This window comes from Lissotriton helveticus, chromosome 4_2, assembly GCF_964261635.1.
Source record: "Lissotriton helveticus chromosome 4_2, aLisHel1.1, whole genome shotgun sequence".
NCBI lineage: Eukaryota > Metazoa > Chordata > Amphibia > Caudata > Salamandridae > Lissotriton > Lissotriton helveticus.
This window is the reverse complement of record NC_136064.1, coordinates 35,746,301-35,818,389: the sequence shown is the minus strand read 5'-3', so window position 1 is coordinate 35,818,389 and position 72,089 is coordinate 35,746,301.

The window sequence follows — 72,089 nt, the reverse complement described above, 5'->3', positions numbered from 1 at the left end:
ATGCCACCTTAAAAAATGCCAAAATATGCATTTTTTGAAGAATTCGCAAGTTACCATCAACTAGAAGTTGGTGGTAATGTGCGAATTCTTAACCATATTTCGCTAGCCAAAAATGCTACATACATAGCATTTAAGGAATCGCAAAATTACGATTCCCTAAATGCTATGGCAAAATAAGGAATCGCACTACTTTGCAATTCCTTATTTTGGGAATATTTCATACATCCCAAAACATGCAAAACGGCCGTTTGCGAGTCACAAAGGCCGAAATTCTGCGAAACATATGTTCAAAGTTTCAGATACAGAATTGAACTGGAAATGAACAGGAAGATCACAAACTTAAATAATGTCATTAAGTGCTGTCCAAAATAATGCTGTAGCGCCTTTACAATGCTATAGCACTTTACTAAAAATCCAACTGGTTCTTAACTGAACATAGCAATGCCTTGTACGATTCAGTACATGAATGTAGTCTGTTGCTACAATTAAATTGTCAATAGAGTTTTGTCTTGAGGAGTTATTTAAAGCATTGCCATGACTGTCATTGTAAATAAAAGGATTCTTTTTACCTTGATTCTCTTTTCAGCTTTTTTCTCTTCCTAGGAGTCAACAGGAGAGCAGATTTTCGCTGTGATGACATGCCTCTTACAAGACCTAGGTTGGTGTCAGCTGGAGTCTTTTCTGGGTGCAGATGACTGGAATTGGGTGTCTCACAAAGAACACGTTGGGGAACACGGAGACTTCAAGTAAGTGCTATTGCATCGCATAGACAAGGCTAATCAAATGTCTGACACACGTTTGTGCTTTAAATAAGCCAAAGACACTTGTTAGAAAGGTCGTGCTGTACACAGGGAGGGAGGCATGTTCATCCATTGACTACTAATGCAGGAATGGAGGCATGTGTCAAAGGTCGGCTGTAAACGAGGGAGATGGTTCCTTATTTGAATACACATAAAGGGGCAGATTTATGAAGGCCTTGCGCCGCCGGTGTGTCACTTTTAACATGGGAAAAAGTGACGCACCGGCGGCGCAAGGCCTCCATAAATCTGCCCCAAAGAGCTTTATACGTGTTAATGATTTGTTTACTTTCTTTTTTTTACATGTGCACAGATATGAAAGGTGCACAGAAATGAAATGTATAGGGTTTGAAAAGGCGCACAAACAAGATTTACCAATACCAGTTTTACCAATATAATATCGATTTACAGACATATATGGAGTGAAATATTTATATACATCTAATAACTTCTTGAACTTATGCAGATACCCTTGCATAACAGCACAATAAAAAGCATGTGAGGTAACACTCATGACATGTGGTGTGTTACTCATGACACCAGATCGGCTGACTTTGCTCTGTTGGGTGCCCTTGGGTTGCGATGCCACAATGCCTGACAAGGCTGGTAGGGTGGGCAAAAGGAAGGTAAGTGATCCGTAGGTGGCCCAGCTGTTAAAGGTGGTCGTATCTAGGTTGAGTGAGGGAGGGGACTCAGGCTACTCAGCATCTGAGCCGGAACCTGAGCATGACCCAGAGGAAGAGGTGGATGAGCGCGAGAGGTGCCCCAATGTCACTCCTTGGGCTGCCTTCCCTCTAGTGAAGAGGAGGGCCAAGAAGCAGTCAGCTCAACCAAAGTATACAGTGTGTTCCATTGGTTCTGGTCCTGGGGGGTCATGAGCAACTCTGCAAATGAGAGCACAAGTCAGTACACAACTCCCCTACCCTTGCCACCTATTTCCTCCTCCACACCCGCTGATCCAAAGCAGGCTCTGCAAGGTCCAGATGTGGTCCGCTCTCTACTAGCTGACATTAGATAGTCATTGAAGCTGATGTCAGAGCCGAGAGCCGGCGCATCTTCAGGACCACTTGGAGTAGTGCTTTGCTCACAGTCCCTGGGTCAATACTAAGCCAGGGGGGAGTTCAATGAGTTCTGCTATGTGGAACTCCGTGAAGTGGCTAAAAAACTACACTGCACAGAGTTCCGTGTATGGGCAGAGTTTTCTGGGAGCATGTTTGCATTGCCATGTGCAACACTGAGTGCGTCCTCCCATTGCAAATCGCTTGTGAACGTCACTACGTGGTTCTCATGTGCACCCTTGTGTTGGAAATCACACACGAATGGCAGCACGCGGTTTGCATGGGAGTGGTCATCTTGGTTTTCTACTCTCTGTCATGGTGCTAGGCCTAATTTTCAATCCCTCTGTAATCACTTTAATACACCCTCAGCCAAACATATCTAAGCCCCATTTTTATTTAATATATTAGTGTGTCTTTGTGGATTTGACATTTTTGAAAATGAGACAGAGCCGTCATCTGAAACAGAGTCCAGAGACATGACTAGCACAGTACACACACTTGCACAAGACAACATCGCCTGTCCGCCCATGCACACTGTTGTACCTTGGCTCATCTCCTTGTTAGCTGCTCAGCCAATATGAATGTGATGTCTGTGTGGAATGTTGAATGCTGGATGACAGAGTAAGTAGAATGTTAGTGTGCCTGGTGTGTGTGGGGAATGACAGTTGAAGAGAGTGGGCTGAGCAGTAACCATCCTGTTCCTGGTGGGGTTTTCTCCAGTTTATCTTGTTACCATTTTACGTGAATAAAGGAGCTTCAAGAAACTACATGACTACCCATCATTCATTCAAAACATTTTGGCGACGATTGAAGAACTTAAAGCGTGCAAGAAACTACCAACAAGTAAACTAAGGTACTTACAAGGAGTAAGTATTCTCAACAAGCAACTTACAATGAAGAAAGAAAATTTAAGGAAAAAGAATTGATTTAAGGTAAAAGACTTTTAAATTATAAACTTTTCTTAAAGCTACCTGGCACTACGAAACCCCGCCAGTGACCCCGAAATCGGTCGCCCTAAACTCTAAATAAGTGCCAGATCAAGCTCAAGGTCACAAACCCACTTTATAATTACTGCCGTTGTAAGCTGAGAGATGTTTGACCTTTAAATTAACTGCAGCTACGAGTTTTGTCTTATTGAAAGAAGTACTGTTAAAAGAAGTGTCCTTGAAAACAATCTATGAGCTGTTACACGGAAGCTTCCTGCTTATAAGCATAAGAGAAGATGGTCTGTGTTTTGCTTGGATACAGTGAAAGATGACTAACACCAGAGCCCCTTAGTGTCCCCCTGTATTGTCACATTGACATTAACCAAACATTGAAGCTTCCTGCTCTTTCAATTAAGCATAAGAGAAGATGGTCTCTGTACTTTCAGTCAATTACAGTCTCCATTCGAGTTAACATTTATGTGACTGCCTTTTCATTAAATACAGTAAAGTTGACTTCACCCTATTTGGCTGTTTTTGGATGAAATTAGGAACATATTGAGCATACCTGAGGCGGATGATTTAACCTTTTTTCTTACACCGTCGAGAATAATTCAGACAGCTATTTGTAAAAATTCAAGTTAAACAGCCGAGCATCTAACGGCTTTAAGCAACTCGAGCAGCCAAGCGTGAAAGAAATGAGCTGTCAAGTAAAAGTGATTTACTGTGCACCGGCAACTCTTGTGTAACTATTTATTTTGATGTGTTAAAATTGAACACTGCCCGTGTTGCCTCTTGTGTGTGCAGAGATATTTGGAGACATTCTGGGGCAGATTTATGAGGCCCTTGCGCCTCTTTGTGCCGCAATTGCGTCACTTAATTTGACGCAACGGCGGCGCAAACAATGCGCCCTATTTACAACGTGACGCATCTGGGAGATGCATCACGTTGGAAAGCCTTGCGCCATAAGGAGGCGTTCCTGCGCAGGGGGGGCGTTCCTGCGCAGGAACGCCTCCTAAAAGTGGCTGAGTGAAATCTATGAGATTTCACTCAGTCACTTTCTACATCAATTCCTTACGCCTGCTTGAAGCAGGCGTAAGGTTGACGCACCATGCATTGTAGGGGTGGCCCCTGTGCATTGCAGGAGTCATGTCGCACTTGCGACATGACTCCAGCAATGCGCCGCCCGTACGCCGAAAGATGCGTCACGCATCTTCCCTGCCTTGCACCATGGTGCGCCGCATTGTAAATGCGGCGCACCATGGGTGGCGGAGCTGTGGCGCACTGTGGCGCACATTAACGGTAACATAAATCTGCCCCTCCGTGTTTTTGACAAGTAATGACTTTACTTTATGATCACATTTTTCTTCGTGTTGCCCCTAAGGTAATCTAACGGCAGCGTTTCATTCAAATTACAAATACAAGCACGCGCTCCTCACCTGCTTTGTTATCTCGTGCAAGCACAGTGTATTACGTACTTCTCCCTTCATGACGCTGATTAATCTTCAGCTGCCTGCATACCTATGCGCGCCAGGAGCCACACGGTACATTGACGCAAGAAACGTGCCTCCATTTTGCGCTGACCAACGAGGTTTTGAAAGTTCTTTTTGTCAACTTACATGGAGCACTGAGTTTTCGAAGGTACATTCATCTTCTTTCAATACAGTTCATTTTCCTTGGATTTGTGAAAACTTCGTGGGACTTCTTCTTTTGCCACATGTTCCTGATACTTCTTATATCAAAATGTACTTAATAAGTTTATTTCGACCTATTTGACCAAGCTGGTGAATAAAAGTGAAGTATTGTGTTCTATGGCTCCGATGGGAAACGAATGTTCTTCGTGTTATTTGAATAGTTTTGGGATGCTCTAGATAAGGTCATACTGCCATCTACTGGATTAAGTAGTTACTCAACTTGTGATTGTTCCTTGAATGTCCACTTCTAATGTTTCATAGAGCTCCTACTTATAGCTACTTATTTATATCAGGCTGTACTCCTTGTGTTAATTTATAAAGCGTTTTGGTAAAGTGGTTATATTTATATTGATGTAAGCAACACTTAGTGATAATTCTTGCTATAATTGAATTGAGATTCCACTGTTTGCGATAAGTTATACAGCAATTTTAAGTAAGATTGATATATTTATACATTTATAGTATCTCTTTCAGCATTTTTAGTAAGTCTGCTATATGTGTATTATAGCAATTTAAATGGTATTCTACTATTTGGGTTAAGCTATGCAGCGTGTTAAGTAAGACTGATTTATTTTTATGTTATTAGCAGCAATTTTAGTAAGACTGTTATGTTAGTGATGATTTACAGCTATTTTTAGTAAGACTGTTACACTATATTTATATTAATGTTTACAGCAGTTTAAGTAAGACTGTAATGCTTTTAAGGATTTCTACAGCAATGTAAGTAAGACTGTAATGCTTTTAATAATTTATACAGCTATGTAAGTAAGACTGTAATCTTTAAATGATGTATACAGCAATTTTATATAAGTCTGTTATACGTAAAGTGATTCATGCAGCAATCTAGTAAGACTGCTATACTGATTCATACAGCAATTTATGTATTCTCCTGATTGGTTGCATCTTATAATTGCAATACTTTAAGTTTAAACTTTAATTTTCTTCTGTAGGGTAGTTGTGTATAAGAGCTGGCCTTCATACACTCGGTCTAGTCTTCAGTGTGGGATGTGCGCACACCCTTCTCACTGTTTTCACCCTACGTAATCTTTATGCTTAGCATCAGCTTTACCTTTTTACCTATCTGTACCCACTTTTATTGTGCTATGCCTACTCTGCACTTGATTATTATATACACATTTTGATATTATTGCATTTTACCATCTCTGTATTTCCCAAGGGAAAGGAATGTGTCTTGCTATATTTTCTCATTGTCTCGTTTGCACTTGCACTCTTTCCTTGCTGTTTATCTTTTACTCAATCTTCCTGTCTCTTATCTTTGGTATTCTAGTCTTATTTTCAAAATATATTACAAGTTTTGTCTTTTGCTATTTTTAAATTGCTATGTAGTATATTATTGTGTTTTATTGCTATTGAAGGAAAAGGGATATGTTGTACCTTGGCTCATCTCCTTGTTAGCTGCTCAGCCAATATGAATGTGATGTCTGTGTGGAATGTTGAATGCTGGATGACAGAGTGAGTAGAATGTTAGTGTGCCTGGTGTGTGTGGGGAATGACAGTTGAGGAGAGTGGGCTGAGCAGTAACCATCCTGTTCCTGGTGGGGTTTTCTACAGTTTATCTTGTTACCATCTTACTTGAATAAATTAGCTTCAAGAAACTACATGACTACCCATCATTCATTCATAACATTTACCAAGGCAGAGGCATCCCAGCCCCTCCCACCGTGGAGCATGCCCGCCCATTCACACCCAGGCCTCACAGCACTCATCTTCCGACACCGGCTTGTAGACTACAGGTCCCACCACATGCCGCTGCAAGCCACAAGCCCGGGACCTGCAGACATGGCATTCTCCACACCATGCATCCTTGCTGCGCTGGCCATCAGGTAACACGTCTGGTGCTAGGACTATATTACACCATGGCATGGTATGAACAAGGGCACCCATCAACATCGCAGCCTGCACAGCCGCTCAGCCCAATGGGTGCCACTAACTGTGTGACCCCGGAAGCGGGCCCACGTGACAGTAGTCCTGCATAGTATGTGAGAAACAAGGACCCCCTGGTAAGGATAAATTTCCTGGGTCAGGGCAAATAATTTGTGAAAAATAAAGCACCCAGGCAACACAAACACACTGGCGGAAGTTCAGGTGACAAATTAATTATACGTAATAAATAATACGGCACTGGATTAGCACAGAAATTTCAATTTAATAGATTGTATAAAAGTGTCATGAAAAAATTCATTGACATACTGATTAAAAAACAATAAAAATTATTTTTCAGTGTGAATATGATAGATACATATTATTCATTTATACAATTGAATGATACAATAGAGAGATGGTTTCCATCTACGCGTTTTGACACATTGAAAAGTGTCTTCCTCAGGACACTACCATCTTGTTACAGGTATTATATCTTCGGATAAAGGGCAGAAGATTAATCAGAGTTTATCCGGTTGAGGGCTAAATACACAATATGTATCTATCATATTCACACTGAAAAATAATTTTTATTGTTTTTTAATCAGTATTTCAATGAATTTTTTCGTGACACTTTTATACAATCTATTACATTGAAATTTCTGTGCTAATCCAGTGGCGTATTATTTATTATGTATATTAAATTTGTCACCTGAACTTCCGCCAGTGTTTTTGTGTTGCCTGGGTGCTTTATTTTTCACAAAGTAGTCCTGCACAGGACACTTGCGCGTCCTACAATGCAGTCCAGCAAGGCACACAAATCCTGAGCAGTCCGGACCACCAGGACGGGCCATCATCGCAGGCTGCACTCCCGCTCAGCAGCTCAAGGTGCCAATGACTCAGTGCACCCTAAGTCACCGTCCCTTGGCGGGGTGTCTGTGCCGGCCGCAATGCAGTGTCTGCCACAAACCCTGTCCAACCCCAGTCACTGTCCTGTGGCGGGGTGCCTGTGCAGGCCAGAGCACAGTGACTGCCACAAACGCTGTCCAACCCCTGTTTGTGCCATGTGGTGGTAAGCCAGGCAGGCCGCAATGCAGTGTCTGCCACAAACCCTGTTCAAACCCAGTCAGCGCCACGTGGTGGTAGGCCTGAGGCCTAAAGGTCTCGGGTCTGTCATCCAGTCACCACCGGCTGAGGGGTATGAGATGTCATCAGCCCCTTATATTTGTGGGGTCACATGGCCTGTGACGCCTGTGCTGGGTGGGTGTGGTGTGCATGCAAACCTGACATGCTGACAACTAGACTAGAGACCTGCACACCACCAGCGAATACGCCTGCGATTGGTAGCAATGAGGCCCCCCCTGGGAGCGTGATCAGATACAGGGCAGGGCTTGCAAAATATGACTCGTGGGTACTGGGCGTGGTTCAGTCCATGTCCGGACAAGAAAGTGGCTGTTGCGTGTGTCCCTGTTGTAGTGTACACGGGACCTGTGATAGAAATTGCTAAGTTGCACCCTATGACTGCCATGTCACGGAGTGTACATCATTGATGCTAGGGAAGTAACTGTCCCTACATTCATCCACACACACACATACATGAATGAGGAAAGACATGACACAGCAGTGTGTCACTGGATGTTTATTGCACATCCAGTGCTTTTCCGCAGCTGGAGCGGTACACGGCACTGCCGAATACACCACACTGTATGGGTCCATGGAGGGCCAGCCGGTGTCCATCTGTGGAAGGCAAGTACTGTGGAAGAGGAGGGGTGCAGTCCACAGTCTTGTCGCCATGTCATTAGTCATCAAACAGGATGTGGTGCTCCATGTTGCTGTCCATGTGCATCTGAGTGATTGGGGGGTCAGTGAAAGGTAATGAGGCAATGTGAGGGACCAACCAGGAAGAGGCCAGGTGGCGGAAATGAATGCTACAGAGCCCTTCTGATCACAGGCTCATCCACGTCCTCGTCCCCAGATATGTGCCCTTCCCCACCTGGGGGTGTTGCTGTACCGGCTGCGGCACTGTGTGGCATTGACACCTCAGGTGCCGGAGGTGGTCTGTCTGCCGCACAGGGAGGCACTGACACCTCAGGTGCCAGAGTGGTTAGGCCTGCCGCATAGGGAGGCATGGCCACACCAGGGGGCGTGGATGTGGATGGTGTGGGGGCAGAAGCATTCATCATCACCACACCTTGTGGCAGCAATGTCATGATGAGTATCTGCAGGGCATGGTAGATCCCAGCTGCATTCCGCTGATTTTCAGCGGTGCCTGCCATCCTTTCCGCCTCCATCCGCACCATGTCCTCCATGAGCCTCCGCATCTGTTGCAGCTCACGGCTGATATCGCTAGAGCCACTCTGAGTGCACAGGTGTTCTTCTCTTCACGTCTTGACTCCAGCAATATCAGTCAGGGCTCGTTGGAGACCATGTAGCTAGGCTACACACCCAAGGATGGCGTCAAGTTTGGTTGCCATGTTGCCGAAGCCCAACCACACCTGCTCTGCGGTCTCCCTATGGCACTGAAGCACACGGAGTTGGAAGGCCATGTGTTGTTCTTGGGGGTCTTGGGGGGTGCCGGGGCTGTGGGTGCCTCCTGATGGGTGCTTTGGGTAGTGGGTGGGGTCTCCTTGATGTAGCTTGCCGGCCCTGATCCTGGAGATGAGTTGCGGATAGGTCCATGATGTCTTGGATGGCTTGGGTGCCGATGCTGGTGTTGTCCTCCTTGTCGTCAGTGAAGAGTGGCTGGGACTGCTCTGCAGGAGGTGTTGACGGTGCCCCTGGGAGGTGAAGGGGAGATGGTGTATTACGATGTATCCACATGTATGTAGCCGCATGGTACATGTTGACATTCAGACAGCATGGCATTGTGCATTGTGACAGTCTGTAGATCTGGGTGAGGACCCAGAGTCATTGTGGGTGTGCACTGTGCTCTGCTTGATTGTGCATGTGTGCCATTGTGCCCATCTCCACCTGTTCCCCCAGTACTTGGTGGTCACTCACCCTGTTGTCGTTGTGTTGTGTCCTGTCGAGCAGTGTCCGATCCCCCGACTCCGGCCAAAGTCTCCACACTGATGACTGTCGACACCAGCTCCTCCATGTCTTCCAGATCGAGCTGTGGTGCTGGGCCCACCTCCAATCTGCGTTGCTGCCTTCCGGTTGACGGTGAGTTTCTCCGACAGCATTCACCTTGTCCTCGATGTTCCGCCATATTCAGTTTTTGGTGCCCAATGACATGTTGGAGGTGATGAACAGTTGTTGATGGTGTTCCATCACCTCCGTGACTATGATCCTGATTGCCTGCAGACTGAACTTTGCCTTCGTCTTCTTCCTGTACTTGCCCTTCCCTGTCCCCGAGGTCCCGGGCTGGTCATACGAGGTGCTTGTGGGGTTGCGCTCGTCCGCTGCGCCTGCTCCGGCTGCCTCCATGGTGCTTGGGTGTTGGTCAGTTTGTGTTTGGGTGTTTTTTCTACTTTTAAGGTGATGTTTCCTGCCTGCCAGGTGTGTGTTGCAGGCCTGGCACTACTTATCAGTGGTTTCCTCATTGCGCTTCGGCCCATCGCATGTTTTTTGGTGTTGTGGTTTTTGTTTTGTCTCCATTGAGGTGGTTGTATCGCGGACATTGTCTGCGGTTTCGGCACACTATCGCATGCTACTGCAGTGTTGTGAATTCCATGTTGACGCACGGCTATTTTCCTGTGATGGGCTGCGATGTTGAAAGTTGCATTACGCTACACTAGCGGTAGTTATCACACGTTCCTGTGAATATACCCCTAAGTCTTTCATGAACTTTTCTTTTTCCTTAGCTCAACTGTTGTCTCCTGGACTCTGCTGGGGTCCACTCCATGTCCCTATCACGGTCATCAGAAGTGGTGCTTGAAAAAGATGATGGATAATACCCTTCCTTTTCCTTGCGAGAGATCTGGAAGCCACTGATTCTAAAAGAGGAGGTTCTTGCTTGCAAGGAAGCTCATCCTCCTGTCCCGCTCCAGCATCTGGAAGAAGTACTATTGCTGGCAGCGGCTGCTGTGCACTTTTCTCTGTTTCCTGAAACGATTGGGTACTACTATGCGAAAGGGACACATCAAATTCAGTGTCACTGCTCATCGGTGTCAACAATGATTGCAGTGACAGCCTCCTTCACAGACATGTCCTTCTTGGGCTTAGGTTGGGGTGCTTTTGTTGATGCGGGAGTGCTGCTCTCCGCTTGCTCCCTGGAAGGTAGTGCAGCAGGCACAAGACATGGCGGTCCAAAAAAGGTTTAGTGTGACATGCCACTGGTAGGAAGCTGCTTCTTCTCAATGACCATTTTCTTGGAAGCATCTTTCATTGGGGCCATCCTAAAGATCTCAGTTGGCAGTTGTGCCAAGCAGCACAAGCGAAAGCAAATGGATGACTGACATTTGACTGCACAGGCCTTCTGTTTGGCAGTACAGCGGGTGATGGCTCTACTCCTATGCACCTAAAAAAGCAAACAAGCAAGAAAAAAACATTTTGTGTGAAATGTGGCAATGTTTGCAGTTTTAATTAGTACAGACAAAGGCAATATTAGTGTGGTTGTTTTGTTAACTAAGTAACCACTTTAAAGTCAAACCACATCACAATACCATAAAACACAATATAGAGAATGATAGAGCTCTTTCCTTTACGTCCAAAAATGGAGGCTAACGTGTGCATATGGCAGGCAATATGGTCAAGGGGAAAATGGAATAATCATCATCATCACACAAATGAATGATGCTAATATGTCTATTCTAAAGTGCACTCCAGCCAGGGTGTCCAGAAGGAAATGGAATTATATACCTAAAATACTGAATGTTGTTGCGCAGCTGTGGGCCTATGGTGGATAGGTGGATGGATGGATGGATAGATGATGGATCGACCAAGGCTAAATGGAGAAAAAAAATTGAAAATTTAAAAAAATTGACATTTTTTTAAAAAGTTTTAAAAAAAGAACATTTTAAATAATTTAACATTTTTTACATCAATAACATTTTTCAAAATTACATAAATTAAAATTAAATATTTAAAATCCATTTTGTTTTCAAATAAGTGCAATTATCTTAAAGCATATTATTAAACTAATATCTCATCCATCCATGCAAAGGCAGACTGACTGGACGCACAAAATAGCTGCCAGCTAGCGCCACGTAGTCACCAAAAACACCAAGCAAGAAGGCATGGGGAACAACGAATACATGCAGGCCTATGGCAAAAGCACACTGGCAGGCTACACAAAATGGCAACCAGATACATGTTCACAAGAAGAAGAAGAAGACATGGCCATAACACAGAAGGAATGTAGACCTATGGCAAAAGCACATTTGCTGCCTATACAAATTGGCCACCAGCCACATGGTCACAACAACAATCAATAGGCATGGCCACAACAAGAAGACATTCAGGCCTAAGGCAAAAGCACACTGGCTGCCTACACAATATGGCTTCCGGCCGCATGGTCAAAATAACACGGTGAAGGCATGGGTTGCAAACAAAGAACACATGCAGCAATATGGAAAAAGAACACTGGCTGGGTACACAAAATTGCCACCAGCCACATCGTCACTGTAATAACAACAACCACCAAGGAGGCATAGTAACAACAAAGAACACATGCAGGCTTATGGCAAAAGCACACTGGCTGCCCACACAAAGTGGCCACCAGCCACATGGTCAAAACAGCAAGCGGGACTCATGGGGAACAAACAAAGTGCAAATGCAGACTGTTAGATTTGGGGGTCTCTAGTTGGCACAGGTAGGTACCTTTGACCAAATAGTGACCCTTGCGTCTAGTCAAGATAAAGGGCTTTTCTCCTAAAATAACCCCTGCTCACCCCAGTGGTGGCTTGGCATGAGCAGGGAGGCTTATCTTAGAGGCAATGTGTGAAGCAATGGTGAACACATACAGTAATACAGTGACAACCCTACAGAGGGACACCACACAGGTTGGAATATAAAAATAAGTATTTTTTATATAGATAGACTTATCATTTGACCAAATGGCAAAAATCCACAATACTGTACTGAAAAATTGACTTTAAAATGGTAGGAAATAGCTCAGTTCTCTTAAGATTGTCAATGCCACACTTTACTCTCAATGTACCTTGGATGTGTAACGCAGAACAAACAAAAGGGTCGCAGGGAAGGTGATACGTCGGTTCCTTACATTCAGGGGAGTGGATGTGTCGGTTCCTTTCTGCTGCACAGGGGAGTTGATGCTCGCTTCCTTAATGTGTGGGGAGGTGATGCATTGGTTTCTTACTGCTCTCCGGTATGATGCGAAAGGATGGCCCCTCAATGCGATACTCTTCTCTGGTGCAATGCGAAGAAATTGTGTCTTGGTTACGATGCAACAACGTTGACTTGATGATTTGAGCCGCGACAAGCCCTGCGACACGCTTCTCCAGGTATGCGACCGTGAACTCTGCGGTGGCGGAATGCTTCTCTGGTGATGCGACGTGCTTCTCTGAAGTGATGGCGACTGCGGCAGCGGCGGCTCACTTCCTTGGCGATGTCGACGGCAACTGCTGCGGTGGCAACACGCTTCTCGTCGATGAGTTGCGCTTCCAGCTCCCAGTGATACACAGTCTGTCAGAAGGCCCAGCACAAAAGCAGCAAGGGAATTTAGGGGACAGCTGGCTGGTGAGGTCTTTTATCCCTGAGACTTCAGGCAGGAGGCAAGCTCAAGTTCAAGCCCTTGTAGACACCAAAATCGTCTCGGAAGGCAGAGTGTCTGTGCCTAGTCCACACCAGTTCTGTGCAGTCCTGGAACACTTTATTTACAGGACTCCTTCTTTCCTTTGACAATGTGGGCCAGGGTCATCAGACACCACAGGTTCAGAGCCTGCATTGTGCAAGGTAGGCAGAGCCCTATTCAGGACCAGGTGTAACTCCTCCCACCACTCTACATGCAGATATGTCTATTCAGCCCTGTGCTGACTCACCCTTCTCCAGACAAGGAATACACAACCTAGCATAGGCAGGCTTAGATAGTTAGGCAAGAAAATACCTACTTTCTAAAAGTGGTATTTTCAAACTCAGAATGTTAAAACCAACTAAAAAATATGTATTTCATCATTCTGAGTTCAGGCATACTAAATGTGTTTTTCTATCATGTTACCTGGGTCAGTTAGGATTATAAATTGTTATAATCAAACGGCCCATTCAGGCATATGGGAGCAGGTAGACTTGCAATTGTGAAACATGAAAATGGCTGTAATTCACTATCAAACATGCCACACACATCAGGGCATGTCCTACCTTTTACCTACAATGCTCCCTGCCCTTTGGCCTACCTTAGGGGTGTCTGATATGTAGAAAAGTGAAGATTTGGGGACTGGTAAGTGGGTGCACTTGCCAAGTCAGCATGGCAGTACCAGGCTGCACACAGGCTCTGCAATGGCAGGCCTGAGACACACTTTACAAGCTGCACTGTACTAGGGTCTTACAAGTAAACCAAACAAGCAAGTCATGTAGGGGCCGATTCACATAACTAACTTAAGACAAAATCCTAAACTTACTACTTTTGGTATTCACAGAAGTTAGGATTTTGTCTTAAGACAAACTTAAGACAGACTTAATACAGAATCCTAACTTAAGTCTGTCTTAAGTTTGTCTTAAGACAAACTTAAGACAAAATCCTAACTTCTGTGAATACCAAAAGTAGTAAGTTTAGGATTTTGTCTTAAGTTAGTTCTGTGAATCGGGCCCGGAGTCACTAATCCATAAATCAATTTAGCATAGGGAGCACTTGCACTGTGGCACTGAATAGCAGTGGCACAGTGCCCAAAGCATCTAAAACCAGCAAAAACATAAGAGGTAACAGAAAAAAAATGGAATGGAGACCCACACCAATAGTGCCAGGTCTAACACAGACATATGGCAAAAAACACTGGCTGGCTACACAAAATGGCCACCGGCCACATGGCAACAACAACAATGACAACCAGCAAGGAGACATAGCCACAACAAAGAACAGATGCAGGCCTATGGCAAAAGCAAACTGGCTGCCAGGGCCGGACTGGCCGAAGTGGGCACCAGGTGTTTCCCAGGTGGGCCGCGAGGGTGGGGGCCAGTTTCGGCCCCTGCAGGGCCATTTTTGTTACTAGGGGCCTGCAATATCGCCCCCCTGTAACAAAATCGGCCAAAACCGGCCTTAGTAAACATTTCAGACACAGCCCCTGGGGGTCGGCCGAGTAGTTTGCCAGGGCCAGTTACTTTTCCCAGTCCGGCCCTGCTGGCTGCCCACACAAAATGACCACCAGCCACATGGTCAAATCAGCAAGCAGAAGGCACCGGGAACATACAAAGAACACATGCAGGCCTATGGCAAAAGAACACTGGCTGGCTACACAAAATAGCCACAAGCCACTTGGTCACAACAACAAACAACAATGAGGCATGGCCACACCTAAGAACACATGTAAGCCTATGACAAAAGCACACAAGCTACCTACATAAAATTGCCACCAGAAACATGTTCAAACCACAACAAGCAGGAGTCACGGAAAACAAAGAACACATATAGGCCTATGGACTCTTACTATACAAAAAATGGCCCTGGCTACATGGCATGGGGAACAAAGACAAATGGTGGTCCATGGCAAACACACTCACACATTGGCCATACAAAGAAGGCATTGTGGTAGCAAAGAGAAAACAGTACAAAGTCAGCAATGCCAAAAACACATATTAACTGGGCTAAAACATTTAACAACATACATCCCCCAAAATCATCAATTAGAATTCTCCCACCTATAAACTGTTAGCAGAAAAAAAATGTAAAAAACTCTCAAAAACACATCTTGTAATTTGATCCAATGTCATCCTTGGCCTAAATGATGTTTCAATTCAATAAACATCAGTTAGACAGATGTATTACTGGCCTGCTAGCAGGAAGGCCCATTGGCAGACTAGGCCACATAGTCAATTAAATTAATATTGCAAATTTATTAAAAATAATGGAGAAGGGGGGCGTGGCTAGCAGCCGAAGATGGCGGCAGCGTAAAGGAAAGGCTCCGAGGTTGAGGCGGCCTCTCCCAAGATCCGACATACCATCCGCTACATTTTTTTATCCCCGAAGGAGGGAACCTGAGCCCAGGACCGTGCAGCGCCGGAGGGTGTAAGCGGCGTGAATATCCGACACCTGAGAGCCGTCTTCTGACGGAGCTGCGGAACGGCCTCCACAGCGCGCACACACCAGGGACTGCCCTAGTAACCCGGCCCGACAGGAAGTGTAGCGGCCCCGGGAGTCCCACACCGGAAGTTCCCGCAGACTACCCGTACAGCTGGAGAGCGCCGAAACTCGGCTCACGAACGGGAGCGCGGAGGTGGAGCGTGGCCAACGCTTCCTCGCTCCTCAGCGACCAGATGATGCACGGCAGACCGCTGATGAGAAGGGTGATACTGCGGTGAGCCGCCATTTTGTGGGGAGCGAAGGTTAATACCACCGGGGCCCGGCCTGCTTACAGACCTCGCACACCGCGTCCAGATTCAACAGTGACGGATACTGAAAGCACTGACTTACTGGCGGTGTGTAGACAGGGCGTAAGAAGAACACACCTACCCTACTTGCCTGGAGATGGATTCGGCAGACTGAGACCACCGCCCGCACTACGTTGTGGCCCCCCCCGGCGGCACTGAAATCACGGGGCACGTAGTACTAGGGGCAACAGGGAGCTCTCTCATGGAAGGACTGGGGGTGATTCAATTCCGCGAAGCAGCGGGCGGCAGCCCATAAAGCTACTAGGGACGCAGAGAAGAGGGGCCTCACACAGTAGGGCTGCGTCCAGCAGGTGGGCCCATTCGATCATATCCGGGACACTCTCTGATCGATGCAAACGGAGGGGGACGCCTAGCACCCATACCCTGAGCTAGGTCACGGACACCCTGCCCCTGGATTGGAACTGACTGGTGGTAGCTCTCATAGGCATAAGGAACGGGACACATCCAACATTCCTCCTTCCGCAGTCCCTGTGAGGCATAACGGGGCAACTACTCAGTCCTCTCATCGTAGGCGCTCCAGGACAGGTGCAACGCCTCCTGCCCGGCCACTGACGCAGGCTGCAACGTCGACAAACAAAATCAACCGCAGAAAGGGTAGACGCGGTTCTCCGTCAGGCGTGCCCGGAGACCGCGGGAAAGGCCAACATGGCGGGGAAGGGCCTGAAGAGTGGCACTACACAGACTCGAATAGACCGATATGCCTGTGACAGGCCCGCTGTGTCCCCAACGACTGGAAAGGAGATAGCTGGTAAATCCGTGGACGTACCAGGGAGTAAAAAGGCGACACTGGATGATGTGATGCAAGCCCTGGCACATCTACAAACGACGGTGGGAACGATTTCGACCGACATTACATTGATCAGAGCCGATTTCCACAAAATGACGGAAAAGGTCAACGCCATGGAAGTGGTAACAAAATCACTGGTGGAGGATGTGTCTGAACTTCAATTGGCGGTGGAGAAGCTGGCAACGGACAATAAGGTACTACGTGAGAAGCTCGACGATCAGGAAGGGCGCTCCAGGCGGAATAACATCCGCATACTTGGTGTACCGGAGTCGGAAGGTGTGAGAGCCACGGATTTATACGTGGAGAACCTGATCACGAATGAACTGCGGCCAAAGGGACTGTCCACATTCTTCTCGGTGGAGAGGGCACACCGCGTACCGGGAGGCCAACCAAAGCCGGGAGCGGCCCCACGGCCCATTGTAGCCCGACTGTTCAACTTCAGGGAAAGGGATGTCACTCTGCAAGCTGCCCGGACATCCCCTCCTGTTAAAATCCAAAACTCCACGGTGGCATTCTTCCCTGACTATACGGCGGAGGTGGCACGCAGGCACCGAACGTTTTTCGAGGTGAAGAAAGAACTCAGAGCGAGAGAGATCCCGTATTCCATGCTCTTCCCGGCCAGGTTACGAGTAGTTGCTGAAAATAAAACTTGGTTCTTTGATAACCCAGAGTCTGCGCGGGACTGGCTGGATGGCTGGAGAACGAACGCCCACCCTCGGCGACCCCGCCGGCAGCAGAAGGATCGTACAGCCGGACATCATCCGGAATCCCAAGCATCGGGAGGTGGGGGGCTTGACGAGGGCTCGCCCTTGAGAGACGAAGCGGGCGTAGAAGACAACGAAGAGCAATGACCTCCAGGTTTAAATTCTTTTGAACTTGCTGGGCTGCGTGCCTGAGGCGCGCCACTGGACACTGGGCGAGGGGCCTCTGGGGAGAAGACTGAGGGGCTGCTGAACTCGGAGACTCCTTCACCCCGGCGCGCAAGTACACTGGTTGGGGTTTGGGGAGTGCACTCTGCTAAGTTGGGGAGGCGGGCAGGTTCGAGTCCGAGCAGCAGGGGAGCAGGGAGGGGGGTAGTTATGGGTGAGGGTATGTTTCTTAATGGAGTTTACTTGGTTCTGAAAGTTAATGGTTTGACTCAACACAACGCAACGCAACACGACATGAGCACTGCACAGCGAGGCAGGACACAGCACAGTACACGCGATGATACCTTTCTTGTCGCTTCATCGGTCTCTCCTCTGGTCGGGCGCACTGGCCCACGTATGAGACGGTGGGCCCACCCCCGGGAGAGTCCCCCACGAGGGGAACGGCGTGGCTCGAATCCAAAGATCCCGGGTTGGCCCAGCCACAAACCACTGCCATGGCCGGGTTAGAGCAAATCACCCCAATGGCCCCGCTGCTAATAATGTCATGGAACGTCAGAGGGCTGGGCGATAAGATTAAACGAGGCCTGGTCTCTCAGGGAATTAAGAGAGTGGGTCCCGCTCTGGTCCTTTTACAGGAAACACATCTGACGGGCACTACTACACGGGCTATGGATAGACGAGGCTACCACATGGTTGCGCATGCGGAGTTCACCTCGGGGTCGCGTGGCACAGGCATACTAATGCGAAAATCTTCCCTATACATCATCGAATCCACCAAGATAGATGATCAAGGCCGCTTCGCAGCGGTCTGTGGTCAATGGGAAGGCAGGCCATTATCCGTGGTCTCGGTATACATCCCACCAGCACTACATGCCGTGGCGCTGCCAGACCTCGGCAAGTTCCTCCTAGAACTCCCGGAAGGTGATTTAATCATTGGGGGGGATTTTAACGCAGTACTTCACAACACTCGTGACAGGTTTCCCGGGCGCCCACATGTAGATGGCACTAACAAACTCAGTGGGTTCCTGGAGGCACAGGGTTTGGTAGATGTATGGCGCACACTGCACCCGGAGCAACTACAATGCACCTACTACTCTGCAACACATAATAGTCTGTCCAGAATTGATTACTTCCTCACATTAGGGAACGGTCGCCTCACCGTAGATGACACACAAATAAAGCCACGGGGTATCTCAGATCATTCGCCGATTACCTTAACACTGTCCAGCCGTGAAATAACCCGTAGACGGATTTACCCGATCTATCCGGGTTATCTCAAAGTTCCGTCCATTCGTAAGGACCTGCAGAAAGCTACCCAACACTATTTTGAGGAAAATCAGGCTTCGGTGGGATCGCCCTCAGTCCTTTGGGAAGCGTACAAAGCGGTGTTCAGGGGACAAGCTATAGCAGCGATCACACACTACAAAAAAACACAGGGGAAGGAAGCGTCAGAGCTGGAACTGAAACTCGACAAAGCCAACGCCGCCCATATGGCGGATCCGTCAAGTGATAATTTACACTCCCTACAGATAAGTCAACGCCTTCTTGCTGATCACATGAAACGCCTGACAATGGCGGACATTGCGGCCACCAAACACAGGGTGTATGATATTGGGGACAAAGCCAGTAAACTCCTGGCTTGGCTAGATAGGAAGCAGGGAGGCAACAGGAACATACTACAAATCACGGACACACTCGGGAGGGTACACACACGACCAGAGGACATAGTGAATACACTGGCCGATCACTTCAGTGCGGTGTACACACCGGCAGTGGCGGTGACAGAGGAGGAGGCCAGGGCCGCCCTGGGTCATGTGGCACTGCCAACGTTGACCGAGGAGGCGATACGGGAACTTGATTCCGACATAACAACTGACGAAATTCAATTGGCTATTAATGCAATCCATCCGGGCAAGGCTCTGGGCCCAAACGGGATGCCCATTGAATGGTTCAAAACAATGTCTGACTCTCTGAGTACGCCCCTGTTAAAGATGTATGTGGATAGTAGAGAGAACGGCGCGCTGCCTCCGGACCAACGGATGGCAACTATAGTGGCCATTCCGAAACCGGGCAAACCGCCTAATGAGTGCACGTCCTATAGACCTATCTCGTTGTTGAACCCTGAAGCAAATATTCTAGCGAAACTATTGGCGAACAGACTCTTGCCCTACTTGGATCAGTTGGTCCACCCAGACCAGTCTGGCTTTATGCCGCATAGAAGTACGGCCCTGAACCTTCGAAGGATACAGGGAGTCCTGGCGAGAACCCCACTGTTGACGGAACTGGCAGCGGTACTATCGTTGGATGCCAAAATGGCATTCGACATGGTGGAGTGGAGCTACCTCTTCGCGGTCCTCACCTCCATGGGGTTCGGGCCTAATTTTATCGCATGGATCCGACTACTATACAAAGATCTAGTAGCACGAGTGGTGGCCAATGGACACGTATCACACGACATACAATTGGCACGGGGAACCAGGCAGGGATGCCCACTCTCGCCCATCCTTTTCGCATTAGTTTTAGAACCTCTTGCGATCACTATTCGAAATACGCCACTACTGAAGGGGATTAGGTGGGATCTTAGCTGGGAGGACAGAGTGTCATTATACGCTGATGATATGTTGATCTATCTCACGGATCTGGAAAGCAGCATCCCAAACCTCCTATCCATCTGCACCTCACATGGGCGGGTATCAGGATACACTATTAATTGGTCAAAATCGACAATTTATGAACTCAAGGGTCCACTCCCAACCCTACCGGACTCGTGTACTCTGGAAGTGGCTACCACGTCCTTTAAATACCTGGGAATATATGTCACCCGAGATGCGGCAGAATTCTCTAGTCGTAATCTACAACCCCCCCTCCTTAGATTGCGTAGTGATGTACAACACTGGCAAAGACTTCCACTGACACTGCTAGGCAGAGCAGCATTATTCAAAATGATGGCACTACCGCGTTTTCTGTATGTGCTCGAAAATGCACCAACATTAATACCTCCCAGTTACTTTCAGAGGTGACTGCGTTGATATCAGGTCTACTGTGGGGGAATCGGCCGGCGAGGATTGCTCATGCGAAACTTAACAGGAGCTGGTACGACGGTGGTATTGCATTACCCAATATGCAGTTGTACTACTGGGAGGCACAGCTCAAGATTCTCAATAAATGGATCCACGCCCCACAGGACGACCCGGCGTTTAAGGCGGACCGGGCCCAACTGGGTACTAACAGCATGCTGGCACCTCTGTACCACAAGGGTGTTGCTATGAAGCTGATAGGACCCACCAAACACACAGTGCAGTTGTGGTATAAGGCGCAATCGAAACTACACTGGAATGGAATCATCACGAAACTCACCCCGCTGTGGGACACTAAAGCTTTAGGTCATTTGAGGCGTACTAAGGGCTTCACACAGTGGGACACTATTGGGATATCAACTGTGGGTGATATGTGGACCAGGGAGGGAGTGATCCCATTTACCTCCCTTCAACAACAGTATGAATTAGGAAACACAGAACAGTTCAGATACATACAAATCAGACATGCCCTTCTGGCGGCGATCCCACCGGGCACCACGCCCCCGGAGTCCTCCCCGATGGAAGACCGTCTGCTTACGGACTATATACGGGAGGGTGCGACTTCCCTAACGTACCGTAAACTGCTCCATAATCTACCACAGCCACTGGGAAAGCTACAAGATAAATGGGTGGAAGATCTTGGGGATTTTGATGAACCTGAATGGAACGCAGCTATTGCATCCCCACGTGAAGCGGGCATATCAGCTAGGTTCTGCCTGGTACAACTGAAGATCCTACATAGGATTTACTACACTAGAGCGGCTTTACATAAATTGCAGAGGGCGGATAATCCTTATTGTCTGAGGGGGTGCGGTGGGGAGGGCTCTTTCTTACATACACTTTGGAGCTGCGCACGCCTCGTAGGATATTGGCAGCGAGTGCTCCGTACCATAGCACAGACACTAAATACCGCTGTAGCACTGGACCCACGGTTATGCTTGTTAAATGTCTGGGGACCTACTGATTTGACACACTATGGTAAGCTGTGGGTCACGGTGGGTTGCATGGTGGCCAAACGGGACATTGCGCAAAAATGGGGGACGGGGGAGCTCCCCACGCTGGCGCAATGGATCAGAAACATGGACACACTCATGATAACAGAGAGGGCAGTATACAAGATGAGAGACAATCCGCGCAAGTGGAATGGGGTCTGGTTACATTGGAACTCCTACAGAGGGGACATATGCGAGCCATTGCCAGAGGATGATAGCGATAGTTCTGACGATGAGACAGACAACGTTTAATTGTTAAGGAATATGGAATGGTGTGCAGGAGGGCATCACGCAGCATGCGATATAGTGAGCACAACAGAGGGGGGTTGGACGCGAGGGGAGGTGGTTTTGAGCGTAGCCCACAGAGGCGACAACTAATGGCGATAAGCTGATACAGAGACACATGAGTACTGTTGTGTCGGTCACTACTGAGTCTTGTTTTTAGTTCTTTGTTTTATTGTTTACATAAAATATAAAATGCAAGCGGCTGTACTGTTCGTAGACTAGTGGTTACTGAAGGTCCGACATGTTTACTGTTCCGTAGGAGGCCCACAACCGGGGATGGCAGGCGTAATTGCTTATATATCATACGTATGAAGTTCTTTCAACCGGCCTCAGGGTTCTAGGTGCTTGAATGTAATGTTTTTGGAAATCTTCAATAAAGTCTTGCTTTTCAAAAAAAAAAAAAAATAAATAAAAAAAAATAATGGAGAACATTTACTAAACTGTGCAACACTTTTCCTTATGAAATAGGAACAATGACATCCCAAAAAATGCTAAAGCCCCTACTGAACCTGCAAGCCACCCACCACAATACATTTTAAAAATTGCATAACAGTACAACTAAATCCTGGTGCATTCCCCCAATCAAACAAAAACACCCTTATTCACAGATTGTTTAACTTACTTGTGAAATATCAAATACAAAGACCTTAAATCCAATGGTGTAGATGCAGCAGACAAGGAAAGTGATCCTTTCAGCTTCAAATCCAAATGAAAGTGACCAGGAGATGGTAAAAGCACTGGTAGGAGCCTGCTGGGCAGGAATAGGTAGCTGGAAACTCTGTTGCCCTTCCTTCCTGTTGTTAAAAAAATGGCTTCTCGCACAAAAAAACGAATCCAGTGGCCCATTGAAGAAGAAAATCCACACGAAGACAAAAGCTGGTTGGGTGGTCCATTCGTGATCGGCACTACATTGGCGCAGTCGTGGCCGGAAGCCATGCAAAGGAGCTCAAAGTACAGCACAAACTGGCAAGCGACCCAAGAATATCATTTAACTCACTCATGCCAAAACAAATCTCAAGTGCACGAACAGAAAAAAATCCGACTTCAAGCACAGTAAGGTGGAATTCAGGACTTCTGCATCCCGCAGCGGAGTGCCCACGTTCCGCAAACTTTGCGAGCAGAGTGGAGTTTACTGCCCAGGCCTGGTCAGTAGGGGGCTCGCCCAATGGGTTATCATGTCCTGTGTCACAGATGCCAGTCTTGGCCTCTCAGTCACCAGGGATAGTGGAGGACCCTCAGGGCTTCCAAGCTGGGCCATCGCACCAGGTGGCACTGGCTGGCTAAGGTTGGGAGTATACTGCGATGTTTTCATCAGTTGCATTTCTTTTGTCTCAATTAGCCACGATAACTGCTTCCTGGGCCCCTTTGCCCACATTTCTGTCTGCCCTTACTGAAGCAGGTTGAGCCCATCACGAATGCATGAGATGGGTCGAGGTCGGACACATCTGCCCAGAAGGTGGGCTTGAAGGCCCATCGGTAAGCAAGGACCGGTCACAACTGCATCAGGTATTTGGACCCAGGGCACTACCAAGGACTCTGGCTCTGTTCAAAAGTGTTTGGTGGGTAACACACATTACTCTCCAGGCCAAGGAAGTTAGCATCCCATGTTCCCATAGAAGTAAAGAAAATAATATGGAAATGTGACTTTGTTGACATTTTTTCAATGATTAGACCTAGGAGGCAAAGGAAAAAGAGGGGAAGGGTGGCTTGTCAAAGGACAAGAAGCCTAAGGTTGAGGAATCCATCACTAATTGGCTGTTTAGTTTTAATGTTTTTATGACTGTAATGCTGGCAAAGAAACTGGATATAGCTTTGCCCATGATATTTTATGCCAAAGCACATCATAATACAGTCTTCAGATCGGCAAATGTAGAAGACCTCAAGATTGCATAGAAGCAAACAGATGTTAATGTATGGCTGGAAGTGTAAACAGCAGAACTTCACTCAAACAGCCTTTTCCTATGGGTACGGGTAACAGAAAAGGGTCCTATTTGTCATTTGGTAGGAATTTGTGCACTCGGCCAGCGGGGTCTTGTAAATTTAAACATGCATGCTCACTCTGCAGGCATCCATCCTATACCGAATTCAAATGCATTAAAAAATCTTAAGGAGAAAGGAAAGGACTCGAAGTCAACTAACCAATAAGGCCTTACTCAACCCAGTTTCTATTGCTGAATGTCTCCCTTGGCTTAATTTGTACCCTAACAGGAAGGTGGCTCAGTTATTTTATCAGGATTTCACTACTGGCTTCTGCATACAGGCTCATGATGCTGTACCTCTTCTGCATTGCAAAAATCTATTGTGCGCACCCAAGGGTGCTTGCCCAGAAGTTGGAGAAGGATGGACATGTTAGTCAGGGTTGTGAGTCCTTTCCCTGCACCCCTGTTTTCTAATTTTGTTTGTTCCCCGCTGAATGGGGTCCCAAAGATAGATCCTGTTCAGTTCCACCTGATCCATAATCTCTCAGCACCCAAGGGCTTAACTGTCAATGATGCCATCGACCCTGTACTGTGTTCATTGACACACTCATTGTTTGACATGGTCTTGGCTAATCTGTGCAAGCTGGTTCCTGGACCATATGTTTCAAAGACAGACATTGAGTCAGCTTTTAGGCTTCTGTCTGTTCATCCTGATGATTATCATTTACTAGGTTTCAAGTACCATTGTCAATATTTCTATGGCAGATGTGTGCCAATGGCCTGTGCAGTCACTTGTAACAATTTTGAGCAGTTCAGCTCGATGTTGCAATGTTTGTTTACATACAAAACTGGTTACATGGACATTATACATTATCTTGCCATTTTCCATGTCATAGGTACACCTGCTTCGCGGGCCTGTAGTTGGGCTCTGAGGGAGTTATTTTTTTGTTTAGAGATTCGGGGGTCCCGCTTGCACCATTTGACCCATAATAGCATGTCTTTCTTGGGAATCGAGATTGACACCATTGCAGAGAATGCAGGCTTCCTCCTGACAAGGTGGGGGCCTTCACCCTGGTGATTGATTCCACTCTCTCAGGTAGAAAGGTTATGATACATCAGCTTCAGGTTCTCGTGGGCCAACTCAGATTCGCTCTCTACATTATTCCCAAGGGACGCTCCTTTTTCAGGTCTATAGCAAGGGCAATGGCGAGTCTCACACCAAAACATCATCACACTGGGCTAAAGACTGAGGTGAGGGAGTACTTTACATTATGGCGGGAATTTCTGCATCACTTTAATGGGTGGATGGGTGGTTTAGCCAACCTCAATAGTAACTAGCAAGACTTTGGGCCTGGCGACCACAGCGCCTCTGGCCTGGTTGCCCCCTAGCTCCTCAGCGCTCCTGCTCCAGGGACCCTTGCAGTGCCACCTCCTCTCCGACGCCGTGAGCGGCGCCCCAGCCGCCGCAGGGCCACCCGCTGAAACCGATCCCGCTTTTCCGCCGCTTCCTGCCTAAGGACCCGCCCCCTCGCCAGTCCATTGGTGGACGCGACCCCGCCTCCCAGCTGACCCGCCCTCCCGGCTCCCCTCTTATGACGCCCCCTCAGCGACCGCGCAGCGGACGCGTGCAGCGGGAGCACCGATTGAGCGCCGAAGGTGCGCCAAAGGTAAGCCCGTCTACGCCCGTCCGCGCCTAGCCCGCGCCCAGCGCCAGGACCCCTGGCCCCCGCAGACCCCAGCCCACCTGCCGGACGTACGATGCCGCCACCCTCAACGCACTCAACGCCGGCCGAACCGCTGGATGCTACCGAGCCACCCCGAGACGCACCCACGGACCCTTCATCTGCCAGTCCTGCAAGTTCTCCTGCATCCGGACCTGCACTGCACCAGCATCCACCAAGCAGAGCACCAGCAGCAGCCACCTGAAGTGCATCCTGCTCAACACCCGCTCCGTCCACAGACACGCCGTCGAGGTCTGGAACCTGCTCGACACCACAGCCCCAGACGTCGCCTTCCTCACGGAAACCTGGATGAACGCCTCCTCAGCGCCCGACATCGCCATCGCCATCCCGGACGGCTACAAAATCATCCGGAGGGACCGCGGCAACCAGACAGGAGGAGGCATCGCCATCATCCACAGGAACACCATCCGCATCACGACCAACACCGATGACACCATCGCACCCGCCGAACACCTGCACTTCCAGATCCACGTCAACCCCAAGACCACCCTCAGAGGCACCCTCATCTACAGACCCCCGGGACCACGCACACAATTCAGTGAGGACATCGCCGACTTCATCAGCCCGCTCGCCCTCCCCTCAGCCGACTACATCCTCCTCGGGGACCTCAACTTCCACCTGGAGAACAACGACCGCTACACCACCACCCTGCTGGACAACCTCACAAACCTGGGACTCAAGCAGCTGGTGACCACCCCCACCCACTACGCCGGACACACACTCGACCCGATCTTCTCTTCCAGCAAGGACATCGCCTTCAGCCACGCCTCGGGACTCCCATGGACGGACCACAGCTGCGTCCACTTCAGCTTCAGAAGGACCACGCTCCACCATCACCAGCAACAGGCTGCCCGCAGAAGCTGGAACAAGATCACTGTAGACCAGCTCACCACGTCCTTGAGCAAGAACCCTCCCACCAGCACAACGAACCCCATTCAAGCAGCCACCAACCTCACGAAATGGATCAGCGACTGCGCAGACGAACTCGTCCCGCTGAAGACCCCGCCGAGCTGACCCGGCAGCAAGAAAGCCCCATGGTTCAACGACGAACTCAAGAGCTCCAAGAAGAACTGCAGAGCACTCGAGAAAACCTGGCGCACTGACCCAACACCGGACAACATGACTGCCCTCAAGCTCGCCACCCGAAAACACCACCAGCTGATCCGCGCCACCAAGAAAACTGCATTCAAGGAACGACTGGACAACAACGCACACAACAGCAAGGAACTCTTCAACATCGTGAAAGAGCTCTCCAACCCCAACGCCGGAAACAACGACATCACCCCTTCGCAAGACCTCTGCAACTCCCTCGCCTCCTACTTCCACAACAAGATCGCGGACATACACAACAGCTTCAGCACTCAACCGACGCACACCACGACCGAACCACCGCCCCCCACCACCACCCTCCGCGCCTGGACCCCGATCAGCACTGAAGACACCATCCGCACGATGAACTCCGTCCACTCCGGATCTCCGACAGACCCCTGCCCGCACCACGTCTTCAACAAGGCCGACACTGTCATCGCACCCCACCTGCGGGACATCATCAACACCTCCTTCGACATCGCCACCTTCCCGGAGAGCTGGAAGCACGCCGAACTCAGCGCTCTACTCAAGAAACCATCAGCAGACCCTACCGACCTCAAGAATTACCGCCCCATCTCGCTGCTCCCGTTCCCGGCCAAAGTCATCGAGAAGACCGTCAACAAGCAACTGGCCGCCTTCCTCGAGACGAACGGCTCCCTCGACCTCTCGCAGTCTGGCTTCCGAGCCAACCACAGCACCGAGACCGCCCTGATCGCAGCCACAGACGACATCCGAGCCCTGCTCGACAAGGGAGAAACAGCGGCCCTCATCCTCCTGGACCTCTCCGCGGCCTTCGACACTGTCTGCCACCGCACCCTAGTACAGCGCCTCAGCAACGTCGGAATCCAGGAGAAGGCACTGGAGTGGATCACCTCCTTCCTCACCGGAAGGACACAGAGAGTCCGCCTCCCCCCGTTCAGATCGGAGGCCACCGAAGTCATCTGCGGCGTCCCTCAAGGCTCCTCGCTCAGCCCAACTCTCTTCAACGTCTACATGAGCCCCCTCGCAGCCATCGCACGCCAGCACAACCTGAACATCATCTCCTACGCCGACGACACCCAGCTGATCCTCTCCCTCACCAACGACCCCGCCACCGCCAGAACCAACCTGCACGAAGGGATGACAGAAGTAGCCAAATGGATGTCGAACAGCCGCCTGAAACTGAACTCAGACAAGACGGAAGTCCTCATCCTGGGATCCTCACCCTCCGCCTGGGACGACTCCTGGTGGCCCCCCGCCCTGGGCAGCGCACCCAAACCAACCGACCACGCACGCAACCTGGGCTTCATCCTGGACTCCTCCCTCTCCATGACCAGACAAGTCAACGCCGTCTCCTCGTCGTGCTTCCACATCCTGCGAATGCTACGCAAGATCTTCCGATGGATCCCCACCGAGACCAGGAAGACGGTCACCCAGGCCCTCGTCACCAGCCGTCTGGACTACGGCAACTCCCTCTACGCCGGAACCACCGCCAAACTCCAGAAGAGACTCCAGCGGATCCAGAACACCTCAGCACGACTCATCCTGGACATCCCCCGCCGCAGCCACATCTCCGGACACCTGAGAGACCTGCACTGGCTCCCGGTCAACAAGAGAATCACCTTCCGGCTCCTCACCCACGCACACAAAGCCTTACACAACCAAGGACCAGGATACCTCAACAGCCGCCTCAACTTCTACGCTCCCACGCGCCAGCTTCGATCAACCAGCCACGCCCTCGCCGCCGTCCCCCGCATCCGAAGAGCCACCACAGGAGGAAGGTCCTTCACCTACCTGGCCGCCAAGACTTGGAACTCCCTTCCGACCCACCTCCGCCTGACCCAGGACCACCTTGCCTTCAGGAAGCAGCTCAAGACCTGGCTATTCGAGCAGTAGCGGACCCCCCCCCCCCCCAGCGCCTTGAGACCCTCCGGGTGAGTAGTGCGCTATACAAATGCCCAGATAGATAGATAGATAGTTTACTGATGTAACGGGCAGTATTGGTTTTGAGGCCATCCTTGTGCAACAGTTTTGCAGGGTGGACTGGTCAGCCGAGTGGCATGAAAGCAGGTTGACTAAGAATTTTGTCTTTTTGGCACTGTTTCTCATTGTGGTTGCAGTCACCATCTGTTTTCCAGGAAAGGCCAGTGTTTGTTTGGTCAGACAACATGTCGGTTGTCAAGGCTATTAACAGGCAGGGTGCTTCTTGTAGACATCTATTGATGTTTCTGAAGCATTTTGTTTTACTTTGCTTGAAGCTGAATGTTTTCTTTAAGGTAAAGCACATCCCTGGAGTACATAATCAGGCAGCTGATGCTTTGTCTCCAGTGAAGCAGCTTACAGAGTTCCCAACATCTCTTTGGAAGATAGGAGTCTCACTTTATCACATTTAGTCCTATCATTCTCAGCAGACCAAACTTGAACCTGTGCCTTGCCTGCTTCCCTTACATTTAACCTAAACCTGTGACTTTTATACCAGTCCAGCGCGACCAGATATCCCGTTTGCACTTTGCACCTTTTGGCTCTAATTATATCCAAATCTTCAAACTCGCATATATCAATTTCTACTCTGGATTTTTGTCATATTTGTGCCATTTTACTTAATAAATTTTAGTTTTTTTTGTGTTTTCACTTTATTACTGTTTGTGTGGTGCATAAATACTTAACACAGTGCCTCTAACTTAAGCTTGATTGCTTTTGTGCCAGGTTACCAAAGGGTTAAGCATAGGTTAATTACCTGACATTTGTGGTTCACCCTGACAAAGATTGTGGTTGATGCTTGAGAAGGGGTTTCACCACCCTCAATCAAAAGCTCAATTTCTCACACTTTGGAAATATTTTTGCTTGCATTTCAGAATGTCATTTTATTTTGCAGCTGCTTCAAACCATACTTTCATTTCTCTGTGGAAAATCCTCCTGCTTGTGCCATAGTTATCATGGATTGAGCAAAGCTTTCTCATTGGAACTGTGAAGTAGCTTAGCAAAATGCTGGACTATTATGGTGATGAGGTAGCACGCTCTAATTAATAACTTACGGGCTTATACATTGATTCACCTGAGCACAATAGCAGGAGTACAGCTATCACCTATAGCGATCCACCACCTGTGCAGCCAATTTTTCAATTTATTATAGCACAAGCATCCCCAATCAGGCATTAAGTGTCCATTCTTAAACTTTATTTTTGTGGCCAATAGATATATTTTAATATTGGTGCTTTGCTATTGACTGTTTAAAACAGTTCAGGCTGCACTGTTTTGTTTGGGGTAGGGCAAATTCTACCAAATTTGATTTTGGTTACTTCCCACCCAAAGTGGTACTATTGGCAAAACATGTCAGCCCCAAGCAGCTGCCAGCGTGTACCAGTGAAGTACCGGGTTCTTTAGAACCCAGCGATGTCAGGGGACACACCCAAAGACTTCGAGTTCTCCTGTCTCAGACTACAGAAACGCAGAGACTTCCTGGTGACAGCAAAGATCAAATTTATTGGCTGCAACAAGTAACAGGTATCCTAGAAGTACAACATGGTGTATGTTCTCAGGAGACTGCTCAATCTTACAAAGCCAGCCATCCCTTTTTATACAAAATATTATGCTTCAGGCAAACATTCCTTATTTTACAGTTAACCATTCACATATTTCTTCGACAAAGAAAAAGCAGATTCATGATGACAAGCCCATTTTCAGTTTGTCCAGCCCACAATCAATTATCCGGCAAGGCCCAACACTTTTCATCAGATATCGGACGGACCCCTAATAAAACCGGGCACCTCCTCATCGTAAAGCAGGCCATAAAGAAAGGTACAGAGACAGGTGTGAGTAAGATTAGACATAGTTGTGCGCAATGAAGGGTTTATGGCATGCTGTGCCTTGATCCCTAATCTCGATCGGCCACTGGGAAAGGAACTGGCCGAACAGGTTTTGGCTTCGGGCAATGGAGTCAACTTGCCCAGGTCACACAGAAGTCAGCTAAAGGTGTACGTGTCCAGAAAGACTCATTCGGCCTTAGTCATCGGCCTATGTGAGGGCAACCACAAAATGGCTGCTGTATACAAAATGGTACCCAAGGGTTCAGCACGGAATCTCTGGTTTCATATTGATTTCGTCACTCGAATACGCCGAAAATACTTGTATAGAGTATACTCGTCATTCTCGGTCTGCTGATACCAAAATCGTCATGATATGACGATGTTTATGACACGGGTCCCGAATTCACGGAACCTCAGACCCTCCTTATGCCCTTACATAGGTAATAACCTACACTCATGCTAATCTGAGTACAGGTCTATATTCATAAAATTATTGAGATGTCGCTGTAGCATCATCCTATTACTTAGCTCATCTCTTGATACAGGGTTCCTTACACACGATGTAGCACAGAGGCCACATATAGCAGGAGCACACTGTACGCACAGACAGAACAGGAAAAGAATGGCTAAGATCATTCCAACGACCATCAGAATCTTCCATCCCCACGTGGATAACAGTTCCCAGAACCACCCCATCAACGACCAATCTCCTTTATCCACATGAATAGACTCGGAGATCTTATGCAGTTTGGAGATGCCTGGTACACTGTTGGAGCATTATCTGGAATGAAAACACAGCAACTTGATTGGATCACTTTACATACCCCACCTCGATCTGCAAGTATGACATCTAGTGCAACTCTGTTCTGAAGAGTCATAAGACGATCCGACTGGAGCTCAGCAGTCAAGTTACTCAGAGCACCCGCAGTTTCAACTACGGTGGACTCAACCACCCTCGTCAATTGCCTTATGTTCCTACTGTTAACCATAGGTCCCCAAAACATCAGAAAACCCTTCAAGAAATCTCCCAATTCTTGTCCAGCAGTATCTTCCTTACTGAAGACACCTCTAACTACCCTTGTCTTGTGGTAATCTGCCGCAGCTGTGTAGGTGGGAGGCAACAGGAACGAAACAAAACATGTGCCCGAGAAGTCGGGGGGCAACAATGTGTATGCTCTATCGTAGCAGATAAAACAGGTACCTCTAGCTGCTAGCAATGAAGGGGAAGTTAGGGACGCAAAGACATATGTCTCATTGCAAATACTCTTCCCTAGCTGAGCTCTGAGATTGTTGCCATTACCTTGCAGACATAGATGACCCTGATGGGGTACAACCCAAATCGTGGAGGATCTTTTTGCTCGCTGGTTCTCACTCAGACTAACTCCATATCCAGTTACGTTCCATCCAATATACGCTAGTGTCTCATCTCTCGGGATAGTCTCATAGGAAGTAGCTCCTCTAATCATATCTACTATACCCTTAACTAGAGCACTATTCTTTGGATTATCTTTTACAGAACGTAGGGGATGGACTTCACGAGCAAAGATGAACATTGTTCTGTATGCCCACACAGAACCATTATGGCTGAATGGCAGGACCAGATAAGGGATACCTTTATCACTAGTATGAGGCATAAGACCACGCACCCAACTGTTAGTCGTGTTCACTACTAATTGGTGTTGGTGCAAAAGCTGAACGAAGGAGTTATTGATGAACTCTAATCTTCTAACAGACTCATGTTCAGGTAGGGGGTGAAAAGAATGTGAGGAAACAGTAGAAGGAGGTATGGGCTGTGTAGTAGGTGCAAATGTCACTCGAAAAGAGAATAAAACATATCCTATTAAAAAAATCATTACACTCAGCAACATAAAAATGCATAATATCAAAAAACGTTTTCTGGTCAACATTATACACATTTTGGCCTTAAAGTTCATCTCATTGGCAGGTCTCTCCATCTCGAAAAACTCCATCCTCTAACCTTGCTGCTCGCGGAGGTAGGGTGTTCAGTGCTAAGGAATGCGCCTGTCAGTCCAAGGGAAACGCCCAAGGACCAACCAGAACCGTCGACCTTGTGTCTTCGGCTTGCACTCCAAAGACTTGTCGCCCGCGACCCTACAGCTGAACCCGGATGGTGCTTCGAAAAACAAAAGTCAAAATAGTTTCTCAGATGAGAGAGCTGCACTTTCAAAAATAGCAAAGAAAAGGAATTTGTTTATTTGTCCATAGTTCTCGGCCTCAGATTATAACGGCTTTTTCCAGGTAACGTTTGGTCTTGGAATAAGAGTTCAGGCTCGGTAGTGTCCAATCGAACTGATGGTGGCACGGCGTCTTGCAAAAGATTGTCGCTTTCACGCTCAGAATTTGTCCCTTTTACACGTGCATCGCTGAAAGGCAGAAAACGAGGCACAGTCTCAGTCTCAGAGTCAGCAATACCCTCCTGGACCCACCGGTCGTACGGCAGAGGCAAAGGGACCCTCTTGCAGTGTACGCCGTGGATCCAGTTTTTCTTTCCTTGCACTCGCACTGCCGATCTCGTTGACAAGAGGACTAGATAGGGGCCGATCCAACGGGGCAGATCATTCTTTGTCCGCTGGAAGTTTTTTATTAGGACCCACGATCCAGGAACGATGACGTGTCCTGGATCTTCAGAAACCTGAGGCAAAGTATCGTGAACCTGTTGGTGTAAAACACGCAATTTAGCCGTCAAATCATGCAAGTAATCAAGTAGTACAGGGTGTTCAATCTCGCTGAATTTCGTCGGCCTCGGCACTCCCCATATGTTTGCCGGGCGACCAAAGATGATTTCATGGGGACTAAGTCCCACTCGTGAATGCACAGTCATTCTTGTCGATAAAAGTGCTAATGGCAGAGCATCAGGCCATTTAAGACCAGAGCTCGCTTGTATATTGGCCAACTTTAATTTGAGGGTGCGATTATAGCACTCCACTAGACCAGCTGATTGGGGGTGATTTGCAGCATGGAACTTCTGGCGGATTCCTAGCCCCTCACACACTCTCTTCATCACTCGACCCACAAATTCACTCCCATTATCGCTCCAGACCATTCTCGGCAAACCAAATCTCGGGAAAAATTCTTTGACAAGGGCTTGAGCTGTGGATAAGGCAGTATTGTCTTTCAGGGGATATGTTTCTACCCATCTTGAAAAGGCACAAACAACAACGAGTACGTATTTCAAGTTGTTGCACCTCTCCATGTGGATGAAATCTAGCTGCAAAACCTCGAACGGATACGTTGGAGGCGCAAAATGACCAGCTGGAGTTGGAGTTCCCCTACCAGGATTGCATTTCAGAATAACCATGCAATTCTTGACCACATTCTCTGCACACTATTTTGCCATACTGGAGCCAACAACTTACAGATCCCTTTCATACTGATGTGAGCCATTCCATGCGCCATTGTAACCACTGCAAGCACGTATGCATCGGGTAGCAACCATCGCTGATGTTTTGACAATTCAACCCAACAACCATTCGCATCTAATTTACCCGTACTTTCTCTCCACACACTCAACTCTTTCTCGGTGGCTTCAGCTTGAATAGACTTCACACTCTCTATCGTATCTTCACACATTCCAACGTCACCAATCCATCTTGCAGGGCTCGCAACATACTTTCGACTCATCACATCCCTTGCTGTTTCTTTTGCGACTTCATCAGCAAACGCATTACCACGACCAACATCATCGGTAACCTTCTTATGTGCACTGCATTTCACAATCGCGACTTGCAACGGCAAAGTAAGTGACTCAAGAAGCTCATTCACCAACTGACCATGCTGTATCTTGGTTCCATGCGAAGTCAGAAACCCACGCTCTTTCCACAATCGTCCAAAACTATGGGCTACACCAAACGCATACTGGCTGTCAGTATATATGGTCACTTTCATTCCTTTTGATAACACACACGCTCTCGTAAGTGCAATCAACTCTGCTGCTTGAGCTGAATTATGTGGGATACGTGCAGCTTCCACAATCGTATGCAAAGTCGTGACAGCATATGCCGCAGTCGTATCACCATTCGGAAGCTTGAAACATGAACCATCAACCCATAAGGTACCATCACACTTCACAAGAGGAGTGTCCCTAAGATCTACTCTCCCTTTCGTTTCTTCTTCTGTCCTGAGAAAGCAATCATGCTGTTCAGGAACATCTGTTTCTGCCACAATCGGCAACAACGTAGCTGGATTCAACGTGTTGCATCTTTTTATGTGTACATGACTCGCTAAAAGTGTCAACTCATAGCCTGACATTCGAGCACTAGTTAAGTGCTGTGTCTTGGTCCTGTTTAGCAAAGTGTCCACTGCATGTGGAACCATTACAATCAATGTATTATTCATTACCAAACCAGCAGACTGCCGAATAGAAACAGCTGCTGCCGCAGTGGCTCTCAAACAACTCGGCAACGCTCTAGCTACCGGATCCAAAGTCGACGAGAAATACGCACATGGACGCTGCTTGTTCCCAAAAAACTGTGTCAACACTGACAACGCACATCCTTCTTTCTCATGGACATACAGTGTAAAGGGCTTACTGTAGTTGGGGGTACCCAACACAGGAGCCGAACACAATGCATTACGCAATTCCGAAAAACTTTTCTGACAATCATCAGACCACGGGAGATGATTTGGTGTATCTTTACAGGTTAATGCCACCAAAGGTTTGGCCAACAGGGAAAAGTTCAGTATCCATTGTCTGCAATATGACGTGATTCCCAAGAAAGCACGCACTTCTCTCTGTGTACTAGGCACACTCATTTTTGCAATTGCCTGAATTCTTTCTGGGGTCAGTCTTCTTCCCTCCTTCGATAAGAGATGACCTAGGTAGGTCACTTCTTGTCGACAATATTGCAATTTCGAAAGAGACACTTTGTGATGCAAATCAGACAAATGACGTAACAACGACAAAGTGGCTTTTCTACAAATTTCCTCAGTATCTGCAGCGACTAACAAGTCGTCGACATACTGAATAAGTGTAGCACCATCAGGTAAAATAATTGTATCAAGCTGTGTTTTTAGAGCCTGACTGTAAATTGATGAACTTTCACAATAGCCTTGAGGAGCGCGTTTGAACTGGAAACTTCGACCTGCTAAACAGAAGCCGAAAATATCCCTACTCTCCTCGGCAATCGGGATGCTGAAGAAAGCATTTTTAAAATCAATGACCGAGAACCAAGTGGCTGAAGCTGGGATCATAGGTAATAAGGCAGTGATATCAGTAACAACTGGAAATTGTGGCACAACGATTTTATTCACCTCTCTAAGATCGATTACAAATCTGTAAACGGGTGGCTGAAAAGAGTCAGTTCTTTTTAGGACAGGTAAAACAGGGCTATTGCAAACATTACCTCTTGTTTCTTCAATCACATCCTTTTCAATCAAATCATAAATGATCGCTAACAACGCCTTTTCACCTTCATTAGAGATCTTGTATTGGGGAATGCGTGGCATTTTAACATTTGCTTTCAATGTCACGACATATGGCGGTATTTCCAAAAGACCTACATCATTAGGACCAGTAGCCCAAATAGAATCAGGAAGAGAAGACAATTCTGTCGAGAGTTTATCCTTCGACAAATACATTGAGGAGACCACTTTCCTACCTAGCGTAAGTTGTACTCCCGAAGGAGAACAATACAATGTCGCATACAATCTTTTCAGCAGATCCAATCCTAACAAGTTCTCACCACAACCTGTCATCAGAATAAGGGGTGCTTCGAATTCACAAGGTCCAACAGACAGAGACATAGGACTAGAAATCGGGTTCCTAACCGGGGCATCAGAAAAACCTACTGAAACATTCGTCTCGCCAGACAAAGGTGCGCCAGGGAGTTTAGAGTGCATAATAGAACTCTTCGCAGCACCAGTATCCAACAGAAAAGGTTCTGACACACCTGATGTAATCACCTCAACGTAAGGTCCACTCTGATCTACTGGAACTGAAAAAACTCCCTCTCTTTGTCTATGGCTGTCCTAGCAATCATTACCTTCCATATTCTCACCTTCTGCATAATAGTCATCAGCACAGTACTGAGTCGTCCTACCAGACGCGTTATTCTGCTGATCAAAATTATTCATTGATTTTTGAGGCGGAAATGGACGCGCGTTCTGGGGGAAATTTCCACGTCCTCTACCTCTAGGTGCTTGTGGAACACCTCGACCTCTTGCGCTAGGGACACCATTCATACGTTGTAACAAAATAGGGCAACTATACTTGAAATGACCCTCTTCCTTACAATATGAACACTGATTGGGGCTTACCAGAACACGCTGTTGATGATACTCGGCCCTTTGCGAGTTTCTCTGAAACTGCAGAGGCTGCTGATAATCACGCTGGTTACTACGAGGCGGATAAGCCTGCTGTAAGAGAACCTTCGTCTTCAGCTCTTTCGTTTTCTTGTCTGCTCTATCCTTCTCATCCTTATCCCTATTTACATAATACTGTACCGTAGCCAATATTTGTGCTGAAGAGGAAACGGCCCAAGAACTCTCTGAGTCTTTCAATTTCTAACACAACTCGGGAAGCAAATTGTGCACAAATTTGTCAACGAACAACCATTGACCACCTTCTGTACTCATATCTTGACCACTGTGGTCGATAAACGTCTCTTCAAACCTAGTGAAGAAATCAGACACTGTTTCATCTTTCTTCTGCTTACACGCAGACAATTTATCCCAATTTACATTAAAGTTTTCATATAAGTAACGATCTTACCCGGGAGTTCTGCTACTAAAGGCTCAGGTTTAGCACCGTCTACTTGTCTGTCATTCACAGCACTCATATTAGCCCATGTGTCACCTAACTCCTGCGCATGATCCGCATGACGAATCAAACCCCATAAAGGCTGTGGAACCACATTTCCAAACAACATGTCTATATCAGCCAAATTCATAATGCATGAGTCTGCAGTCTGTGATAATTCCTTATAGTACCCTGCAGGATTTTTACGGGGGTCGGGTAAGGTCTTCTTAAGGGCCAAGACTTCAGCTCGCTTCCATGGAACATGTACCCAAACACGCTGAAAGTGGGCCGGTACGGCATCAATGTTAAGACCAGCATCAGCCTGAACTGCTTCTTTCCACACCGGAGGGACTTCTCTCATTGGATATTGTCGCACTTTCCTCCTGACAGAGGGATCAGGCTCAAACAACGACCGAGAAATACCCTCACTCCTAAACGACAATAATGTCGCAACTGCTTTCTCAACGTCGGAACCCACAATCGTGCCTTTTGCAAACTCAAACCGTACACGGCACAACTCAGGCGGCTTGGATTCCAAAGCGTTATCCTCCAATTCTTCACAAAGAAAAACACACATTTTCTCAAAAACATATCTCTGCTTCGGTGCTTCCCATTGGCGGAAGACATCCATAATGGATTCTAGCTCATATCTTGTGGGGTCTGTAACCCATTTATGTGCCAAATGATCCAATATTTCCCGCTCTCTAGAGTCTGGTATCTGACTACGCAACTGTGTGCGAAACAGGGGTCATACTTGCTACCCCAAAGAAAGGAGATAAAAGACTAGCAACAGTATCAGTCATTCTCTGTCGAACAGAAGGAGAAGTTGATAAAAGAACAGGAGGAAAAACAGAGTGAGGTAAGGCAGACGCAGAGGCAGTATCAGAAGGAATGTCGGGAGTGGTAGTCGATACAGTAGGCAAAGTCGTAGGAAGTGAAGGCGGAGCAGGTATCAAAGTTGGCGGCCCTTGAGGAGGCTGCGCCATAGCAGTAAGAGCCAACTGAAGAGCAGCTGGCGGCTGTGGAAGTGCTGGCTGTGGAAGAATTTGAGGCACAGCAACTGGAGGTTGCACAACTACAGGTTGCGGAGGTGCTGTAGCGCTCTGCGCATAAGGGGGTGGCGAACTCAATAAATGTGACATTAAAGGGTCTTTCTCAAGTTCTTTTGCTACACCTTGCTGGAGAGGCGACAGAACTGGGTAGCATTTATCAATCGCCATTTTACGTTGCCTGTGCAACTGCTCACTCGCTTGTTCTTCTTCATTATCTTTAAACTGTATAGCAGCTTGCATTATCGAGATACCCCTTTCTCTTTTATTTTTCTTTGCTAATTTAATTTCTTTTTGTTTGGCTTCCTTTTGCCATAGGCGGAAAGAGTCAAACATCGCCGGCCGGGCTTTCGTCTTAAAAAGTCTAACCTCTAAATTATCTAGGACTTCCGTGTCAAAACTACCATATTGGGGCCATTTCAGGACACCATCTTTCCTAGTGTACCTAACCCATACTTCATTATACGTGATAGGGCCCACGCCGTGCTTCATATAGAGCTCATAGGTTGGAGTTCCAATCGGAGGAACCGGACACGAGTCCTCCAATCGGGAATCCCTATTACAACCAAGACAAAACAAATTTCCAAGTCTGCTAAGACCAGGCATCTTCGCTCTCTAGTCTAGCTTCAAACTTCAAAGGATTATCGAATACGATAGTCTCGTGAATACACGAGTCCCTTGGCTTTGGTACTTGCAAGTTCCAAATCAAAGATCCCAAGGGGATACTCAAAAACTAAGAACCAAACTAAGGACTGGGAGACGCTCCACTCATACTTAACTGAGGTATCAATGACGTCACCAGAAAACTCGTCTATCGTCTCGCTCTACAAATCATCAAAGGTCCAAGTCGATAGTCAGGGCAGCAGTCCTCCGTAGCCGTCGGAAAGCGGGGAACCTCGCAGCAAAGACTTTTGGACCACGACGACATACAGGGGTCGATGAAGTGGTTGGCCTTCCTCCAGAATTTTCACACGTAGCTCCTCACGAACCTCTGGCTTGAACCGGTACCGCTGAAATCGCCCCACGTGGGCGCCAAGTGAAGTACCGGGTTCTTTAGAACCCAGCGGTGCCAGGGAACACACCCAAAGACTTCGAGTTCTCCTGTCTCAGACTACAGAAACGCAGAGACTTCCTGTTGACGGCAAAGATCAAATTTATTGGCTGCAACCAGTAACAGGTATCCTAGAAGTACAACACGGTGTATGTTCTCAGGAGACTGCTCAATCTTACAAAGCCAGCCATCCCTTTTTATACAAAATATTATGCTTCAGGCAAACATTCCTTATTTTACAGTTGACCATTCACATATTTCTTCGACAAAGAAAAAGCAGATTCATGATGACAAGCCCATTTTCAGTTTGTCCAGCCCACAATCAATTACCCGGCAAGGCCCAACACTTTTCATCAGATATCGGACAGACCCCTAATAAAACCGGGCACCTCCTCATCGTAAAGCAGGCCATAAAGAAAGGTACAGAGACAGGTGTGAGTAAGATTAGACATAGTTGTGCGCAATGAAGGGTTTATGGCATGCTGTGCCTTGATCCCTAATCTCGATCGGCCACTGGGAAAGGAACTGGCCGAACAGGTTTTGGCTTCGGGCAATGGAGTCAAATTGCCCAGGTCACACAGAAGTCAGCTAAAGGTGTACGTGTCCAGAAAGACTCATTCGGCCTTAGTCATCGGCCTATGTGAGGGCAACCGCAAAATGGCTGCCGTATACAAAATGGAACCCAAGGGTTCAGCACGGAATCTCTGGTTTCATATTGATTTCGTCACTCGAATACGCCGAAAATACTTGTATAGAGTATACTCGTCATTCTCGGTCTGCTGATACCAAAATCGTCATGATATGACGATGTTTATGACACGGGTCCCGAATCCACGGAACCTCAGCGTGTAGGATATTTGCAAGCTTTCCACCCGTTATCCTTTGTTGTTTAAATTTGACACCCTAAATGTGACTGAATTCCCAGATGTGGGACCCTTGATCACTGTGCCATAGCTTCCAAACTGCACATCACTGATGAGGCCAAGCAGGCTACAGCTGGTGGTCTGAGTCTGCTTGTGTTACTGACCATTCATATTGCAGCAAAACCAAATCAGATTTTTAATGGTTACTTACTCCCAGTCTGGAATGGAGCAATGAAGAAAAAAAACAATGGATTTGAATCGGGTCATGTGGCTGATTGTGGCTGAGAATTTTGCTAAATGTTTTACATCTGTGCAATTCACATTTTGATTCTTGGGGATGAGAATTCAGTTAAAAAGGAGCATCTGATCGATTTCTTTCTCAAAATAAGTGGTGCAAAGTGTGGCCCAGATTACAGGTTGCGTGGTACTGGCTGGGTTCAAACGCTGCATATGAGGTTTACGTAACTGTGCGGTAACACCGCTCCAGTACTATGCAGTTGCCTCTTAAACGCTATGAAATATGGGACTGGATTTACAGGATGGAAATCCATACGAATTCCTGTGGCAGTTTAGTGCACATATTTACAACCTTCTTCAAGCACCAGCTTTCCATAGGGGGGTAATGTATGGTAAATGGTGGTAGCATTAGTAAATGCAAGGGGTGTATGGGGTGGGGTGTGGGGAGTAGGGAGTAGAAAAAAGTAAAACAGTGGAAAGCTGTTCCATCCAGAATCAGGCACAGTGGAATTCCATACATTAATTGTGTTCTGCCTGTCTAATAATCAAGGCCTTAGTGTGACATCACAAGGACCTTTTGTCAGTGCCACTGCATTGACGATGTAGCACAGATTCATGGGCAAGGCATTCCTTTATTTGCAAGAAGCCATACCCTTGTGAAAGAGTATGTACTCCCTACCTCAATACACATTGTGAAGGTAACACCATTGCACAAAGGAAATGTGCATCACAGAAGCTGCCTCAGTAATACATGTGGTCTCTTGTGTAATCTGAAATTATGATTGTGTCACTGCAAATGATCCAGACGACCACTTTTCAGAAAAACAAATCACAGAACACAGGTCTCTCCACTACATAAAGAAGATCAACTACATCTTTACAACAGCACTGCATCCACCACCAATAGGTAATCCGTTAGTCGTCTAGCAACAGTGCCCCAATTCATTAGTTATGATGGACAACAACCCTGTCCAGAATCTTGAATCCATGGGCCCCTTTTTATATGGAGCACTCCTTTTGTCATTAGCTATGCCCACAATACACTTGTCAGTATCAATAGCTAACAGAGCTAAGAGATTTACCTTTTGAGGGTGGGGCCAGAATAAAGTACTAATAAAAAAGAGAGTGCAAAAGAAAGAAGAGACGCGGGAAATATGGAGAGCGAGGGAAACAGCGAAAGACAGAGAAAGAGAAAGGAACAACATTCAAAAATATGAATACACCAATGTTTGTTACAACCCTTCCTGCAAGATTGCTCTCTTAACAGACCTGATGGATATACGAATGGCATGCATCGATGTCAGTGAAGAACCGGAGACAGAATGATGTACTAACGACATCCACCTGCATCAATGAAGAACCAGAGATGGAATAATGTACTAATGACATGCATCCATGTCAGTAAAGAACCAGAGTTATAAGGATGTACTAATCACTTCCATCCACGTTAGTGAAGAACCAGAGACAGAATGAAGTTCCAATGACATGCATCCACATACGTGAAGAACCATAGACAGAAGGATGCACTAATGACTCATCCAAGTTAACAAAGAACTAGAGGCATAAGGATGTACTATAAACATGCATCCATATCAGTGTAGAATCGGATCTAGAACAATGTACTGATGGCAACCATTTAGATCAGTGAAGATCCAGAGATGGAATGATGTACCACATCAAAAGTCGCTGGATGTCAGAAAAATGATAAGTTTGTTATAATTGAACAGGAAAATGAAATTAAAAAATATGTCTGGGACCAACTTTTAAAAGCAAAAACCAGTGACACAACAATGTGTTAATCACTTGCATACACATCAGTGAAGAATCAGAGACACAATGAAGTACCATGACATGCATCCTCATCAGTGAAGACCCAGAGAAGGTAGGATGTACTAGTGACATGCATCCACTGTAGTGAAGAACTAGAGGCAGACTGAGCTACTAGTGACATGCATCCATGCATCCATGCATCCATGCATCAATGTAGAACAAGAGACAGAAATATTTACTAATCACTTGCATCAACATCAGTGAAGAACCAGAGAAAAAATCATGTACCAATGACATGAATCCATGTCAATGATAACCCAGAGACACAACGATGTACTTGTAGTATAGAAATGAATTGAACTGAACTGAATTTAACTGAGAGAAAAAAAAAGAAATATATAAAGAGAGTGAGACACACACATACAAGGGAGAGGGAATAAGAGGAAATGCAGATTGAAAAGCAGAAGAAGTAGGGAGAAGAGGAAGGATTATTGAGGGCGATAGACAAGAGAAACCCAGAGCTAGATAAGGAAAGACAAGTTGTTGAAAATGGACAGTAATATTGGGAGAGAAATACTGAAAGAAGGAGAGAGAGATAGCGTTGGTGAAGGATACAAAAGAGGAAAAGGGGAAAGGGAAAACAGATATGAAAGGAGATATCAGTGAACATGACGTTCAAAGGGGTTTAAAGTCAATTTTAGGCACAAAAACTGTGTATTACTGGTGAGATAAATAGAATATCAAAGTTTGATTGAAGCATACAATATGCCATGTGTGCTAATAATTACAAAAATAGACCACGCCTCATGTACAATTGGTGTTCAGCACATTAAGTCCTCGTGACACTGAGATATAACGTAAAGATAGCATAGTGTCCCTCTTTCACAAACAGTGAATTGCTGTATTATTGGTACTAAAAAGTCAATTTCACACACATCTATTACTCAAATAAAGTGGAGCACATGGACAGCCTTGTCATCTCTTCCTAGGATAAAAGGGGACAGGACAACATACTTTCAATATTTTTCTCCGATAATGTGGAGTAAAAACGCAGCCTGGACATCTCCAACTAGGACAAAGGTAGACAGAGGACACCCTGTATAAGTCTTACTAAGACAAAGAAAGACAGAGGACATCCCCAATATGTCTTACAAGGACAAAGGTCACTATAGGACAACACTGATATTTTCTACTTGGACACAGGGAGCTAAAGGACACCCTGGACATCTCTTACAGGACAAAGGTAGCCAGAGGATACCCTGTGTAGGAAACCGGCTATTTCGGGTAGGCTAAGGCTGACGCCAAAGCCAGGCCAAAACCACCATTCCAGTCAGGGCAAGGAAGTCACACGCCAAGATAACCCCTGCTCACCCTCTAGGTAGCTTGGCACGAGCAGTCTAGGCTAAACTCGGAGACGATGTGTAAAGCATTTGCGTCAGCGCACAACAGCAACAACATACTAGGTACACCACAAAAGAGACTCCACACAAGGTTATATTAAAATAACTTTTGTATTGTCAAAACATATCAGATAGAAATTACACATGTACATTGTGCCCACTGGCACGGCAATATTCACAAGGGATTATTTACAAGACAGGGCCACATGGGCCACTGTCTGAATCAACACTTTGCAGATATAGAAATACTTGTCAGTAATTAGAATAAAAGTATAGAAACCTCACTGTAACACAAAGTAACAGTTATCGATCACATCCAGTAATTACTGGGAACAGGTAAGTACCACCTACGCAACCCTAAACCCCTTAGGAGACTGTCACGCAGGGGACCAGGACCTCACTAGGACCACCTGTACTAAAAAGAACACCCCCCTAAGTATCACACAGCATTTAGGGGTCTAAGAAAGAACACATTACCCATGATGTATGAAACACATTCAGAGGAGTAGTAAAGGAAAACCACCTAAGTAGCACACAGCGTTTTAGGGGTCTAAGAAAGGACACATTACCCATGATGCATAAATATACATTCAGAGGAGTAGTAAAGAGAAACACATAATGTATAAACCTACACATTCAGCGGTGTTAAGAATAAAGCACATGATGCAATAAAATTACATTCAGAGGTACCAGAATAATACAGTAGCGCAATAGTCATATGATGTCTAAAAATATTCAGAGGTGCAGGAATAAGACATGATGCAAGAAATCACATTCAGAGGTACAAGAACAATACAATTGCGCAAAACCTACACAAGCCACCACCTGTGGCAGTCCCTAGGCCAACTGGCCTTGTTGGGGCTAGAACGCCCTGAGTCTCAATGTCAGGGGCCTAAACGATGCAGGGGCCCACTACTTGTGAAGCACACAGAACCTAAACGGTGCAGCTGCCCACTAATTGCTGGGCAGCTGGGAGCTTCATACTGTGACAGGGTCCTTACTGACCCTCAGGCGCAAACTGCGCCCACGCTGGAGCCACACAGGCTCTACAAACACCTACGCCCACGTTGGAGCCACACAGGCTCTGGCATGACACTGCGCAACGTTGGAGCCACCCAGGCTCTGCCACCACACTGTGCCGAACGCGGGAGCCTTCTGGGGCTCTTAAACAACCATGGTGCTTTCACTGGCACCAGCACTACACAAGCCCAGGAGGGGACGGGCATCGACAGTATGCCCCGAGGTGTCCCACTCGGGGGGGCTCAGAATTCCGACATGCCCCCTGCGCCTCCTGGGGCTCTCAAAATAAAATATGGGCATTGGAGCCTCAGGCTCCGTTGAAACCTGGGGGCGGCCCACTGTCAGCTGGGGCCGCCATACCTCCACTCCCGCCCAGGTGCCGCTCTCCGGCACCAACAGCAGCTGCACGGAGCCCTCCCCAGCCCTACCGACTCACCGGGCTTTCTTGGGCGGGCTCCTCCGGGCGGCGGCTTCTCTGCTGGGCGGCGGCTCACTCTCGCCGCCTGCGGTGGGGGCCGGCACCGACCATGTGCCTCACGCCCCCTCCGCTCTGCTCACTCGGGGCTCCCTCAGCACACGGGAGCCCCAGCAGCCATTCCTCGGCCCGCCTTCCAAGCGCAGCAGCTCCGGTCTCCCTCTCCTCACGGGAGACCGGACGGGCCCACCATGGCTTCCCCCCAGCCGTGGGAGGCGAGAACGACATCCTCCTCACTTCTCCCGGGTCTCCCTGCCGAGGTGCACCTCCATCACGGCTCTCGGCGGCTCCTCCACTCACCGGGGCACGGTCAGATGCCTCCCAGCTCCCGCCACGGCTTCTCAGGAGTGGCCACTTGCTTCGGGGGCTGGGCCAATCCCAGCGCGGCCCTGCGGCGCCTCCGCTGACGTCAGCGCTTCCTGGGCCAATCAGGACGCGACTTCCTCGTCGAGCCCTCCGCTAAGGCCCAATCCGTGCGCGGCTTTCCCGGATCAGCCGCCAATCAGCAGGCAGTCCCTTCGGTGCAATCTTCGTGGCTTTGGAGCTGCGGCGGTGATTTCCCAGGCAGATGCAAGCCCCGGATCGCGGCAATCACGGTGTGAGCAGCCGAAGTTAAGTAAAACTAAGAAATAAGCGAGGTGGGCACTCGCTAAGGCAAATAAAGCGCTCCCAGCGCTAATGGCCAGAATAAGCGCTCCCCAGCGCTAAAGCCCCTCTCCAAGTCCAGGATCATCCAGAGATGAGGCAAGCAGCTCCTAAGACCCAGGGAAAGGTCCATCAGGTGCCCAGGGGCTGGGCAGAGCCCAGGGATCCCCTGAGCCCAAGCAGCAGCAGCCCCTGGCAGATTCAAGTTGAAAACAAGAACAAACTGGAAGGGAACACAGCCCCTTCTTATACACAGAAAAGGCTTTGAAGTCTTTTGAAGTCTTTGTGTGAGCGAGCCCTAAGCCCTGGGTGTATCTGGTTTCCCTCTCCTGTCAGCCTCAGGTCAGAGGTGACAGTGGGCCATCCGGAGGGAGAGGCAGCAGGGTGGGCTGACAGGCACCGCCTGGTACCACCAGAGCTCTTCCCTCCCATCCGTGACAGCAGATGGGGGCCTTTCATCTATGGCTGACTCAGACTCCCCTCCTCCAGGGCCCTGCAGACCCCGTCCTACTCACCAGACAGTCCATCTACCAGCAGGCCCAGGCACATCAGCCAATCACGTGCCAGCAGACTCACTACACAATTATGCCAACTTCTAAAAGTGGCGCTTCTAGACTAGACACAGCCATGCCGCATATACCATTCTGCAGCATTCCCTCTCACGAGTTCACACATATCAAACTCGACCCTGCACTCCCCATGCATCAGGAATCTACCATGGGCATACATATTCCCCATTCATTCCTATGGGAGGGCAGGTCACTCACCATCCATACACAGAGAGCACACGCACTTTACACTGTACCACAGTGAAAAAGTGCGCAGAGGCCTAAAATCACCAATCCAGGTTCCAAAAACAGGCTAGGAAAAAGCAAAAAGTCACGGGGTGAACCTGCCCAAAGGACCGGGTCCAACACATCCCCCTTCCAGCCAAAACGCAGGGTAGACCAATAACTACACTGATGGTCTTCAATGCTTTGGGCGACAAAACCACGGAAACGGGCCTGCAGGGCAGGGCCACCTTCCAGTTTTTTGCCACTCTGAACCCACAGAGATTTCCCTCAACAAAAGCTCTCTGACACAACTAGGATACCCCACTGGTACACACTAGTCATCCACAGCCAGGACCAGGCCCTAGGTCATCCAAATATCACAGGTCCTAAACAATCCACAGAGTGGGGGCAGAAGCCCCTGGCACACAATAGCCAATCTCCACTCTCTCTCTCAGGGTAGCTACACTACCACTGATCCTACAACCTAGGGACCACACCCTCAGGCTGACTAGAGGTCACGGGCAAGCATGCCCCACCCTACCTCTACTCCTGTGTTCCCGCACCCTCACAGGGAAGCACTCACCAGAACACAATTCTCCTACCAGATCAGGACCTCACTCCGTCACTGGTCTACCACCTGGAAATTATTTCACTTCTGAGGTACAAAGCACACAGCACAGTCCCTCTTCAAGCAGGTGGGGGGACACAGCACACAGCAAAGCCCCCCTTTCCTCTACCTTAGTGGAAACATCAAACTGCAGGTGGGCCCCAGAACACACAGCAAGGGCAGCCCCCTCAGTCTCTTCAGCTGATCAACTTGGGTAGAGATTCCTCTTGACCTGGAAGCTACCTAATCTCCCAACCTAGGATTTAAACCCTCAAGTTGCACCGGGGTCAGAAGTACACCGTCCTTCTGCACCCCCTTCCAGTTCCACTATTACAGGCCCAGTATGTCTCATGCTAGACAGAGCACACGCCAGCGGCGTATCAGCGACACACTCTCCTCCAGTACTCCCTATCACAGGGTGATTCTCAGTATGTTCCAGGCTAGACAGAGCACACGCTAGCAGCGTATCAGCAACACCCTTTCCTCCCACCGGGGTCAGAAGTAAGGACACCGTCCCTCTGCACCCCCCTCCAGAGTTCTGCACCCTCCCACCTTGGAGCGGTACCCCTGGAAGCCAACAACCGGTCAGGACACTGATTACAGATGCCCTTCCCTCCAGGTCAGGCTGAACCTGAACCTGGCCTCCCCCCTCCTCGGGGAATGACCTCCAGAGGCCCAAAAAAATGGTCAAGCACTCTAGACGGTCAAATGCCCAGCGAACCAGGACTTCTGCACCCTCCACTTAGGAGCGGTACTGCCCAACACCAGGACCGCCGGAGTTCTGATTACAGACACTCCCCGTCCTCTAGACACAGGAAGCTCCTCCTCAAATGACTTGTAAGTACAGCCTAGGCCCCTGACCTGGCGCTCCCTTAGGGAACCCTCCAGGCCCTGAGACAGGGTTTCGGGCCAACGTGGGACACACCGTCCCACACTCACTCCGCCTCCACTGAGACAGGACGTGAGCCCCTACACCCCTACCATCCTAATGGGACTTAGCCGGCTACACATGAACCTCTTCACCTACACAGGATCATCAGATACACAAGCCACTACTGTTAGAATCACTCCCTAATGTCTCTGTAAGACATCCAGCGCACCGCCAGACATCCACCTTCTTGTCCAATGCCTCTGCAGGACGTCCTGCACACCACCAGAGGTACACCTCACGTGCAAGCTCCTTACAAAAAAACTCACACGAACTCCTCCAGTTCAAGACACCACTCATCCACACACTCCCCCTCCAGACTGGTGAGACAGTTCCTCACTGCCTCTGACTCTCAACCTGTCACCCTCTTACTGAGCACCAGGCACCATACTCTGGGAACTGGGAATGGGACTACACGCACTGGACACATTTAAGCTGCCACCACTGGATCCTACCATACGGGGGAATCCAGACACACACACTACACTCAGGGAATAACCACCCTCCTGAGCAAGCAATTTCTCCTCCACCCTCCCTCTCTTCCATCTACCCACACAGGGACAGGAATAGGAGTTGGACACTGGACCCAGCAAGCGATTCCTAATCTATGGGAACCTCCCCTCTCTACTGGTGTCCCGCCCTGTCATTTTCTCTCACCTGCCACTAAACATAAAGCGCAGGAACACCATCTTGGAGTTCTGGACTTTTTTTTGGTTCCGTCCAGAGGTGTCAGGGAAAACACCCGAAGACCCCGGAGTTCAACCTGTCTCGGTGCACAAACAAACAGAAACACGGGCTTCTCGATGGTGGCGTCAAAGACCAAAGGTTTATTACTGCAGGGACACAGAAGTCACAGAAACTGCACAGGGGCAGTGTCTAGGAGCCTGTTCAATTTGTACAAAGAGGGTTACTCCTTAAATACTAAATATTCTGCTCGGGGCAAATTCTTTACATGTTACCACAGTTCTAAACATTCGTGTCTTAAACAATAAATATTTGGCGTTGCACAGGAATCGTCAACAGTATCTGATGTCAAAACATTACGAATGAGGGGTTCCCACTTTTCCATCATAATCCCATGTCAATTTCTCATTCAAGACCCGGACCGCCTCATCGTAAATTTCGCTACCTCCCCCTAATAAAGGCCCAGAAGGAAAGGAGCAGAGCCAGGTGCAGAAGATAGAAAGACAGGATAAGAGATGTTTGTGGGTCGTAAATGGGCACGGTTACCAGCTTCGGCCGCCTAATCATGATCAGGCCAACGAACACAAGAACCAGTATAGCAGGACTGGCCTCAGGCTGGGGAGGCAGTTCTTGCCGAGTCATGCTGCTACAGCGTTGCTGGCCTAAGGTGCACGTGTCACTAGCAAGGTGAATCGCCGGTTAAAGCCTACGTGTCCTTTAATGAAAAGAGGTCATTGCGTGTCCATTGACTATGTGAGGGCAAGGAATACAAAATGGCTTCCGTGTTCTAAGATGGATGCCACGGGTAGAACAGAAATGTGTTTGTAACAGGAGTGCTCTTGCTCGTAGCATAGCGAAAACACCAGGATATACTAAATGGATCATTTGCGGTTCACTGATACCAAAATTATGTATTTACGACAATGTCAAAAACACGGGTAAAATCGTCACGGAACCTCAGACCCTCCTTTTGCCCTTACATAGGCAATTACTCAGTCTATGTCAGAGTCAGAGTCTAATTCTATGCTCATTAGGTCAGTGACATGTTGTTGCATCATCATTCTGTCTCGTGTCTTTTCTCCTAATGCAGGTGGTTTTCTGAAACAGGTTGCAGCACAGAGACTACACAGAGCGGGACCACATTGGATAATAAGACAGCACGAGAACAGAAATACTAGGATGACACCAATGACCATCAGAACCTTCCATCCCCACGCTGATACCAGAGTCCAAAACCACTCCATGAAGGACCAGTTTCCCCTGTCTACGTGTATAGAGTCGGAAATCTTGTGTAGTTTAGAGATCGCTTCATAGACTGTTGGAGCATTATTTGGAATAAAGACACAGCAGCTCGATTGGATCATTCTGCATACCCCACCTCGATCTGCAAGTATTACGTCTAGAACCATACGGTTCTGTAACGTCATGAGACGATCCGCCTGAAGCTCAGCTGTTAAGTTACTAAGGGCACCAGCAGTTTCTGTAATAGTAGATTCAACTACCCGTGTTAGTTGACGTAGATTTCTACTATTGGCCATAGGCCCCCAAAACGGAAGGAAACCTTTGAAGAAGTCTCCAGCTTCCTGACCAGCGGTATCTTCCTTGCTGAAGACACCTCTTGCTACTCTGGTCTTGTGATAATCTGAAGAAGCAGTGTATGTCGGAGGTAACAATCGAGCAATATAACATGAACCTGAAAAGTCAGCAGGCAGCCATGTATATGCTCTGTCCTGACAGATGAAGTAGGTACCCCTAGCAGTCAGAAAGGCAGGGGAGGAATTAGACGGAAATACATAAGTCTCAACGCACTCACTCCTCCCTAGCTGAGCTCTCAGATTTCTCCCATTTCCTTGCAAACAGACCTGACCTCGGTGAGGCACGACCCAAACTGAAGTGGAGCTTTTACGCTTGCTTTCTCCCAAACTAAGGCGATACTCTGTAGAGTTCCAACTCAAATACACCCGTAATTCATCTCTAGGGTAAGATGGAGTATTATTGACGTCTTTAATCATGTCAATAATTCCCTGGACTAAAGCTTTGTTGGCTGAGTTGTATTTAGTGGACCGTGGTGGACGCGGAGGATAGGTCTCAAGGGCATATGAAAAAATGGTCTGAAAGGCCTGAAATGATCCATTGTAGCTAAAAGGCAAGACTAGATAGGGAATGCCTTTATCCATAGTGTGAGGTATCAAGCCACACACCCAGCAGTCTGTAGTATTAACTACCAGTTGGTGTTGATGCAAGAGCTGTACAAATGTATTGTTAATAAATTCTGAGCGTCGAGCTTGTTCGTGTTCAGGAAATGAGTGAAAAGAATGCATAGAAGGAACCGTAGAAGTAGTAGGATCAAGGGGGGGTACTGTAGTTACTGGCATAAAAATCAAATGTACACCAAAGACGATTCCACCCACCAACGTTATCAAAACAATTAAAAATGTAACTGCACATTGCATTAGAAAGCATTTGCTGTGAAGTATTCTGTACAGTCTATTTCTGCGAACATAAATTACATTTTCTCGTTGCAGCTCAGGAAGCTCCATCTTCTACAATCCGCTCGTGACCACTGATGATGTGTACGTAGATGAAAATGCCTCTATCAGCCCTGGGAGTTCCCAGAACTAACAGAAAGATCGACCTTGTGTCTGACCCCCGCAGATTCAACTAGGCACACAGCCACGACCCTACGGCTACCCAGACGGCAAGGCAATTTTAAAACAAAAAAAACAATACAAAGTATTAGCAAACTTCCTGGCTGGAGGCAATGTATAGAAAATTCAAATCTGAAAATAGGCAGTTTCCTGCTTTATTTGTCCATATTGCGAGGTCGCAAGTTGTATCTCAGTTTTGCAGGAGCTGTCTGATCTGGAAACAATGTATTTTCAGCCGACGTTGCAATGTTCACGTTTTCAGATGACAAATGTTCTTTTGGTGCAGATGGCAAATGTTCGTTGGGTGCGGATGACAAATGTTCAGGGTTCAAAAGAGCAGTTTCAGGAGGAGAGTCAGAATTTGGTGAATCCGTGATCAGTTCTGCATCGCTGAAAGGTATGAACCTGGGGACTTGTTCCGTTTCAGAGGCACCGATTCCTTTCTTTACCCAGTTGTCGTAAGGAAGTGGCAGAGGCACACGTTTGACGTGTGTCGTATGGATCCAGTTCTTCCTTCCGGCCACACGAATAGCAGTTCTCGTTGCTAGTAAGACTTGGAAAGGGCCAATGAATCTGGGTTGAAGATTTTTCGTTCTTGCAAAATTTCTAATGACCACCTGGTCACCCGGTTTCAGCTGATGGCCTGGACTCTCCGGTGGCTTTGGCAATGCATCGAAAACCTGTTGGTGAATAAGACTCAATTTAGCAGTCAAGTCGAAAAGGTAATCAATTAACATTGGGTATTCCAGCTGCTTGAATTCTTTTGGTCTCGGTACCCCCCAAACATTTGCAGGACGACCAAAAACTATTTCATATGGACTAAGCCCTACTCTAGAATGTACAGTTGCTCTTGTTGATAGCAAAGCCAAAGGCAATGCGTCTGGCCAGGACAAACCCGTGGATGCTTGTATCTTAGCAAGTTTCAGTTTAAGGGTGCCATTGTAACCCTCGACTAAACCCGCGGACTGGGGATGATTCGCACTATGAAACTTCTGTCTAATCCCTAGGCCGGCACACACACTCTGCATAACTTTCCCTACGAACTCACTTCCGTTATCTGACCATACAATCCGTGGCATTCCGTATCTGGGGAAGTATTCTTTAAGAAGAATTTTGGCAGTGGATAAGGCAGTATTGTCCTTTAGCGGGTATGCTTCGATCCATCTGGAGAAAGCACAAACTACCACTAGGACGTACTTTAGGTTATTACAACGATCCATGTGAATGAAGTCTAGCTGGATCACTTCAAAGGGGCAGGAAGGAGGAGCGAAGTGACCTGCAGGTGTGGGGATTCCCTTGCCAGGATTATGCATCAAGCATACCATACAATTTCTCACCACTCTCTCTGCACACTTACTAATCCCATCATTCTTCCAGACCGGAGCCAACATCTTACAAATCCCTTTTGAACTAATGTGCGCTGTTCCATGTGCCATCGTTACTACTGCAAGCACATACGCATCAGGCAACATCCAACGCTGTTGTTCCGACAAGTCAATCCAACACCCACTCGAGTCCAATTTACCCGTGCTCTCTTTCCATGCACGCTTTTCCTCCTCAGTCGCCTCTTTCTGAATTTCCTTCACGCTTTCCACTGTGTCCTCACACATTCCAGACTCAGAAATCCATCTTGCAGACGTTGCAACATACATTCTACTCATCATATTTCTAGCTGTCTGTTTTGCAGTCTCATCAGCAAAAGCATTCCCACGACCAACATCATCCGTGATTGCTTTATGAGCACTGCATTTCACAATCGCAACTTCAGTCGGCAAGGTTAGAGATTCCAACAAGTCATTAACTAGCTGACCATGTTGAATCTTAGTCCCATGGGACGTAATGAAACCTCTCTCTTTCCACAAGCGGCCAAAACTATGGGCCACGCCGAACGCGTATTGACTATCTGTGAACACATTCACTCTCTTTCCCTTAGCTAAAACGCACGCTCTTGTTAGCGCGATCAATTCTGCAGCCTGGGCAGAATTCTGACTCACTCTTGCAGTCTCCACAATCGTACTCAAGGTCGTTACTGCATAAGCAGCAGTCACATCACCATTCTCCAATTTGAAGCAAGACCCATCAACATACAGCGTGCCATCTGGATCTGATAACGGAGTGTCTTTTAGATCAATTCGTCCTTTTGTTTCTTCCTCAGTTTTGAAACAACAGTCGTGTGGTTCGGAATCACTCGACTCTTGGCTAGTCGGCAACAATGTTGCTGGATTCAATACATTGCATCTCTTGATCTGAATATGACTAGCTAACAGTGTCAGTTCATAACCTGATAATCTAGCACTGGTAAGGTGCTGCGTCTTGGTTCGGTTCATGAGTGTATCCACAGCATGAGGAACCATAACCACTAGCATGTTGTTCATTACTAAACCAGCAGATTGTCGAATGGAGGCTGCAGCTGCGGCTGCAGCTCTCAAGCAACTAGGCAATGCTCTGGCTACCGGATCTAACGTTGATGAAAAATACGCACAAGGGCGTTGTTTATCGCCAAATTTCTGTGTCAAAACACTCAATGCACAACCTTCTCTCTCGTGGACATAGAGCGTGAATGGCTTACTGTAGTCGGGTGTACCCAATACAGGAGCTGAACACAGTGCATTTCGTAACTCAGAAAAACTCTCCTGACATTCGGCAGACCATGGCACTGGACTCGGAACATTTTTCCCAGTCAAAGCTACCAACGGTTTCGCCAAAAGAGAAAAATTTGGGATCCATTGCCTACAATATGAGGTAATACCTAAAAAGGCACGTACTTCTCTCTGCGTGCTAGGAACATTCATCTGTGTAATTGCCTTTATTCTCTCTGGGGTCAACTTCCTTCCCTCCTTTGACAAGAGATGACCTAGGTAGGTCACTTCTTGGCAGCAGTATTGCATTTTTGAAGGTGACACCTTGTGATTCAAATCTGACAAGTGATGCAATAAAGAAATCGTAGCTGTTTTGCAAGTTTCCTTGTCATCAGCAGCCACTAGAAGATCATCGACATATTGTACTAAAGCAGAACCAAGAGGAAGTACGAAGGAATCTAACTGGCTTTTTAATGCTTGACTGTAAATGGATGGGCTTTCACAATAGCCTTGTGGAGCGCGTTTAAACCTGAAGCTTCGTCCTCCTAGAGAGAAACCGAAGATATCTCTGCTTTCTTCGGCTATCGGAATGCTGAAAAAGGCATTTTTCAAGTCGACAACCGAAAACCATGCTGCTGTAGCAGGAATCAACGTTAACAACGCAGTAATATCTGGAACCACAGGAAACTGTGGAATCACAATTTTATTAACCTCTCTGAGATCAATTACAAACCTATATACTGGAGGTTTTGTTGGGTCAGTTCGTTTCAAAATAGGCAGTACAGGACTATTACAGACATTACCTCTAGTTTCTTCTATAACGTCTTTCTCAATCAGATCTTGCACTATCAGTAGGAGCGCACGCTCACCTTCACTAGAGATTCTGTATTGTGGAATTCGCGGAAGTTTAACATTTGCTTTCAAAGTTACTACATAGGGTGGAATTTCCAATAGACCTACATCATTAGGACCAGTCGCCCAAAGAGTATCAGGGAGTGAACGCAGCTCTGGTGGGAGCGCATCCATCGACAAGTACATCGGAGAGATTATTCTTTTACCCAACGTAAGCTGTACTCCTGCTGGAGAACAGTACAATGTCGCGTACAGGCGTTTTAAGAAGTCTAAACCAAGCAGATTTTCGTTACAACCTGTCGTCAAAATCAGGGGTGCTTTCAATTGACGGGGTCCAACAGAAATAGACAAAGGACCAGAAACCGGATTGTGAACAGGGGCGCCAGAAAAACCTACTGAAACGTTTGTTAAGCCAGACAAAGGTGCGCCAGGGAGTTTCGCATAAATGATAGAACTTTTTGCTGCACCAGTATCCAACAGAAACGGTTCGACTATACCTGATGTTGCTACTGCGACATAAGGCCCACTCTGATCTACTGGAACTGATACTACTCCCTCTCTTTGTCCATGGCTGTCCTAGTACTCACTTTGCTGAACTTCCTCACTAGCTTCATAATAGTCTTCAACATGATACTGTGGAGACCTATTCTGTTGGGCAGATTGTCCATTTCGCTGGTCGAAATAATTAGAAGGGCGATCACTCGTCTGCGGAGGCATAGCACCTCTTCCTCGACCTCTAGAGTTTTGCATAGAACTACCACGACCTCTCTGAGCTGCCGCAGCATTATTTTGCGTTCGAACTGGACACTCATTTTTGTAATGACCTTCCACTTTGCAATAAGCACATTGATTCCATTGGTATTGTGGCCTTTGAAAATTATAATCCGTTCTTTGATATGACCCTTGCTGCATACTAGTCTGATTCGTGCGAGGCGGATATGCTTGCTGTAAAAGTACTTTAGTTTTTAAATCTTTCGTCTTTTTATCTGATTTTTCCTTCTCTTCTTTATCCCTATTTTCATAGTACTGGGCAGTCGCAAGTATTTGCGCAGTCGTAGAGACAGCCCACGCACTTTCAGAATTCTTTAATTTACCACTAAGTTCTGGCAACAGATTGTGCACAAATTCATCAACAAATAATCTCTGGCCTCCTTCTGTACTCATATCCTGACCACTATGATCCACAAAAGTTTCCTCGAATCTTGTGAAAAAGTCGGAGACGCTTTCGTCTTTCTTTTGTTTGCACGCGGACAATTTGTCCCAGTTAACGCGCAATGCTGGCATCAAGGTTTTCATTAAATCGATTATCCTACCAGGCAAATTAGCAATTAAGGGTTCAGGTTTAGAACCACCGACTTGTTGACCATCCGCTGCAATTATAGCTGCCCAATCACCACCTAGGGCAACTGGATGATTCTCTTTACGAATTTTAGCCCAAATTGGTTGTGGTACTACATTACCAAATAGCAGATCTATGTCAGCCAGATTTAATACACAAGCGTCAACTGTCTGAGCCAACTCTTTGTAGTATCCTGCAGGATTTTTACGCGGATCTGGCAAGGCCTGTTTTACGGCTAATACTTCAGCTCGCTTCCATGGAATATGTATCCATACTCTCTGGAATTGGGCCGGAGCGGCTGCAATACCAAGCGGTGCATTAGCTTGCACAGCTTCACGCCAAATTGGTGGAACCTCTCTCATTGGATATTGACGATTTTGTTTCGTACTACGTTTCCCTAACTCTCTCGGGGAACGAAGGGATGAGTCGGTCCTATAACTTAGAACCAGTTCCATCGCTTCTTTTATATTGTGTCCAACTATCATACCTGCAGCAAACTCTTTCTGAACATTAATTAATTCTTCTAGATTTGATTCAGGGTCATCCTCTTCCAAGTCCTCACGTAGAAGGAAACACATTTCATCGAACACATATCGTTGTGTCGGTTCATTCCATTGCATAAACGTATCTAATACATCTTGTACATTATATCTTCCAACTTTTGAAACCCATCTAAGAGCAGTGGAATCTAATATTCCTCTTTCTTCAGTACTGGGAAGCTGACTACGTCTCTGCACAGAGTCAGAGGTAGGAGTCTTAATCAGAGTTTTATAGAAGGGAGATAGAATATTAGAAACAGAATCAGTGATTCTCCGACGAACAGAAAGTGGAGTCATAATATTAGCAGAAGCAGTAAATAGAGTAGCAGTTGGAACAGATAGATCAGGAACAGTAGGAGTAGCAGGCAAAATAGCTTGTGAACTAGCAGGTGTGAGCGACACAGGCATAGGTAAAGAAGCCGGCAACCCTGGAAGAGGGGTTGTCGAAGGAACATTAATATTGACCACAGGAGGTACAGGAACTTGATTCAGGGGAGCGGGAACAGGGACACCAGGTTGTCCAGCAACCGGTAATTGAACATTCGGCATAGGTGGAGCCGTAGCACCCTGTGCATACGGTGGGGGTGATCGTAACAAGTAAGACAACAGGGGATCCTTTTCAGGGTCCTCTACTATCTTAGCTGTACTCGATGGCAAAGCAGGATAGCACTTGTCTATCGCTAAATTACGCTCTCTATTGGCCACCTCCATCGCTTTCTCAGACTCGTTGAGTTGCAGCTGCTTAGCAGACTGTTCTAAAGTCAACTCTTGCTCTTTCTGTTCTTTCTTCAACTTTTTAATTTCTCTCTGTTTAGATTCTTTTCGCCAATGACGGAAAGAATCAAACATTGCCGGCCGGGCTTTCTTCTTGAATAATTTCATTTCTAAATTGTCAAGAACTTGAGGTTCAAAACTACCATGCAGTGGCCAACTAAGGACACCATCTTTCTCTGTGAAGCGGATCCATACCTCGTTATAAGAGATAGGGCCCACACCAAATTTGCAATATAGATCATAAAGGGGAGTTCCAATCGGAGGAACCAAACACGAGTCCTCCAACTGGGAATCACTGTTGCAACTGAAACAAGACAACATACAATTTTTCCGACTTACCATTTTATAATCCGGAACACAAAACAAACGAGACACAAACAGAAAAAAAAAATGCGCACTCGAACCAAGAACTTAGGCCTACCAGAACTGATAAATGTATCGATACCTGAACTGAACAGAATGATTATCGTAACCAGAATAACCAGTGATAATCTTACAGAACTGAACTGAACTGAGAACTAAAAGGATTATCCAAACAGGAGCAACCCTCACAAAATACTTAACTGAGGCACTGAAGACGTCACCAAGGAGAAACCCGTCACGTCTCGCCGTACTAAGGACTGCACCTCGGGTCCAAGACAGGGCGACGGTCAAGGCAACGGACCACTGCAGCCGTCTGAACGGGAACCCTCGCGGAAGAGAACGTCGGGGCCACTTTTGCGATATGCCGGGATCGATGAAGTGGGGCGCCTCCCTCTGAAATCTTCACACGAAGCTCCTCGAACTCTTCAGGCTTTTGGACCGGTACCGAATGACGTCGCCCCACGTTGGGCGCCAATTGGAGTTCTGGACTTTTTTTTGGTTCCGTCCAGAGGTGTCAGGGAAAACACCCGAAGACCCCGGAGTTCAACCTGTCTCGGTGCACAAACAAACAGAAACACGGGCTTCTCGATGGTGGCGTCAAAGACCAAAGGTTTATTACTGCAGGGACACAGAAGTCACAGAAACTGCACAGGGGCAGTGTCTAGGAGCCTGTTCAATTTGTACAAAGAGGGTTACTCCTTAAATACTAAATATTCTGCTCGGGGCAAATTCTTTACATGTTACCACAGTTCTAAACATTCGTGTCTTAAACAATAAATATTTGGCGTTGCACAGGAATCGTCAACAGTATCTGATGTCAAAACATTACGAATGAGGGGTTCCCACTTTTCCATCATAATCCCATGTCAATTTCTCATTCAAGACCCGGACCGCCTCATCGTAAATTTCGCTACCTCCCCCTAATAAAGGCCCAGAAGGAAAGGAGCAGAGCCAGGTGCAGAAGATAGAAAGACAGGATAAGAGATGTTTGTGGGTCGTAAATGGGCACGGTTACCAGCTTCGGCCGCCTAATCATGATCAGGCCAACGAACACAAGAACCAGTATAGCAGGACTGGCCTCAGGCTGGGGAGGCAGTTCTTGCCGAGTCATGCTGCTACAGCGTTGCTGGCCTAAGGTGCACGTGTCACTAGCAAGGTGAATCGCCGGTTAAAGCCTACGTGTCCTTTAATGAAAAGAGGTCATTGCGTGTCCATTGACTATGTGAGGGCAAGGAATACAAAATGGCTTCCGTGTTCTAAGATGGATGCCACGGGTAGAACAGAAATGTGTTTGTAACAGGAGTGCTCTTGCTCGTAGCATAGCGAAAACACCAGGATATACTAAATGGATCATTTGCGGTTCACTGATACCAAAATTATGTATTTACGACAATGTCAAAAACACAGGTAAAATCGTCACGGAACCTCAATCTGAAAATGACACTCTTGAGGAAAAACAAAATCAAAAACAATAATCCCAAATATGTGACTATCTGAAAAACGCAGAGTTTTTGTAATGTAGCCAGTTGTTGCTATGGCACTGTGCAAATACAAGTCCAAATCCGCACCGCTGCCCAACAATGTAGGAAACCGGCTATTTCGGGTAGGCTAAGGCTGACGCCAAAGCCAGGCCGAAACCACCATTCCAGTCAGGGCAAGGAAGTCACACGCCAAGATAACCCCTGCTCACCCTCTAGGTAGCTTGGCACGAGCAGTCTAGGCTAAACTCGGAGACGATGTGTAAAGCATTTGCGTCAGCGCACAACAGCAACAACATACTAGGTACACCACAAAAGAGACTCCACACAAGGTTATATTAAAATAACTTTTGTATTGTCAAAACATATCAGATAGAAATTACACATGTACATTGTGCCCACTGGCACGGCAATATTCACAAGGGATTATTTACAAGACAGGGCCACATGGGCCACTGTCTGAATCAACACTTTGCAGATATAGAAATACTTGTCAGTAATTAGAATAAAAGTATAGAAACCTCACTGTAACACAAAGTAACAGTTATAGATCACATCCAGTAATTACTGGGAACAGGTAAGTACCACCTACGCAACCCTAAACCCCTTAGGAGACTGTCACGCAGGGGACCAGGACCTCACTAGGACCACCTGTACTAAAAAGAACAACCCCCTAAGTATCACACAGCATTTAGGGGTCTAAGAAAGAACACATTACCCATGATGTATGAAACACATTCAGAGGAGTAGTAAAGGAAAACCACCTAAGTAGCACACGGCGTTTTAGGGGTCTAAGAAAGGACACATTACCCATGATGCATAAATATACATTCAGAGGAGTAGTAAAGAGAAACACATAATGTATAAACCTACACATTCAGCGGTGTTAAGAATAAAGCACATGATGCAATAAAATTACATTCAGAGGTACCAGAATAATACAGTAGCGCAATAGTCACATGATGTCTAAAAATATTCAGAGGTGCAGGAATAAGACATGATGCAAGAAATCACATTCAGAGGTACAAGAACCATACAATTGCGCAAAACCTACACAAGCCACCACCTGTGGCAGTCCCTAGGCCAACTGGCCTTGTTGGGGCTAGAACGCCCTGAGTCTCAATGTCAGGGGCCTAAACGATGCAGGGGCCCACTACTTGCTGGGCACCTGTGAAGCGCACAGAACCTAAACGGTGCAGCTGCCCACTAATTGCTGGGCAGCTGGGGGCTTCATACTGTGACAGGGTCCTTACTGACCCTCAGGCGCAAACTGCGCCCACGCTGGAGCCACACAGGCTCTACATACACCTACGCCCACGTTGGAGCCACAGAGGCTCTGGCATGACACTGCGCAACGTTGGAGCCACCCAGGCTCTGCCACCACACTGCGCCGAACGCGGGAGCCTTCTGGGGCTCTTAAACAACCATGGTGCTTTCACTGGAACCAGCACTACACAAGCCCAGGAGGGGACGGGCATCGACAGTATGCCCCGAGGTGTCCCACTCGGGGGGGGCTCAGAATTCCGACATGCCCCCTGCGCCTCCTGGGGCTCTCAAAATAAAATATGGGCGTTGGAGCCTCAGGCTCCGTTGAAACCTGGGGGTGGCCCACTGTCAGCTGGGGCCGCCCTACCTCCACTCCCGTCCAGGTGCCGCTCTCCGGCACCAACAGCAGCTGCACGGAGCCCTCCCCAGCCCTTCCGACTCACCGGGCTTTCTTGGGCGGGCTCCTCCGGGCGGCGGCTTCTCTGCTGGGCGGCGGCTCACTCTCGCCGCCTGCGGTGGGGGCCGGCACCGACCGTGTGCCTCGCGCCCCCTCCGCTCTGCTCACTCGGGGCTCCCTCAGCACACGGGAGCCCCAGCAGCCATTCCTCGGCCCGCCTTCCAAGCGCAGCAGCTCCGGTCTCCCTCTCCTCACGGGAGACCGGACGGGCCCACCATGGCTTCCCCCCAGCCGTGGGAGGCGAGAACGACGTCCTCCTCACTTCTCCCGGGTCTCCCTGCCGAGGTGCACCTCCATCACGGCTCTCGGCAGCTCCTCCACTCACCGGGGCACGGCCAGATGCCTCCCAGCTCCCGCCACGGCTTCTCAGGAGCGGCCACTTGCTTCGGGGACTGGGCCAATCCCAGCGCGGCCCTGCGGCGCCTCCGCTGACGTCAGCGCTTCCTGGGCCAATCAGGACGCGACTTCCTCGTCGAGCCCTCCGCTAAGGCCCAATCCGTGCGCGGCTTTCCCGGATCAGCCGCCAATCAGCAGGCAGTCCCTTCGGTGCAATCTTCGTGGCTTTGGAGCTGCGGCAGTGATTTCCCAGGCAGATGCAAGCCCCGGGTCGCGGCAATCACGGCGTGAGCAGCCGAAGTTAAGTAAAACTAAGAAATAAGCGACGTGGGCACTCGCTAGGGCAAATAAAGCGCTCCCAGCGCTAATGGCCAGAATAAGCGCTCCCCAGCGCTAAAGCCCCTCTCCAAGTCCAGGATCATCCAGAGATGGAGCAAGCAGCTCCTAAGACCCAGGGAAAGGTCCATCAGGTGCCCAGGGGCTGGGCAGAGCCCAGGGATGCCCTGAGCCCAAGCTGCAGCAGCCCCTGGCAGATTCAAGTTGAAAACAAGAACAAACTGGAAGGGAACACAGCCCCTTCTTATACACAGAAAAGGCTTTGAAGTCTTTTGAAGTCTTTGTGTGAGCGAGCCCTAAGCCCTGGGTGTATCTGGTTTCCCTCTCCTGTCAGCCTCAGGTCAGAGGTGACAGTGGGCCATCCGGAGGGAGAGGCAGCAGGGTGGGCTGACAGGCACCGCCTGGTACCACCAGAGCTCTTCCCTCCCATCCGTGACAGCAGATGGGGGCCTTTCATCTATGGCTGACTCAGACCCCCCTCCTCCAGGGCCCTGCAGACCCCGTCCTACTCACCAGACAGTCCATCTACCAGCAGGCCCAGGCACATCAGCCAATCACGTGCCAGCAGACTCACTACACAATTATGCCAACTTCTAAAAGTGGCGCTTCTAGACTAGACACAGCCATGCCGCATATACCATTCTGCAGCATTCCCTCTCACGAGTTCACACATATCAAACTCGACCCTGCACTCCCCATGCATCAGGAATCTACCATGGGCATACATATTCCCCATTCATTCCTATGGGAGGGCAGGTCACTCACCATCCATACACAGAGAGCACACACACTTTACACTGTACCACAGTGAAAAAGTGCGCAGAGGCCTAAAATCACCAATCCAGGTTCCAAAAACAGGCTAGGAAAAAGCAAAAAGTCACGGGGTGAACCTGCCCAAAGGACCGGGTCCAACACCCTGGATATGTCTTCCTAGGACAAATGAAGCTGAAGGACACCCTGGACATCTCTTAATAGCACAATGATAGCTATAAGACACCCTGGATATCTCTTTGGACATCTCTTATTAGGAGAAAGGGAGATAGAGGACACCCAGGATATGTCTCACTAGGTCAAGTAGGAGGTAGAGGATAGCCTAGATATCTCTTGCTAGGATACAGTAGAGACAGAGTACAATCTATACATCTCTTACAAAGACAGAGTAGTCTGGACATTGTCACATGGCTAGATTAGGGCCCGGAAGAAACACTAACATCTTTACATGCACATGTTTCTTAATTTTCTTCTTTTCTACACAATGACTTTTGACACACATTCATTTGTGTGACAATGCAAGATTAGTTTCTCTGAAACCACTTTGCTTACAATTCCACTTCACAAGTACAATATCACAATACTTTGAACATTTAGTACAATGTCTGACACACATTGTGCAAACACTGTTGTTTGTTATTCATCTATGACGCGACATGGCTATCACAGGAGAATAAACAATGTCAACCTGGCTAAAACCTTGACATTGAAGCATGGATGATGTGTTTGTAAGTAAACATGCATTTCCATGCTCAAATCAGAAGAGCACTCTACTGTCACTGCAACTTCACTATTGTTGGAGACTCAGCCTGCTGATTCTGGTTAACCTTCTGCTAGGAGTGATGTCCAACTTGGGACCAAGACGGGGACCAGCATACACTTACATTCAGGTGATGGGATGTTAGATCATCCAGCAGAGGATCATTGGCAGAATACCCACCTTAGGTTAGTAGGTTAGGGAATGCATAGTTGGAGTTCACTATACGCAGTACTTAAATGGCAGCATATATACACTGTTTGAGCACAATGTTGGAATTGTTCATTCTTTTTACAGTTCTTATAGAAATAATCAATTGTATCTGCTTCTGTCTGTTAATCATTGCAGCACATTTATATTTGAGATAAGAATCACAATGTTTAAAAAAATATTGAAATGCCCCCTTAATGTATTTCTTATGTATCCTCCTGAGCACGCACAAGTGACTGAGTGAAAAAGGTTCTAGATCTGGTACCACGATTCCTTGGAGAGTCGGGGTTGTCATGTTCTGAGATTGCCCAATCCATTTGTTAACTTCTCAGGGTTAGTCGTACTTTTGGGTCCACTGTGAGTTCACATGACTATAAGCCTACATATTCCGAGGGGTGCTTAGAATCAGTCTGGCACCATTCTAACGTTTATGTTGTCCAACAATGAACAGTTCCTACTGAGAAAGTGGAAACCATACAACATGGCACCTCCAAGTTTGGTAGTTTGGGTTCTCCTTTAATTGATTGCCTGAGTAGTTCTCTTGTGCATACTCAGATAATCCTACACACTTCCTTTTCGTAGACGTCTGTAGTGGTAGGGACTATCCTCCTCATCTGAGTAGGTAGCCCCTATGTTTTGGCTGTGGGTTGTTCAAACTTGAACTTCTCAAAAGATTTCTTCCTATTGTGTTACCCTCTCTGAATTCCATTAATTATTATGTCAGAACCAGAAACAGAGGCACTTAACATTGCTGAGAACTGCAGATAAGCAGTTACTCAGAAACTATTACAATATGGTCTCACACTTCCGGGTGGGGGCGTGACCTTCGTGGTTGAGGCTCACAAAGCATATAATACATTGGTATACTATTCATGAGTTACATTCCCAGCAGCAAACAACACGACAATGTTGTTTCAGAATTACACAGAAGACAAAGGGGCTCATTGGGATGGCAGAGAGACCGCCACCGCCGGCACGGCGGTGGCGGTCCCTCCGCCATCTGGATCCCATTTCCCCCACCACATTAGGATGGCGGGGGAATCATGCCACAAGTGTGGAGGGTGCAGAAAGCGCCCACCACGCTTCTGCCACAGGCAATCGTAACCATTGCCTGGTGGAGCAGATAAGGGCAGGGACGTGAAGGTCACAATGCTGGGGTCAGCCAGTCTTTCCATGGCAGTGGAACCGCCATGGAAAGGCTGGCGGAGGCTTGCTTTGGAGGGCCTGTTACAGGCCCCCATTGTGGTGGGGGTAGTTCTGCACTGGGCCCCTTGCATTTCTGCGCGGTGCCTGCCACCTTGTGCAGGGAAATGCATAACATGGCCATTTACCATTGCGGTGGGTGCTGCAGCCTGCAGCACCCGCCGCAATGTTAACTTTCCAGATGTGACTGCCGCGGCAGCGGTTGCATCATAATTATGGGTGCGGGACTGCTGCATTACAGGCGGGCGGTCCTGATCCCGCTATGATGGTGGGCGGACTCAAGTCCGCCCGTCATCCTAAACAGCCCAAAAGTTCTAAATAACTATACACCATATGAAGAAATAGGACTACCTTTAACATTCCAAGAACATAACAATTTGATTGATTGCTGTTAGAAAGTCATCCTTCCGCCCTGTTCATCCCCATTTTTGCTTAATGATACTAGTGGTAACTCACTCTGACTGTGTCCTGGGCTCTGCTGGCAGGCTCAGGCCAGTGCTATGTTTCAAACACAATGAATAAATAGGGAACACTAAGTAAGAAATCAGCCTGACAGACAATATGAGTCCCTAGTAGGTAACAGGGCATGGGGGATTAATCTGCCTATAATCCCCTAGTAGATAATAGGGCATGAAGGTTTCGAAGCCCAGGAGTTGTTATCCATTTTGCATGTGTGCACTGCTGACTGGCTGTCTGTCATTTTAAATATAGCCTTACCTTTCAGACTGCCTTTAAAAGTAATTTCTTAAAATTGGCATGACCTGCTCGATATACCCCTATTAGATATTAGGGTAGGAGGATTGAAACTACCAATAAGACCCTAGTACATATTAGGGCATGGAGGTTTAGAGACAAGCAGCCTAGTTGAGCTTGTATGTGTGCACTGCTGAGTACCTGAGGTCAGTTTAAAAGCAGTCCTCCTCTGCAGCTCAGCTTTTAAATATAAAAAGTGCCCAAACTCAACCTTGGTGGTGGGGGGACATAAAACGTGATAATCTACATTATGTTTACATATTAGGTACCTCCAAGCTCTCCCCTTGGTGTCCCAGGTGTGGGGGTCATTTAATTATAAACGGGGTCCTTATAAAAGATGTTTTATAAACCCTGGTGAGGGAACGCAGACCATTTTACTTTTTTCCCTATTGTAGATACTTGGCTAAAAGGCTAACGTTGTAATTTTTATGCAGGCACAGTTATTGGCAGGAATAGAGTAAAAATATAATTTGAAGAGTTAAAGGAATGGCAATGATACATCCAACAGATTGACATGGTTGAATTGACCATAATTTGTACAGAAAAAAAAGCTATAGGACTTTCTTCTTTGTAAGCCAAAATACAGTCTTTCAGCAGTCTCCCCTGGTTGGTAAGAGCTAACTAACAAGCTTAGCAAAGATGCCTTGATTAGGTGATGAATGGCTGTCCAGGGAAGAGAGTTGTGCAGCAGCTGCAGGAATGCCAGGGGAGGGGAAAGTGGTCATAAAGCATGGGCCCTCATTTATGAAGAGCTTGCGCCGGCGGTGCGTCAAAAATAATGGCGCATCGTCGGCGCAACGCATGCGCCATATTTATGAAGTGGCGCATCTCCGACGATGCGCCACTTTCTACCCACTGCGCACGGAAATCCACTGCGTGAAAATGCCCTGCGACACGTAAGTATTAATGTATGCATGGTGGGCGTTACGACGGAGAAACATGCGCAAAAGTGACGCATCCATATTAATGACTCAATCCACTTTTGTCGCATCTGTTGCGGAAAATGCGCATCGTTGCGGTTACGTCAGAATTGGTGCGCCTGCAAAACGGACGCGCAGGAAATGACGCATCGGCACATAGCAAGAGGAGAGGCCACAGTGGACATTGCTGCAACAATCCCCACACCATGGAGGTGGTAATGCTGCGAGTAGCTGCCAGACGGAGACGACTAGCACAAGGAATCCAACCACAACCCCCTGCCCCACAAACCCCCCCCCCCCAAGGCAACGCCGCAGAAAGGAGCGGTTATTCCGTCAAAGGAGTGTCCTGAGAGGCCTCAGGAATGAGGAGGTCATAAGTCTATTTCGCCTCAAGAAGCAGACCATACTACATCTACTGCGACTCATTGGACCAAGGCTAGAGGTAGGAACCAACAGGCCTACCAACATACCGCCACAGGCAAAGCTCCTGGCTGTGTTGCACATGCTAGCGTCGGGCTCCTTCCAGACAACAGTTGCCAAAGTGGCAGGAATATCCCAGCCAGCTTTCTCATCATTCCTACCAACTGTCCTGGATGCCATCATCCAACTGACACCCCGCTACCTCTGTTTCCCCAACAATCCACAACAGCAGATGGAGATCAAGCAAGGATTCTATGACATAGCAGGCTTACCCCATGTGCTGGGTGCCATTGACTGTACACATGTGCAATTAGTACCTCCGGCAGCAACAGCACATTTGTACATAAATCGCAAACATACATATTCAATCAATGTACAGGCCATTGTGGATCACCGTGGACTATTCACCAATGTGCTGGCTAAATACCCTGGCAGTGTACATGATGCCTTCATATTCCGGAACTGCATCATAAATGACCGCTTCAAGAATGGCCAGTATGGCAATGGCCTACTTGTAGGTAAGCAAAAGAGTATGATACAATGCACCATCCATGCTACCATACTGTTAATATTGCTTCAATTACGCTTTAATGAGGACATGGATGGAATAATGTTGCACTACCATATACATATACATCAATAGAAGGGGCATAATTAATTTAGGTCATGCGCTGCTGGTGCCTAACTTTAAAAAAATTAAAAAGTCAGGCACCAGTGGCGCAAGTCCTTCAAAAAAGAGGGCCAAGGTCATGTACAGGCATATAGGGAGTCAATGCATGTCCGCCCAAATCTGTGTCCATTTCCCAGCATAACTATGAGCCAAAGGTGTCTTGCATGTGAGTCACTGGGTGTGTTCTCTGCAACATCCATGCCCAATGGACACTGTCAAAAGAAATATTACACACAACATATGGCCTGTACTCGACCAGAACCATTACAAGCATTTCATTGTACCTTCTCATTTATTCCATTACAGCTGACCAGGGATATGGCATCCAGCCATGGGTGATGACACCTTATGGAAACCCACAGTCGCCACAGGAAGTAGCGTACAACCAAGCACATTGCAGGACCAGGAACATTGTCGAAAGAACATTTGGTCTGCTCAAGGCCAGGTTTCGGCGCCTGGACAAGTCTGGTGGACGTATGCTGTATTCACCAGAGACAGTGTGCAAATTAATTTTGGCTTGTGCAATACTGCACAACATATGTGTGCTCACAAAAGTCCCCTGGGATGAGGGACCTGAATTAAATCCACAAATGCCGGAGGATGACCAGGAGGACGGCCATGCTCCTGTAAACCAAAGCACAGCAGCAGGCATCCGCAGACGTGCTGACATAGTGCATAATTTTTTTTAACAATGTCAAAAATAACAGCCTCAGCATGCATTTTGAGTTTTTGTAAGGATTAATAAAAATACATCATACTACCTTTACTCCCTTGTGTATGATTAGTTTTCTAAAATTTATACTGCAAGTTGAATGACAATCTCATATGTGGAGTACACAATCAATCAATCAATCAAAGCTATTATATAGCGCACTACTCACCTGGAGTGTCTCAAGGCGCTAGGGGAGGGGGGGTCCGCCACTGCTCGAACAGCCATGTCTTCAGCCACTGCCTGAAGGCAAGGTGGTCCTGGGTCAGGCGGAGGTGGGTCGGAGGGAGTTCCAAGTCATGGTGGACAGGTAGGAGAAGGACCTTCCTCCTGTGGTGGCTCTTCGGATGCGGGGGATGCCGGTGAGGGCGTGGACGGTCGATTGAAGCTGGTGTGTGTGAGCGTAGAATTTGAGGCGGATGTTGAGGAATCCTGGGCCTTGGTTGTGTCGGGCTTTGTGTGCGTGGGTGAGGAGACGGAAGGAGAATCTCTTCTTGACTGGGTGCCAGTGCAGATCTCTCAGGTTTCCGGAGATGTGGCAGCGATGGGGAATGTCCAAGATGAGTCGTGCTGAGGCATTCTGAAACCGCTGGAGTGTGTAGTGGAGTCTGGCAGTGCTTCCTGCGTAGAGGGAGTTGCTATAGTCCAGTCGGCTGGTGACGAGGGCCTGGGTAACAATCATTCTGGTCTGGGTGGGGATCCACTGGAAGATCTCACGTAGCATGCGCAGGATGTTGAAGCACGACGAGGAGACTGCGTTGACTTGTCTGGTCATGGAGAGGGAGGAGTCCAGGATGAAGGGCAGGTTGCGTGCGTGGTCTGTCGTTTTGGGTGCGCTGGCCAGGGCGGGGGCCCACCAGGAGTTGTCCCAGGCGGAGGGTGAGGATCCCAGGATGAGGACTACTGTCTTGTCCAAGTCCAATTTCAGGCGGCTGTTCTTCATCCACATGGCTACGTCTGTCATCCCTTCGTGTAGGTTGGCTCTGGCGGTGGCGGGGTCGTTGGTAAGGGAGAGGATCAGCTGTGTGTTGTCGGTGTAGGAGATGATCTAGAGGTTGTGTTGGCGTGCGATGGCAGTGCGATGGCAGCGAGGGTGTTCATGTAGACGTTGAAGAGGGTTGGGCTGAGCGAGGAGCATTGAGGAATGCCGCAGATGACTGTGGTGGCTACTGATCTGAACGGGGGGAGGCGGACTCTCTGTGTCCTTCCGGCGAGGAACGAGGTGATCCATTCCAGTGCCTTCCCCTGGAGTCCAACGTTGCTGAGGTGCTGCGCTAGGGTACGGTGGCAGACAGGCCATGGAGAGGTCTAGGAGGATGAGGGCCGCTGTGTCTCCACTGTCTAGCAGGGCTGGGATGTCATCGGTGGCTGCGATCAGGGCCCTCTCGGTGCTGTGGTTGGGCCAGACTACGAGAGGTTGAGCGATCCGTTCATCTTGAGGAAGGCGTCCAGTTGCTTGTTGACGGTCTTCTCGATGACTTTAGCTGGAAATGGGAGCAGCGAGATGGGGCATCCCCATTTAGTGGTGCAGAAAATGATAAAACCACAGGTGAAGATGAGCCCACATTATGAAATCACACAGCAGGTAAAAATAATAACATTTCTTGTATGTTGCTAAGTCATGTTGGAGGTAATTCAATAATAGGACAAACATTACATTCATTAATATGTTACACAGTGGATGTGAGGCTAAATATGACCATCCATGAAAAAGTACACCTCAGTGCCCACACAGGTTTGCACAATAGAACTAATGTGGCAGGCACATAAATGAAGTAGGTGTATCATACTTCACAATCTCATCCATGCATTCATGACTCTACATACAACTGTGACGTTGGGTCTGCGTACGTCACAATCTGACCCATGCATTCCGGACTCCACGCACAAAAGTCACGTTACACAAGGACCAAAGTGACTTTGGTCAACACATGTCATAGTGTGACTCAGCAGAATTTAGAAACATAAAATATTTACACACAAACATTTTGTGTTCCTGTTGAGACACTTTCACGCTAAGCGTAAACACACATCTTTTGGCCAGCGTCAACACATACACCACTTAAGATATGCTACAACATTGTCAGATAATAACTGCAATGTGCCATTAATGAAGATAGTGACGCATGCCAATAAAGTCACATCTACATATAACACTGGTCGCACCTTGGGAGTAAAAGATGTCATCGGTCAGCCATGCATCTAATCAATGATGCGACATAATAAAGGTAGTGTCGCATCACAATAATGACGCTTCCACCAGAACTGGTCGCACCTTGAGGGGAAAAGATGTCATCAGTCAGCCATGCATCTAATCAATGATGCGACATAATAAAGGTAGTGTCGCATCACAATAATGACGCTTCCACCAGAACTGGTCGCACCTTGAGGGGAAAATATGTCATCAGTCAGCCATGCATCTAATCAATGATGCGACATAATAAAGGTAGTGTCGCATTACAATAATGACGCTTCCACCAGAACTGGTCGCACCTTGAGGGGAAAAGATGTCATCAGTCAGCCATGCATCTAATCAATGATGCGACATAATAAAGGTAGTGTCGCATCACAATAATGACGCTTCCACCAGAACTGGTCGCACCTTGAGGGGAAAAGATGTCATCAGTCAGCAATGCATCTAATCAATGATGCGACATAATAAAGGTAGTGTCGCATCACAATAATGACGCTTCCACCAGAACTGGTCGCACCTTGAGGGGAAAAGATGTCATCAGTCAGCCATGCATCTAATCAATGATGCGACATAATAAAGGTAGTGTCGCATCACAATAATGACGCTTCCACCAGAACTGGTCGCACCTTGAGGGGAAAAGATGTCATCAGTCAGCCATGCATCTAATCAATGATGCGACATAATAAAGGTAGTGTCGCATGACAATAATGACGCTTCCACCAGAACTGGTCGCACCTTGAGGGGAAAAGATGTCATCAGTCAGCCATGCATCTAATCAATGATGCGACATAATAAAGGCTCGTGTCGCATGACAATAATGACGCTTCCACCAGAACTGGTCGCACCTTGAGGGGAAAAGATGTCATCAGTCAGCCATGCATCTAATCAATGATGCGACATAATAAAGGCTCGTGTCGCATGACAATAATGACGCTTCCACCAGAACTGGTCGCACCTTGAGGGGAAAATATGTCATCAGTCAGCCATGCATCTAATCAATGATGCGACATAATAAAGGTCGTGTCGCATTACAATAATGACGCTTCCACCAGAACTGGTCGCACCTTGAGGGGAAAATATGTCATCAGTCAGCCGTGCATCTAATCAATGATGCGACATAATAAAGGTCGTGTCGCATTACAATAATGACGCTTCCACCAGAACTGGTCGCACCTTGAGGGGAAAATATGTCATCAGTCAGCCATGCATCTAATCAATGATGCGACATAATAAAGGTAGTGTCGCATGACAATAATGACGCTTCCGCCAGAACTGTTCGCACCGTAAGGGGAAATATTTTAACTGTACCATGCTTCAAGTCAACGATGCGACATAATTACGTTTTATTCGCATGCCAATTATGACGCATCACCGGAAACGAGTCGCATCGCAACAGGAAATGATGTAACCAGCCTGCCCTGCCCAAAAACAGGAAGTTATATGATACTTTCGCTTTCTCTTTCACTCCTTTGTAGTCTCTGAGAGGTGTAGGAGTGTGTTTGCAAAGTGCTTGAGAGTTTTGTCCTGTCCTGCAGTTGTTTTACAGTGTGTGTCTTGCTAACTGTGTCCAAATTGTCTCTGTAGTGTTCAGTATTGTCTACCTGTGTGTTGTGTGTAAAGGGGTGTCTGTCTGTTTAGGGGTTTTATTATTCATTAATAGGGGGATTTGTGTTGTTTTAAGGGGTTTTCAAAGTTAGTAATAGGGGGAATAGTGTTCTGTTTAGTGGATTTAAACTATTAGGGGTATTCCTGTGAAAGCCACTATTTTTTTTGTAGCATTCACACAGCGTGGCTTGTGCTTTGTCACAATGTCACCCAGGTCTAGGAACCTCACTGAGCAGGAGTATGGGGGGCTAC